Source organism: Sturnus vulgaris, chromosome 16 (genome assembly GCF_052056855.1).
Source record: "Sturnus vulgaris isolate bStuVul1 chromosome 16, bStuVul1.hap1, whole genome shotgun sequence".
In the NCBI taxonomy this organism is placed as follows: Eukaryota; Metazoa; Chordata; class Aves; order Passeriformes; family Sturnidae; genus Sturnus; species Sturnus vulgaris.
In genome coordinates this window covers 6047727-6119347 of record NC_142258.1, presented here as the reverse complement: position 1 = coordinate 6119347, position 71621 = coordinate 6047727, and the positions used below count along the sequence as shown (strand labels likewise).

Sequence of the window (71621 nt, the reverse complement as noted above, 5' to 3'; positions counted from 1 at the left end):
ACAGAAAACCTGAAAACCTTCTTCTAACCAGGATCCCTATGAAATCAGCAGGCCCAAAACGTGAACGGCCAGATGTTCAGAAAAAGGTGAAATGCAAATTGTAGATTTGATTTCTGATGCGATTACATAAGCTGTCCTGGAGGAGAGGAGCCCATACCCTGAGCTTACACAAGTGACCCAGATGGAGCTTTGCTCGTAGGGCAATTCCTGTTGTTATTATTAGCAGAGGCACATCTGGCTGGCCAGGCCAGCCCAGGCACAGGCAGCCCCCAGCACTCACAGGTCCCACACCATCACCACGATGGAGCTGTCAGCAGCTGGGGGAGCTTCAGGGCTCCTCCACCTCCTGTGGCACACCACCACAGAGATGCCACCGGCTCCCCCACCTCCCCACGTGCCCACTCAGCCACCAGGCAAATGACAAAGTACAGTCACTTCAGATGTGCACATTCCCAAAGTTCTCCTCTTTCGGGACAATGTGGTCTTCTCTCACTGTGATTTCTTCCCCTGGGCCTTATGTGCTGGCTACATATGGTACTAATTTCACAGCCCTTTCCAGATGATGCAATGAGATTAAATGACATGGCCATAGTCACAAAGGGATGGCGACATTAATGCAGACTCTGGGAAAAGCTCCTTGTTTTTAGCTCTAAATACGGGTGTACCATTTCTTTCGTATTGTGTTACTCCTCCATGGCTGCCAGACTTGCCAGACTGACAATAGCATCTTAGGTTACAAAACCTACAGTTTAATTTAACTTCAGTGTCCTTCAGAGGTTAAATTTCCATGGGAAATTACTTCTAGAGAAATATGGCTTGCATATGTTTGTGCCAAAAAGCCATTTCTGCTGCTTTCCTTCACAACTGTGATCCGTGCATATTTTATTTTTTGAATCATGACTCAGACTAAATATAAGTTCAGCTTGGGTTTCAAGAATGCAAATATGAATATTCAGCATCCAGGGTAAGTTTTCCCACTATTGGCACTAGCCTGCCCAAGCTGAAAGAATGGCACCTCTGGAGGATCCAGCTGGCAGCAGTCAGAGTGGCCCCTGCCCTCTGAACGCTGGGGTCTGGAGAGCAAAGGAAAGGGGAAAGTGATTTTCTATTAAAAGACTTCTGAAGCGACTGCCACTGCTGTGTCTCTCACCTCTTTAAGGCTCAGCCCTTTTTTCTCTCCTTTCTCTCCTTTACTGCAGTTTGTTCCTCAGCCTTTCTTGGCTATCAGGTGCCAGCAAGTGAAGAACAAAATTACTTCAGATGGCACTTCCTATGGGGTACAACCAGAGCACATTTGCTGTCTTCCCCCATTTCCTGCTGCCACAGCAGGAGCAGATGAGCTCCTGCACCAGAGCATGGCCTCGACAAATGTAATGGTGGAAAAGAGGCTCCAGGGCATACAAAATGCCAGCATTTCCCTCTGGGTAAGGTTATATATTCATTTTGCATGGCAAGGTTTGGGTAGACAAGGCAGGGGGCTACAGGGGTGGCTTCAGTGAGAAGTTTACCCTGTACCCAGTGGAGCCAAGAGCTCCAAGAGGAACCTGCCACTGAGCCCATCAGCACAGTGCATCTCTGTTCAGGAAAGGGAATAACCCCACAAAACTTCCCAACTGCAGCCAGGAGAGAAGAGGCTATGCAAGAGCAACAAGCCTGCAGACACCCAGGTCAGTGAGAGAGGGGTAAGGGCTGCTCCAAATGTCAGAGCAGAGATTTCTCTGCAGTCTGTGGGGAAGGACACATTCCCTGTCCCCCCTGTGCCACTTTGGGGGCAGCAGGTAGAGAAAACACAAGTGAAGTTGAGCTTGGGAAGAAAGGAACCAAAAGAAGGCATTTTTAAGATTTGATTTCATTTCTCGTTATCCTCCTTTGATTTGACTGGCAAAAAATTAAACTTGTTTACCCGAGTTGAAACTACTTTGCCTGTAACAGTAATTCTTGATTAATCTCTCCCTGCCCTTATCTCAGCCCCCAAGCCCTTTGTTATATTTTCCCTCTCCTGTCCAGCTGAGGACAGGAGCAACAAAGCAGTTTTGGTGGGTACCTGGTGTCCATCCAGGGTCGAATCACCACAGACTATTTGTATTTTAATGCAAACAAAACTGAACTCTGAACTGTTTTGCAGCAATGTGAACATCTCCTTTCTGAGGATAAACCAAAATGCCAGATCAAGTGGAGGGGAAGGTTTACAAGGGTTTGGGTCTAGCTGGACCCGTGAGATATAATGGCCACTTCACTCCCATTTTGTCAAAGGTTTATAACACTAAACAGGTGGAAAATAGAGTGATTAAGCTCTGTGACTTTTGTGCTGCCTCTGTAATGGCATCACCCTGGAGTGTACTTGGGCATCTGCTCGCCCCCAGAGCAGCCTCAGCCCTCACCCAGGGCTGCTGTGCCCTGAGCACCAGTGCAGGGGCCACACGGGGACCCTTGGACCCTGATTTATATGCTGATCTCCACACCGAGTTTCCAGTAACAGCTACATGACAGGACTCTGGAAAATGGCATCTTCCTTCGTGCATAAAGAACCCTGTGGACTGCAGCAGTACTTCATGTTCCTGTGCACCACTCCATAGGCAGCAGATGGGACCAGTCACACATTGTCAGACCTCCATCAAAGACTCCTCCCCATCCTCCACAAGCCTTCACCCGACTGTCAGGAACGTCCCCAAGTCCCACCCAAACTCCAGCACTTTCCAGTGCTCTGCCCTTTGCCACCTGAAACCCCCACCCACTTCTGCCAGGGTACACAGCAAAGCATCCCAGCAGGCCTTGACTACCCACAACTTTATTTCTGTGAGATCCTAGAGACAGAAGGCACAGCCTACCTGTAATTATTATTAGAAGGAACTTATAATTATCTTTTCTGGGTTGAGAAACAATAAAAGAAAAGGAAATCAAAATTATAAAGGAAGTGTTCATATTGCACTGTGAACACCTACGCAAATGATACCCAAAGCTGCATCTCACCATTTGTTATTCCCTTGTTTCATTATTTTTCTTTGTCCTTCATTTTCACTTCTGTATAAGACATTTTGTTCTTTTGCTTCATAATTTTGTTTTTTAATTTATTTGTCCTTATTTCTTTTTGTTCTTCCTTTGATCTTTATCCTTTTAACTTTTGGGTTTTTTTCAAAAGCTTTTTTGTAAATTTTGCCAGTATCCATGTGCTGTCTTTGATGCACATTTGAATTTGCTGCTACTTTGCTCTTCATGCAACTTTTATTTTTCTTGCTGGCTTATTTATCTGTGGGACAGAAGCAATCAGATGCCAGGAGCCTTATTGCATCACTGCACACTGTAACTACTGTATTTAATTTTCACTTTATTACCCCTAGAACTTGACTTGCCCCCCTCAACTCCATTTTTACACTGGAATTCTAAAGTGGATCCTATGGATAACCAGCAAAACACATCTGTGGCCTTACATGAAGGTGTCCAATATCACTGATTTGAGTTTTGCAGAACTTAGTCCAGCAAAGTGGTGATCATTAGTGAGTTGGGCAGGAGCTCTGCTCACATTTATGGTGTTATTCACTATGAGCTGAGCAGGATCTCTGCTCCTGGTGATGGAATTATGTGCAAGGGCTTCACCAGCCTCTCCCTTCAATCTGTTCAGTCCTTGAATATCAAACATATTGATTTCAGTGAGTAAATGAGGGGGCCAGGCAAGTTTTGCTGGCTCACCTCAAGCTGAGGGAATCAGATCCAACTGAACAAAGCTCTTCCTGTCACATCAAGGAGAAAAGCTTTGAGCCATGGCACTACCCCTTCAGGGATCTCAAGCATGAGCCCTTTCTCAGAGCTACACCAGTGCTGAATGGAGTAACACCTATGCAAAATGCACAGAAAAGTCCCATCCCTGCACCCTGGCTAACCTGCCAGAAGGGCACAACCTATATTTGAAAAGAGTTGGAAAAGAGAAAGGGAGCTGCACACCTTTGCACCACAAAATATGAGCACAGCAGAGCTTTGCAGCCACTGTCACTACAAAACCCGTGTGCTCTTTAAAGGATTAGCTCCAGTACCAAGAGCAGATATGTCTCCTGAAGGAGGATGCAGAAATGTGAGTCAAGACATCAGCACTTGTATGTATGGCAGTCATGTCTGAAGGGTTCCAGATGAGATTTGGGCCATCCTAGCCCTGCTCTGGCTGTGCTAGGGTGTCTTGTAAAATATTTCAGAAAACAGCCATTGCATTAGCTTTTACCTCTTCTGCATGTTTTCCTATGAGAGAGGACAGAAATCAGAGCAGACAGCCATGTACAGAGCACTAATCCAAAAGATAATGGGAAGAAACTTTGCAAGGAGAGAATTCAATTCACTTTATAACAAGAAAATGCTCATTTCTCACAGTGACATCCAGAATGAGCAATGCTGGGTTCCTGCCGGCTCAGCTCTTTGTATAAAGGCTGTGATATTTTGTCAGCAAGGAAAACAAAGGTGCTGAGATGGGCTGGTCAATAATTGACTAAGCCTTGTTACTCACTGCAGTCACTATCTTGTCACCATGTCTCTGTCTTAAAGTTTCAGTTAAAACTAGTGAATCACCACACTGAAAAAGACTTCTTACCTTGAAAAAAAAAAAAGGAAATTACCATCACTGACAACAACAACAACAAAGACTTCCTACCTGGCTTTGTCAAAGGTCACTCAGCAGTTAAGTCCATTTACACTGTGACTTCTATCAGCTGTGAAGAACACAGAACAAAGCGAACACCAATATTCACTCCTCTGGCTTCAAAAATTTCCATGGAAACCTTTTTTTCCCCCCTTCTTTTTAAGTTACCTCAATCTTCAAAGAACCCGACGAGGACAAAGGCTGCACTCGAAACCACTTTCACTTTGCGTGTCTGACATTTGTGTTTCCAGCTCACCTGAGAGTCATAGCCTTGACACATTTCTTGGCAACTGCCTGGAGTTTTATCTGCCAGCAGGGAAGGTAAGTGAGCAACTCCTTTCACCCCTGGATTACAGGTGTGTATATGGATATCATCCCCACCCTCCTTCCAGCCTGTATTTCACCTGAGGACACAGCTCAGAGCTGTAGGCTCTGTACAAACTCAGAACACCCTACCCCAAAGCACCTCTCCCTGAAGAGATAGAGCCGATAAATCAAATCTTATTACTCCAACCTATACGTGGAAAACCATGTTGGTCTCTCAACTGAATGACAAACCCAAAGGCAATTAGGTCTGATTTACAAGGGACTCTATGGCAATTATGCCTCCAGCTCAGGCATCTAAATTGTCTCAAGTGTTTTTGAGCCCAAGCCTTGGAGAAGCCCAAGGGCTGACGAGAACAAATGGATACAGAAAACAAACTTGCCCCAAGCACCCTGAAACATTCCCAAACTCATAGATCATCCCCTCCCATAACAGCTCAGCTGCTTTAGCACAAGGGCTACACACCTCCAACCTTCAACAGCAAATGCAAGACAGCCACATCTTATCACTAAAACTTACTATTGATACTAACACATCAAAACGAACAATCCAGAAAGTGAGACAGTATTTTAAAAAGCCCTTAGGGAAACAAAACCAAATTATCACTAGGAGAGCAGAACTCACTGACAACAAAAAAAAAATCAGCAGGAAAGCCCATCCTGCTGATGGGAAGGGAGGCAGAGACACTCCAAGACATCACCACCTCCCTTGGCAAACTAACAGCAGACTCCCCACATCTCCATCGAGGCCAAGCCAGCCCTGGGCCCACCCTAGTTCAGGCTAGAACGGGTTAATTCTGAGCTCAGGACCTGCACACAGCTGCCACAGCAGGGTCACAGCAGCAGTGGAGTGCCCTGGCAGAAGGGGGCCCACACCACAGGGCAAGGGGCAATTCATCAGAAGGAAAGCTCCCAGCAAGCCAAGAAATAAGGACACTGTGCCAGGTTTAAGAGGTTTCATGACTCAAGGACTCACCCCAAGTCCCAGTGTTTCAGACCTTCCTATAAAGAATATTTTTAGGATTCTGAATTTCTCGTGGGGTTAAAGTCAGGACTATGAACTATTCTCCAAAGAAGCAAGACCTAAAATATCACCATTTCCCTCCTGTAGTGGCTTTTATTGATAGATCTCAAAATGCTCCAGGGTATCCATCCCATCAGACAAGGAGACAAAACTGAAGCAACTTCTCAGAATCACATTGGCAAGGAATATCCAAGCTGGGGAGAATCCTGGTGTCTCCCAGGGGTAGAGTAATTCACTGCCTATTAGGATACACTGCCTAGTTGTAATACTCTCCCATGAGGGTTTCTATTAGTATTTTAATTTCTATTTCAGGCTGTCACATGTTTAAAATGTCTTGTGGTTTGCTCTCAGTTTCTCAGGTGGGTTTTTTTTTAATGATCTGATTGAAAAATTAGCCATTCAAGAGGAAAAAAAGCTCAAGTTGAGATGTCAAAACATTCATACAAATCAAAATTAGACTTAAAAAAAGAGAATTCCCCGAAGAGATTCTTCAGTATACAATTAGGCTGTTCATAGTTTTGTTGCACTCAAATGGGTCTGTGTGTGACTGCACACTGCAGTAGGCAGAACCTTTCTGTGTGCATGTGTAGCTACACCTTGTCTCAGCATCAGGGTGCATTTTTTCCTGGCATAAATCAGGTAGCTTCCTCAATTTCACTGAAATTGCAAAGTTATTTTATGTGTAATTTAGCAAGCCATATTTTCTATGCTTTACAAAGATTCATGCACTAACTCAGAAAGTCCACAAGGAGCACAGGCTATTTGATCACAATTACTTTTAGAGAAATTAGTTCCTATAAGAAGATGAAATTATGATAACTCAAGACGTGCATGCTCTTATGTCATGCACATCAAGATAATTTGTTTTGACTTGGTCTCAGGGATAATTTTTAGATAAGAACACAACCTCCTAACAAGTAATTTTCTTTATAGCATCCTACCACTTAGGAAGGTAACTTCTCAGCCCCTCTGTAATGTAGCTATATGTAGGATGACTACTCCACTTGAATGCCTGCAGCAAATGTGATCCCTCCACAGGCCCAACCCCATCACTCCAGCAACAACAAGAATTTTGTTCTTGCAAGGCCAGGCAGCTCTTTGTTCCAAACAGTGGAAGAATTAAGCATTGTGGCCCAGATCCTCAGCTGATATCATGAGAGGGCATTTCATTGAAGCCAGGGCCAGCTGATACCAGCTGAGGAGCCAACCCTTGATCTGCAGCAGCAACAGCTGAGGAGTAACAAACAGGCAGGGAAAAAGCCTCCTGCTCCACTGCCTTAATAGAATAACCAGCTCAGCTTTCAACAGGTTGATCAAGAAATCCCTGGGGGTTTAGGCCATCCAGAATATTGTATCCCAAATTAGAGAATGGGAACACTCAGAAGCAAAAGGCTGGAGCTGGAAGCTTTGACTTTCTGAAATCAGTTGAGGGTGGTGATGTGTTTCCACACAGAGCCCCCCTTTGCCCAGCCCTGATGATCTGACAGGACCAGTCCCTCCTTTCAGCACCATTCATCTCCAGCTTGCAGCTCAGTGCCCCTTCAACCTTAAGCAAAGGCACCATGGGAAGGAGCAGGTGACCACACTGCTTCTATGATCTGGGAGTGGAGATTTGGTCAAGATTCATTAAAAAAATACCAAATAGCCAACAAAACCCCGGGCCAGAAGGCAGCCAAAAGAACATTAGTATACATTATGGAAAAAATATCAGCACACTACTTGAAACTTGTGTTGCTGATTCTTCATGCACAGAAGAAGCTGACAGTGAAATCAAGCTTGTGGAATCACCTCCTGCTCAGTGCCAAGAGTGTTCCTCAGCAATAAACGTGATTTGGGCAGTGTGGGAGGTTAATGTGCAGTACCCATCAGAGTGCCAGTGTCATCTGTGTTTATAAGGCAAAGCACCAATAAATTAGGTCAAGCACATGAATCTTCAGAGGGAGGAAGGAGAGGGAGAGCAGGAAGAGGACCCTGGGCAGCACGGCCACAGGGGCCAGGCAAGGCATGTGATGCCCTCAGGACTTCCAACATCACAGACAGAGGCTCTCAGAAAGGAAAATCCATTTTTCCATTAGAAGTAACAATAAAAATATTACACTGATTCAAAATGTGCAATCAGGCCTGACTTACAGCTTGCCCTGCTGCATTCAGGCTTTACATCAGAAGGCTGTAAACCGTTATAACAGAAAATAATAGCTGGGTATGTTTATTCACCCAAAACCATGCTTCATTTATTTACCTGGATACACTATCACGTACACTGACCATTGTTGCTGCTCAGTGAGGCAGGCAGGCAGAAATGGGGAAAATAAACATCTACACAGATTTCAGAAATAGATAAGGTATTAATACATGCACAAAACAATGAAGAAATGCCAGGACATACGACAGTAACCCCTCCTGAATTCTTGATTGTGTTATTAAATAAAAGCAAAGGTAGAACATGCAAAGAAGTGCTGAGTGCCAATTTGTAATACCAAATTAAAAAGCCTGTTAGATCCAAAGCAATCCTGGCTTGTGATTGCAGCAATTTAATGTTAAATTCCCAATAACATTCAAGTGCTTCAATAAAAGAGAGGAAAGATTTTAATTCAATGACCAAAAATAAAATAAAAATAGAGTTGATGTAAGGGACTTGATTTCATTTGTATTATTGAAATGAGCTGTATGCAATGACTTATTGATGTCATAATATTCCATTAAGAACTTATTATTTTCTTGTTTACATAATGCCAGCAATTACAGGGGCAGTGCTGGTCCAACACACAGCACAGCAGAAATGAAAAGCTCTTTGCCATATACTGGAATTCCATATGAAGCTGCAGAGTTTAGTTGAGGAGAAATATTTAAGTATTCCTTGCTAAGACCACATTAACTTGGAAAGTTAAGTAATGAACTATCTTCTAACAACTGCCCAAATCGGGCATGATTACAAAGACCCTGTGGCTCTATGCTCACAAGTTTGGTACTTAAAAGCCTGCTTGAACAATAATAAGGAGTTACCAAAAATCTTGGGTTTTTATTAAGTCTTGAAGGCAAACATTTGAAGCCAGAGGAGGTAACTTGCATGCAAACATTACACTTGTACTGAAAGGGAAGGGGCCAGGGCCTCACAGTACATGGACAAGGATGTAGGGCTGAAATCCAGCTGGCTGGACACAAATCCCATTTCTTCCCTTGCAGCAGAAAAAGGGAACTCTTCCCTAGGAGCAGATCACACAACCTCCAGACCCCAGCACAAGCACAACATCTCTTCCACCAAGTTCCCAGTTGCCCAGGGCCAGCAATGAGGTTGTCCTGGGAAGCTGCACAAGCCTTGGAATACCTTAGACCTATCCCTGAGTCTGCCTGCTACCCAATTTCCAGGCTATCCTGACCTGCAGCCCAGCTCCTGGCTTCTCCCAGTGGTTTCCCACATCAACAATCTGTGACTTCCTGACCACAAGCCACCTCAGCCCTCCCAGCCCAGCAGATCCTTCACTTGCCATCTCCCTGGCCACAGTAGCAGGCTCCCTGCCAGCCCCATGGGGTCAACAGCAGGAATGCAAATGTGAGATTGTCCCTAAATTTGTGTTCCCAAAGAGATGATCAGAGAGGTGAGAGGGGCCCCTTTGCTCACACCCAAGGCACAGTGACTCCAGGACAAGAGCAGGGCTGTTCTCTTGCTCAGGGGAAAGGTCCATAAGAAAACAGGTAGCCTGGCATCCTCCTTGTGTGATGGGCCACAGGGGAGCCCACAGGGGGTTGGGAAGAGCCAGCTGAGCTCTGGCTTCATTCCCTTGGCTTCCCCAGTCAGCACAGCTTAGAGGCACAGAGGGGCTGTAACACACTGCTGGTGCTCATCACTACCAGCCTCCAGGACAGAGGAAGAAAGGCTCAGGAAACAAGGAATTATGCTTTCCCCATAGTCCAAAGCAAAGCCACAGGCTCACTCTCTGCCAGAGTTCACCAGCTGTCCAGTGCATCTTATTTCACAAATAACAAATTAGTGGCTAAAGGCATTTGTGGATACTGAAGTTGAGAAACAAATGCAGAGACAGCTCTCTTTTATCCACATCTCTGGGGCACTTTGGTCCAGGCCAAAACTTCTCCACAAAGGTCAGTTACAGAAGAGAATACAGTACATCTATAAATCTCACATTCTTAGATAAAACAAGTGTTTACAAGGCTCAAGGAATAAACAGCTTGTGGAAGACAGGGAGATTCAGTTTATAGGCAGACACAATTTAGATGAAACCACACTTAACTAAATAGCCAATATGCATTAAGAGTCACAGTGATGAAAACAAAAACATGTAATTTCAAAGAATTAGTTACTTGTTCACAATATTGTCATTTTCACCTCTTGAAAGTCAGGTAATTAATTACATCTAGTTGCTTGTATTATATTTCAAAGCCAATCTCCCTTTCATTATATAACTCTCACACATGGAATTACAACGTTTGACACAATGTTCTTTTACTGTAAAGTAAATTGAAACAACTTAAAGAACTCACTTAAGTAATTTGCAACTTTCTCCACAGACTTGTTCAGTTTCACCCTCACCTAACACCACAGACCTCAGTTTTAGTAGGGCAAACACTAAGGAAAAAAAAACAAACATGTAGCTAAAACTTGCAACCTACAAATTCTATTGTGCCTTGGATAATGTGTCATATTATCTATCGTCACCTGAAATACTACAAACAGCTCCCCCAGAACTCCTTAAAAAACCACAGCAAAGTGTAACATAAGTGATACCCAGGGAACCATGTGCACTGCACTCACCCCTCACTGTCTTCTGCTGCCCTGCACCATCAGCCATGTAGTCAGCTGTCCAGACAGCCTTTGTCCAAGCTGGTCTTGGTGAAAAAAAATGGAACAGACAGAAAGCCCTGCTTCTGGCTCTGTAACAAAGTTTTTCTGTGACTAAGTACACCTGTACTTGAAGGATCCAGGTGTACCTCTGAACCCTGGGACTACAAGGTCACCCTAGGACAGCAAGTTTTGTCTCTCCACAAAGGTACAGAGCAGTCCATAGGATCATAGTCCTGTTAGGTCTTTTTTGTTGTTATTGTTCATCAATCTTTTTTTTTCTTGCTGGAAAACCAGTGATTTCCCTTGTGCAAAACATGGTGAGACTGTAACACTGCACGGATGTGCTTCAGAGGAGTGCAGGGCACAGGGCTCTGCAGAAGGGATAGTAAGGGAACAGTGCTGGATGGAGCCTGGTGGGTGAGGAAAGACTTTTTGAGGAAAAGAAATACTTTAATATGGTTTAATGCAGGAAAAAACGGACTGCCACGTTCAGCATTGAGATGATTCTGTGGAAAGGTGGTGGTGGGTTGGAGCAAGCACTTTATCTTTCTCAGTCCTCCTACAGCCCAACTCAATAGCTGCTGGAGCCCTGCTATGGACCACAGAATCCAGGGATAGACAGAAATCCGAGTTCCTGCCTGATTCTGCCAGTTCTGAGCATCCCTGCCTGACCACCTGAAGAACCAGGAACAGCTCGTTCCTTCCTCCAGAGTGCCCTCGCTTGTAAACCACTGCCACCAGCGCTCTGCGGGCTGTGCTGGCCCCAAGGCCACCACTTCCATTAGCCCACTGGCCAGCCAGGCACGGAGCCAGCAGCGCTGGGAGGGCGGCAGGAAGGAGGGCAGCTCGCTCCCGGCTGGGAATCTGGGATTAGACAGAAAGGCTGATCCCGGGGCAAGCGGAGCCCGCGGCTCCCGGGCTGACCTTGCGGGGCCGGGGGCAGCGGGCAGTGAATGCAGTGAATGCGGCACTGGCCAGCCCGGGCGGTGACGGAGCAGAATCGGCGATCGCAGCCCGGCACACACCGCGCTGCTGCTGCTTCGCAATGCTGGCAGTGCAGATTCCGCTCTCCTCTACCGCTTTATATATTTTTTTCTTTTCCCCCAAACCTTTGTGGAACAGACGCCCTCTCCTTGCCCCAGTTGGAGCTGCAGTAGAATGAAAAAGGGGGGGGTGGGAAGGAGGGAGGAGAGGAGGGAAAAAAACCCTCTTTTGGTTGAGGTTTTCCTGTTACTATCACTGTAGCGTTTATTTAGCCAATCTCCTAACTATGACGTGAGGAAGGCAGGAATCATGGCTCGCTCATAATATTTAACACACCCACTGAAAGCTGGAGCTGCAGAGCTACTAGTCCAACCAGTCTCCAGAATTCAGTGTAGCTGAAAGAGGTTTTCACTCTGCACCTGCCAAAGATCTCTCCCCGCTTTTCCCTTCTCTCCCCCCTTCTCTCTTCCTTTCTCTCTCTCTTTAAAAGAAAGATCTGTAAGACCCAGCAGAGATCAAAGACCTCTTCGCTAAAAAGAACCTCTACTGATTTATATTAGTTTCTTTCCTCTAATCCTTCCTTCTCCCCCGCTTTTTCTTTCTTTTTTTTCTGTGCCATATTTAACCTTTATGTTGCAGTTGTGCCATCAGACAGTTTTGCAGCCAAAAAAAACCAACCCAAGCCAAAGCACAAGCCCAGCTCGGATACAGCAGCCACCCAGACTCGATCTCAGTTGAACATACTAATCTCTCCCAAGCACTGGACGCAATGGATGAAGAAACTGGAACTGCTCTAAGAAAATGATTTTCCAGCCAATGTTCTTAAAGAGTCTGAGAGAAGAGAAGGAGCAAGAACGAGCGGGGAGCGCTTCTGCTGCATCACTGCTCAAATCCAAGGGAAAGGAGTCAGCGTTTCCAGCACAGCCAAATATTATGGATGATTTTTTTTCTTCTGTCGCCTTTCCGCACAGGTTTTCTTAATATTTTTCTTTTCCCCCCTCCTCCTCCCCGTATTTTTTTCCTATTTTATTTCATCAGCGGCTGTGTCTGATGCCGGTTTCTTTCCAAGAGCCAGTTTTCCCTGTTTGTTGTGATCCCTGTAATAAAAAGAGGGAGAAATCGTGAACAGATGGCTTTCTATATTACCATGCCTCTGGCATTGTTTTCCTGTTGATTTTAAAGGCTCGGTCCGGAGCTCCTTTTCTTTTTTTTTTTTTCTTTTTAAAATTTTTTTTTCGCCTTTTATTTTTTTTTTCCCTCCCCCTCCCAAGTTCTTGATGATACTGAGACATGAGGACCTATGGGGTTTAGGCTGTTTATTTCTCGGCGCCTATGGAGGTAACTTTATTGACTTGATCGCTCGCTTCCCGACCCGAGAGGAGCACGCCGGAGCCCCGGGGGGGGCCCGGCAGCCCCGCGCCCGCCCGGGCTCTGTCCGCCCCCTGCCCCGGTAATTCATCCGCCGCCCCGGCCATGAAAATGCTCCTGGTCCGCAAGTTCCGGGTGCTGATCCTGATGGTGTTCCTCGTCGCCTGCACCATGCACATCATGATCGACCTGCTGCCGCGCCTGGAGCGCCGCGGCCCCGAGGGCCGCCCGGGCTGCTCCTGCCCGCCGCCCGCCGCCGCGCCGCCCCGCGCCGCCGCGCCGCGCTGGCCCAGCAAGCACACGCTGCGGATCCTGCAGGACTTCAGCGCCGAGCCGGCCTCCAACCTCTCGTCGCAGTCGCGGGAGGCGGCGGCGGAGCGGGCGGCGGGAGGCGGCGGGGAGGGCGCGGCGGCCGCGGCGGCGGCGGCGGCGGCGGCGGCGGGGAGGGCCCGGCGCTTGATCGGCCCCGGGGCGCCGCGCCCGCCGCCCCCCGCCGGCAACGCCGCCCCGCTGGCCGCGCTCTTCCAGCACCCGCTGTACCGCGCCGCCCTGCCCCCGCTGGCCGACGGCGACCTCCTCTTCAATGTCAACAGCGACATCAGGTTCAACCCGCGGGCGGCCGAGCAGCCCGAGTGGTGAGTGCCCGGCCGGCGGGGGGGACGTGGCGTGGAGTGGAGTGGCGTGTCCCCCGGGTCGCTGCCCTTGGGTGGGTGACGCGGGGTTTGGGGTGTCGCGGATGGGTGGAAGTGGGCAGAGGGTTGAGCGGAGCGTTTCGGGGTCACGGGGAAAAAGAGGAACAGTTCACAGGCTCGCCCGGTCGTGTTCCTTGGGAAAATAAATGCCCCGAAATACAGAATAAACGCAGGAGCGCGGGAGGGCTGGAGCGCTGAGGCAGAGAGGTCGGTCTGCCTCATCTCCAGCTGCAGGCGAGGAAGATGCTGCTAAAAGAACGGTGTGAGGAAGAGGGTGAGCTCACAGTGAGCCTTCCTCTCCAGCACCTTCCCACCCTCCCAGCCAGAGGTGAAGGGGCTGAGCAGTGAGGCCAGGCAGTAATCCATTAACTTTTCTCAAAAGCGAGGTCTAGCACCACAAAGGCATTCATCCTGGCAGGTATTTCCGCTTTCAGGATCTGATCCCTGCTACATTTTTCATCCTCAATTAATTCCCAGTGCCCTGCACCTCCGCTGCGCTCCAGCCTTCAAAGCAGTCAGTTTCCTCTGTGAATCGTATGCCCTGTTGGCTCCTAAGAAATGCTGAGAAATTCAATGACTGAAAAATCAAAAGGGTTGTCTAATACAACAGCACCCTCTTCCAAACACACTGACATTGTAATGTTTAAACAGCTGCATTGTACCGTGCAAAGCTCTGTCAAGCTGCAGAGCATGCCAGCATGATCTAAACCTTTAGAAAGAGAGGATAAATAATTCTGATTTCCGGCCCATGAGCATGTGAATTGTCCAGGCCCCTTCCATCTAATAATCCCAACTGACTGTGAAGGGAAATAACCTGGAAAGTTTTGGGTTCTCTGAAAGAAAAAGAAAAGGAGTCACAAATGCCTGAACATCTGGAGATGGCTGTAAACACAGAGAACTCTGGATCAAAAATATGGGTTAGTCTGTTCAGTAGGTGAGGAGTGAAATCAACACTGATATCCACAATGCAGCTGCCTGTTGTACATATTTTCCTTAGTGGCTGCAGCCAAAGTTCACAGAATTAAAGTGAAATTCAGAAGGTAGTGATCATTTAAATTAATTCTTTGCTATAGTGTGTTCCTACTGCTCGGGAAGGGGCAAGACCAGCCAGTTCTTCTTTAGCAACCAGTTCAGAGTGATGCAGTTTCTTCCAATCTCCCTCTTTAGAAGGAGGGGGGAAATGGGAGCATTGGGCACCACAGATCAGGTTCTGCTGCACTCCTGGTTTCCTGCCCCACGTCCTTGTTAAAGACAGGTTCAGGATGATGCTGTTATTCAAGCCAGACCTGTAAAAGCTGTGTCCAGTATAATGCCACCTAAACACAAGGTAAAACTTGAGCTCTGTGTTTCTGCTATAGAAGGGCCTCTGCCAAAGCTCAGTGATGCCACTCTGAGTTTTGCTCCTGAATTCATGGGTGTTAAATCAGGAAGGATGAGGGGAAATGAGAATCCATCTCCCCATTCAGCCCCAGGTGGGAAAAGGCTCCTGGTGCAGGGAGGAACTTGGGACCTCTCTCCCTTCTGTAGTGCTTTGCCTTGCCAAGTTGTCACATTTTGAAGCTCTGTTTCTTGACGTTTGTTATAAACTGTAACATAATTTCTTTTTACCTCAACTTTGGATTTTTGTTGTATTTTTTTTTTTTGGTGGTAGGCAAAATGAAGATCATCATGAAGAATTTTTGCCAACTGGAGAAACCTCCATAGACTCCTACCCAAACTGGTTAAAATTCCACATTGGCATTAATCGGTACGAGTTGTATTCCAGACATAATCCTGCAATTGAGGCTTTACTACAAGACCTTGTCTCCCAAAAGATAACCAGTGTTGGTATGTTTAGATATATGTTAATTTTTTATCATTATTTGCTCTTTCTTCAGGATCTCACTGCTGTTTGAATATTAATATTTTGCATGGCTTCTCTCCAGCATCCCGACAACTTTGCTTTCCGATTTCCCTGCTCATTTTCTCAGCTAAACATGAAGAGGTATTGCCAGCTCTGTATTACCTGAATAATTGCCAAGTCTGCCAGCAAGGCAAACCTCATTTATGTCAGAGATCCTTTAGTCACAACCAGGCTGAAAGTGCCCTGTTCGGTTATTTAAAATAAATACACTGACAAATAAAAGGGATGGCAGAAAGCAGACAGCATCCTGCACGAGCTAGATTTGTATTCCTGGCTGGTTATTATTTGAAAGGCTGTGCCTGGCAGCGCCTGCCTTGCCAAGGAAGGAGAGGCTGCCCTGCAGCCCCGCTGCGGTGGCTGCGGGAGCATCCGGCACCGCGGGCTCTGCGGTGGCTGCGGGAGCTGCAGCTCCCCAGGCATGGCAGGAGCTCCAGGAGAGCCAGCCTCCTCCTGAGCTCAGCTCAGCTCTGCCTGTAAATCCACAGCAGGGATGTGCCCATGTCAGCCTTTGGCTCTGGTTAAACAAGGTGACACCGTTCGGGGCTTTTCTCCAGGGTTGTTTAATGGCAGCGTGTGTCTTCTTGAATTTAGCTGCGTAGCTGCACAGGGAAAGAAATGTCACAACCTTAGATGAAGGCCCTGGGATACTAAACAAGTGCACACCCCGTGGTTTCCAGAGGTAGGGAATTGCAGCACAGCAGTGGTTTCCATCCACCAGGCAGAAAATGGAGTTGCTTGTGCTGACCACAAAGTTGCAAAGTCCCTTTCAGAGGGATGAAATAGCAGGAGCTCTGTGAAAGTGCTGATGGTGTGTTGGCACTGTGGGATGAGGTCAGCAGGTCTTTAACCCTGCGAGGCAAAAATTCCCCTGGCTTCAGCAGGAAATGGCCTGGGCAAGAATAGCTCAAGCAGCCCTAAGGTTTTTACATTTTCCATTGTGTGAATCACAGCAGCTGCTGAATAGGAATAAAGGAGATCCTTGGTCATCAGGAGTGGGCTGATTTGGCTGGTTGGGATGGAGTAGGTGTAAAATGCAGGATGCCACAGGAGACCTTCATCTCAGTGAATCTTGCTGGGCATTGGCTGTGCTCAGTGCACTGCTCTGCTGGAGCAGCACTTGGAATAAAGCAGTTTGTGGTACCCCACATGTTGGATTCAAGGGTCCTGTGGACTTGCATCTCAGGAAAGGTGACAAACATGGGCTTGTTTATTAAGTGATGGGTTGTCTGTCCCCAAAAATCTGGATCAGAGTGATTCATTAAGGGAGTCATGTTTGCCCGTTAAGCCATGTATTTCTCTTCCCCAGCTTAGAGTGACACTGCAGGTAGCAGCAGACTGCCCGTGCTCCTCTGGGCTGCACTGGAGGGTGACAAAGGCACTGGATGGACACAGCCTGGGTGATTTTCTCCTGGACACAGCCCTCATCTTTCCTGACCTCGCCCCTCAACACCCACCAATTTTTGGAGTATTAGTGGCACATGCAAGTGGAGATTGAGCCAGCACTTTGCAACACGTGTGTGAACATTGCTCCTTGGGCACATCCACTGAGGAGGGACAGATGCAGTCTGTGCCCATCCCTGTCCCTGCAGAGAGCAGCAGTGGCCAGGCTGTCCCCACAGGGGCAGAGGTGATGCCCAGCTGTGCCATCTCTTGAGGTTTGCACAAAGTGCAGTGGCTGTAGCAGTTTGTACCACATGGCAGCTGAGTGTTTGTCTTTACTCACTCCAGAGCTCAGCCACATTGTGCAGGAGTGCAGTGTCTGCAGCAAACTCAGCAGAGCTCCAGCCATGCAGTCTGTCCCTTCTGCAGGGCAGGGGGGTGGCTGAGGTGGGTTAGGGATGCAGAAGCTGGTGGGAGAAAAAGGGAGGTACAAGCAAGAAATAGTAGTTTAGTGCTCACTCTTCACTTGATCTTCTGGGCTTGGTGTTCACTTGTGCTTCTGGGCATGTGGCTTCACCTCTCTCTGCTTCAGTTGGCCTAGCAGCAAAAAATTATTATCATAAAAAATGGGAGTGAAATCCTGATCCTGGTGACATCAGTGGAAGTTTTTGCCACTTACTTCCCTGGGGCCATGATTTCACCTAATGTGTCATACAGATGTATCATGGGGTTTCCATTAATTCTGATTTTGATGGAGCTTTCAGATCAATGGGGGGAAAGGGCCCTGGGACCACAGAGGAAGATTTATGGCTGCTATTAGCCATTCCCTTTGGGATTGTCTCTGTTAATGTTTGAGCAAGGCTCTTAAGAGCATGGTAGGGCCTCTTATGCCTCTAACAAAAACACAGAGCCACAGTTTCTAGCAATGAATCAGGATAATTTCCATAAATTAAACCATGAGGTGTATTTGGTATTGTTGTTGGCCGCTATGGGAACTGACAGGGAATGATTCCTACCCATAAATCCCAGTCTAAAATCAGGGATGGAAATGGAAGGGGACTTTTGCCAATATAGAGATGCCAGGATCTGAATTTTGGTGTTGGCATTCACTGCCTAACCCTGTGAGGATTCAGGAGCTTTGTCAGTTTGCAGAGAAAGGAAGAGCATATTGCTAATATAATTTTTAAAATTATTTTTTGCACAATGCAACTTCTCTTATTTTATGTTGCAAATTCTTTGGATGTTTAAAAATACATGTTTTAAAGTAATTCCTGCCAGTTTTCAGCTTTACTGCAGAGCAGCAGAGGGATTCAAAAGCATGTAGGCTGATTAATAAAGATAAATATATTTGACCAAAGGACATTTATAGGGCTGTTACATTCTTTGGATATTCCTGCTTATCTTCTAATTAGCCTTGTTTTTTTTTCCATATGGTCAATTTTTGCTGGGTTGGTTTTTTTAAATTTTATTTTTTTAAGGCAGCTGGAAAGCTGTCAGGTTAGGAGAATAAAATAAATGGAAACCTTGATAATGCCTGGTCTTCAGGCTTCTTTTAGCAAGCAGGACAATTAAATATACAGGGTTACATGCATTAGATGAAATGGGATATGGCTTTATCCAGTTCCTTCCCAGTGTCCAGATTTACTTTGGCTCTAATAGAATTAGATGGTTTGCCTGATACCTACAGTAATTAGATCCAAACTGCAGCAAAGCAGAGTTCTTGGCCACAGTGTGATTTCTGTGCTCACCCTGCATTATTTATGGGCCAGGGTGGGGACCAGGCTGATCCCCCCACATCTGCTAGAGCCACTCACACGACTCTGTAATGTGCAGTGGTATTTTAAAATGAAAACGGTGGCAGAAGCAATTCCCAAGAGCAGGGAGCACCAAGGTGACATTTTCTTGATGTTAAAAGTTTAAATGGAACACGTCCATGGGTGGGAAGGAGCATCCCATGCAGCTCCCACAGTGACACCTAGAGCTGGCCTGGAAAAGAGCAGGGTTACCCAGGCTCGGGCTGAGGATGTTTCTGTGCCCTCCCTCTATATATATACATGTTTCCTATTCGTTTTGTTCAGCATAAAGGGATAGCTCTTAATTTGATTTAATTCACTGAAAATTTCCTCTTGCCATAAATAGGAGCCTAGAGAGAATTGTTTTTCCACTGAGCACTGAAGCCTGGTTTTCAGAAGCACATGCACAGGCAATTGCACATTTCCTTTGCCTTTCACAGCTGCTTATTGCATGCATAAATAACCACAGTTATCTATTTTCTTGCATATTTACAAGATGTCTGTGCATAATTGTGGCAGCACTCTCAGCAGTTTAACACCAACTCTGGCATGGTGCATTGGAGGGGCACTGTGGGCTTGGTCTTGCTGTCCACAGGAGAGTCCTTGTAAGCAGAATAGATTTTGTGATTCCTCTGAGTAGCTGGGAATTATTTTTTGATTCTTTAAGTTCTCTGGTTGTAAAGGCTTGGAAACATTACCTGACTGAGGTAATTTGTGAATCTGTGATGCCTTCAGTTTGTGCAGGCAGTAATTAGAAAGCAAGTGTGTGAGATTACTCACACTGAGAATAAAAGCTGCAATTACCTGAGGTGGACTCTGCTTCAAGGCAGGGAAAGTAAAGAGAAAAGGGAAAGACAAAATGCTAAATATTGAACATAAATTCTGTCTCTAAAGAAAATCATGAAAATTTCATCCAAAGGAAAGAAGTGCTTTTGAGAACTTGTGAAAAACAATGAAATATAGCATCTTTGATTTACTGCATGAGAAAACAATGAATCTGCCAAGAGTCAACAGATTGATTTAATGTACAATTCCAGATGAAAGGAGGGGACTCAAGATGTACAGCAAAGCCTTAGAATAATTTTGCAGATCTCTTCCCCTGCAGAAATCTTTTCCTTTCGTGACTAAACCAAAAAGTCCTTTAAAAGCAAGTTAGCAGAACTGGCCAAATGAGGACAAACTAGGAGATGATGAGTGCTTGAATTTATTTTTAAATATGTTCTTTACAGCTTGTACAGGGCCATATCTCCAGCCTGGGGCAGAGCATTACTCGTTAAAGCCAATCAACATGTTTATGTTAGATTTAAGCTTGATCTATAAATAGGAATCCAAAATGTATCTGAGCATCCTCAGTTTCAGATGTTAACTGCATCCCAAGCTGTGACTGTATGCCACTTCTCAGGCATTAGCACTGCATAATTAAATACATTTTAAAATGTTTGTTGGATGCTGACCAAAAGAATGAGAAAAAGTTCAGAGATCCTGTTGGGACTCTCTCTCCCCATCATGTATGGTTTAGACAGGCTGGTGAGATCAGGGCTATCGTGGAGCAAAACAGAGGAGCTGGAAAGGCAGACCAGTTGGAATTCCAAATCCCTCTGGGCAGCACTGGCAGTACCAGCCAGGAGCCCTGTAGCATACAGCTTGGGAAGATGGCTGAGAGGTGCTAGCTGGGACATCTTTTGTATTGCATGGGGTGTGTGGCTCAGGGGGGAATTCAGGACTTGTGCTGGGGAGGTGACAAGGTGGGGAAGTAGCAGACATGGCAGGTGGCCGTGACAGCAGGCTCAGGGATGTAAATGGAGTGGGGATTTTTGCAGGCTTGATCCGAAGTCTGACAGAGAAAACAGAAGGAATCTCACCAATTTCCCTAATCTTTGGACAAGGCTCTAATCCCAAACGTTCAAGCAAAAAGATATCTCAGGGAATTTTTTGCAAAGCCTCCTGAAGTTAGGAAGATTCTGATCACACCCTAGAGCCCTTACACTGGGTTAACAGGAAAGGTTAATGCTGCTTTCCATTTCCTTCTACTTTGGAGGGAAAAGCCAAGCTTTGAATTGCCTGAAGATGAAAAGTAATGATGGCATTGGGATTTGTTTTTAGCAGTGTGCCAGTACATCCAGGAGCTGTGTGAGACTTGATTTGAAGTACCTGCTGTGAGCTAGCAGGTTTATAAAGCCTTTACAGAGCTGTTTGTGACCTGTGGTGTTACAGTGTATTAAAATACTTTAAAAAAAAAGGTGAATCTTGAGTGTGACTAGTGATTCCTTTGGAGTTAGCACAGCCTTGTGTTGCCAGGCTTTTGTAAAAATCTCTGAACCTGCTGATGACAGATGTGACAGATTGCAATGGTGCAGCATCCTCCACTCCTTGGAAAATTGGATGTGCTGCCTCTGGGTGTTGTACATTCCTCAGGAATGGCTTGTGGGCAGCAGATGAAAGCACGAGGATGTCTCCAGGTGACCAAACAATGTTTGTTTGGGACAAACCCCTGGAAGATGACAGGCCACAATGGCCAGAGGGACATGTTTAACTGAGGCTGAGCAGGAAAGAGAGTTCCTGGAGGAGCACAGCTCAGAAAATGAGACGGGAGCCAGTGTGCAGATGTGATGTTAATTCAGGACAGGGGAAGTGATCTGACCTAGAGTGGATCATCTCCAGTGAGCTCTGCTCTTCTCTGGCATTTCCACCCTCAAAATCTGGGCACTCTGGACTGCTCCAAGGCTTAGTTTGCAGGTACAGCAAGGCTCAAAAGAACAGTCCAAGCTTAGGTGTTCCCATCTCTGCAGGGATTACAATGTCAGGCTCTAACCAGCCTGGATGTGGAGGGTGGCCTTGCATCACCCCCAGCCTGGCCAGCACATCTGTGGCACTGGGAGAGCAGACAAAGTGGGAATGGCTCCACGTGAGCCTGGATAAGAGGGGGAAGCCAAGGTGGAGCTCTGGCATTGCGTTGTTTTCCATGATCCACGTGGGTTCTGCCATGCCCTGCCATAAAGCACAAGGGGACACAATTCCCACCAGTGTCCCCACTCTGGATTTCAGAGTTCCAAAGTTTGCTCCCAGCAGCAGTGGAGGCACAACTCGTGCCAGCAAAACTTGTGTTGGAGTGAGGCTTCTGGTGCAACCAATTAAGGCAATACAATAAGATGGATGTAAAAAAACGAGGGAAATGCTGTTGTCTTACTTCAGCTCAGTTCCCTCTGACAGGAAACCAGGCTTTTGTGTCTCATGGAAGAATTATTTTGAATTGTTAATCTTCTTCATACATTTCCCTGCTTGGTGATGACATCCTCGCTGCTGAGTTTGGCTGCTAACAAAATCATTATCTGTCGAGTGGCTCCAGTTAGCAGAGAAACCATTCCTTTTAGTATCTGAAACTTAAAAAAGGGTGTGCTGAAACTTCCTTTTTTTCTTCTTTGCATTGCTGTGCTGGCAGGGGGGTCAGATTAGTGGATCTTTAGGGTCCCTCCCAACCCAGACCATTCTGCTGATTCCATGGAATTCTGTTTGTTTGAAATGCCAGCCCTGTGGCAGTGGCTGGGCAGGGAAGGTGGTGGGGACTGCCCTGTGCCTGGCCCTGGGGGCATGGGGCAAGCTCCAGTGCCCACACTAGCCAGAGCTGCTTCCAGAGTGCACAGATGGTCCCAGGGCACCACAGGCAGGATTTGGACTGGAAGGTTTCTGCTTCTCATTGTCCTCAGGCTCTGAGCTGGGCAGGAAAAAGCCTTGTGCTCCTCCCACCCTCAGGTGGAGATAAAATGACCTGTCCTGTACAGGGGAGGGAATTTAATCCAGGAAAGCTCTCTGCTTCTGCTTTACCTGGTCAGTGCAAATTTCTTAATGCCCTTTAATTTCTAATTATTTATTTTTTCCTTTGGGATAAAGTGGAAAGGCAAGAGAAGGCTGGGATCAGCAAAACAGCAGGTCAGGAGGGATTTTATTCAAGAAGTGTAATTACACTGACCAGATTTGCATAGCATTTTGTTGCAAAAATATAGGTTACCAGTGCTGAAAGAGAGCTGATGACCTATCAGTGATAAGGCACAGAGATGAGTAATTAAAAAGATATGCAGCTAATGGCTTTGGTTAGAGAAAAAACACGTACAAGCTGTACAGGTGGAACAAGGGCAGCTCTCAGCCAGAACTTAAAGAGCAAGATAACTTGACATTTATGTAGTTCTGCAGTTGACATGACTTTTGTCAGGAGTGCAAAGAAAGGAATTGATTATCTGATGATTCTTAGAAAGCATCTTTAAAGACTGGCTCATCCCCACAGCCCTGCTGGCCATGGCCTGCCCTCCCAGCACAGAGGTGCATTTAGGAGTCAGGCTATAGGTCATCTCATTTGTTAGGATGCTTTTAATTGAGGCAGCAGAAAAGCAGCTGTTTTCTGAAGTATATGTCTCCCAGCCTGGAGATGAGTAAAGCCACTGTCCTTGTCACCTTCACTGTTCCCTTCTGCCCTCCCAGCCAGGCCAGGCTGCTCTCATGTAAGAACACCTTGAGATCCCTGAAAGTTAATGGCTGGGCTTGGATTTGTATCCATTGTGCATAGAGAAGGTGAATTTACATATCTCTACTGCTCAGGAGCAGTTATTAAAAGCACAGCAGAGATCAGAGATTGCTGCAGTATCTGCTCATGCTGTTAATTAAGGAGCTGTCTGCTGTGCACTGGGCTGTACATCCCAGCTGCAGCTCCTTTGGAAGCACCCCCAGTTCCTTTCCCAATGTGAGTCCATTGTTCAAAGGGCACTAAGAGATGGGGGAAACAAGACTCAGTGGTCTGCTCCTATAGGTACTGTTCCTCTGGGGTGATTATGGAGCCCTTGGTGGCCAGAAAAAGGCAAAACAGTGTCAGGAAATACAATCCATGTTTAGTCCTGGTCAGCAGCTCAAAGCCCTTCCCTGTGCTCTGCTGAGTAATCTGTTGTCCAGTTGGGATCATCCTGCTTGATGCTCTGATACCACGGTGCTGAAGTGATACAGAGAAAAGCAGATGTGATTTGGTTTCAGGAAACTGAGTGTAAGTACATCTGCATGTCTCATTTTAAAGCTGTTTTGTGCTTTTCCCCCACAGCAATGAAATCAGGAGGCACCCAGCTGAAGCTGATCATGACATTCCAGAACTATGGACAAGCATTGTTTAAACCAATGAAGTAAGTGAAAAAAGTCAGTGATTTAAAGTGGAATTGTGGTGGAGTAACCATTTTCTAAGCTGTTCAAAGTTTGCTGTAGGATCTCCCAAGGTTAATGTGTCTGGTTCCTGAGCCTTGCTGCTGAGCCTGGAGCTCAGGGTCTGTTGATCCCTTGTCCTGCTAGACTGGTCTTTGGAAGAGATGCTGAGGAGGCTTCAGAGACATTGCAGTCTTCTCAGGAATTTATTCACTCTCATCTCTGTGAAATCTCCCCTCATAAATACAGGATGTTTTCAGCATCTCTTATGTAAACTTATTCCACAAGTCTGAGCTTCATCTAGTGTCAGTGCTCCTCTGGAACGTGGCCAGACAAGAGAGATGATTCAGAACAGCTTTGGGAAGAGCTAAAGAGTATTTGTCTGATAAATTAGAATTTAATCAGTTGATTTATTGTTGTTTGTTTTAAAGAGTTGTATTAGTCATTTGGTTGGGTCTATGCTGAGTCTGTAAAAATGAATTTATCCAAGAGTGGTACTGCAAGGTAAAGACTCTGGAGAGAAAGGGAAGGACTAGGATTATGCAGCCTTGATTTGTGCCTGCCTGGATCCCATTGAGATGAGAGAAGTTATTCAGATACAAAACAGACTTCTGAATCCTGACCTGTGTGTTTGTGTTGTAAGGAGGAAAATGACTCTGTGCTCATTGTAGAGGATTTAGCAAAGACACTTGGGGCTGCAAAATGTTTAATGGAGCTATTCAGTACCTGTGTCAAGGGTACCACTGGAATCAAAAATTCATTTCCTTATTTTGTTCCCACTGTAGGGAAGTTCAGTTAATTTCCTCTAGTCCATAGAAGACGAAAGTATCTGAGAACGGGTGGTTTGCAGTAAGTGTTGGCCCTGTGTTGGAGCTGCAGTGGGGAGCACAGCTCAGGGGGGAAGCTGCTGCTTGAAGACTGAGAGATTCCCTGTTTCACTACAGATTTTGCTGCAGACTGAATTCAGGCAGGTGTAGATTTGACTCGATTTTATTTGTCTGCCAGAAGGGTCAAGAAATTGGTCTGAACTTCCTTCAACCCAAGTTTGAGCAGGAGCCCTCTCTATGTGCCTCCATCCTGGGCATCACAAGAAAATACTGTGAACTTCCAGAGAGCACAAGGCTTTTGTACAAAGGCCAAATACCTCTGTGTCACTTCCCAAACTGCACACAAATTTGTCCACGTTTCTAGTGGATCACAGGCTGCCTGGGAGAGGTTGAAGGAAGCACAGGCAGTACTGGCAGCTCAGGGGGAGGGTGGTACCAGAGAGCATCGACTCCAGCACCTGCCCTTCCTCTCCCTGCACTCGCCCTGAGGGTTTAGATCACCATTGCATGGGAACAAAAATGGAGAACCAGGGGGATTCAGGCTGCCTTTGAGTATTTGGCAGAGTCGTGGTTGCACTGTTGGCTTTTCACACGGTGTGTGATATGCTGCTTGTGCATTTCCTCAGATGCAGATAGTCTCAGCCTTTATCATTGGCATGACATTGTAATTCTGGGAATGCTAACGAGGTCAAATCAAAATAATGTACAATGCACAGCCTCAGCAAGATGATGGATGACAATAGAGGTGTAGCCACATTCCCGTGTAGATGCAATTACTACCACCCCTAGAACAATAACAGAAAATGATGATGTCTTCATCATTCCCTTGGCTTGATTTGAGGGGCAGCAACACCCTCTTTCCCCCCTGCTCTTTGCACTGCATAAAGCCCTGGAAGAAGCATTCAGCAGCTGCTTTTCCATGCAGCACACCTTCCAGGAGCAGCACTGTGCAGTTGTGCTGAGTGTGGCTGAACACATTAGTGATTTGGAATAAGGGTGTTTGCAAGCATTTGTCTTCACTCTGATAACAGGGAGCAGCGAGCCAGATGCTCAGCCAGCATAAATCTTCCTAGCTCCTTTGGCATCTGGTCCCACTGGCCTCTTTCTCCACCTTATGGACTGTGGTTGATGAAGTTCTTTGAGAGGTTTGCAGCATCATTTTTTTATATACAGAAAAAGCAGCCTAGAATGAAATAAAAATAATTTTAAAAATTAAAAACAGACTTTAAATCTATGAGACTTATGCTTGTAGGATCTTCTAAGGCCCTCGACAGCTTCCATGATGTTTCTGGTGCTTCCCCTTTTCTATAGGGTGCCCTTTTAATCCAATCCTCACAAAGCTGGATGTTCCTTCCCAGGACAGGAGGCTGTAGGTAGCTCAGAGACATTTCTGCTCATCAGGGCTGGCAGACAAATTTTTTCTAAGTAGTTTAATTTGAGAGCCATAAAATGTCATCCTGGTGGCTACTTTTGAGCTGAGCTCATTGAAGGAAGCTGTTGGTGGGTGGTCAGGTTGTCTCCACCTGGGGCATCCTACACGTTTCACTTGTTTCTGTGTTGTCACCTCTGTGTTGTCACCTCTTTTCAAAGCAGCAGAAATTACACTTTTTTTCCCCTCATGACTTGATAAGCCTCTTCAGACAAGCAACCTCCTCCATGGACCCCAGGTAACATGACTATTAGATAGGGCTGAGTGTAGGATTTCAAGCCTGATCCCAAAGAGCATTGATAATCCAGAGTTTCCCATCCTAAGATCTCAGATACTGAAAGCTGCATGGTGTGAGGTACATAGAGGGTATTATGTGGACATGAGGCCAGTCCCAGGCTCTACTTGGATTTAATTTGCTGGAGTTGCCTGGAGAGCTGTACTCAGCCTCTTCCAAAGTGAATTAATACCTGTTTGAGTGGGACTGCAGCAGATAGCAGAGACCATGCCAGCCCTTCCCTGACTCAGCTGGGCATCTGCTCATGGCAGGGGAGCTCTCCAGACCTTTGGCAGAGACTTCTACAGGGCAGCCACAGCAAAATGTGCTCCCTGGAAAACTGCTGAACACACTGCAGAACTCATCTGACTGGCTCTGCCTTTTCCCAGCCTCCCAATTCCACACTGAATTTATCCAGGGAGCAAGCCAGCTCCGGAAAAGCCCAGGCAGAATTTGGAAATGGGGAAACAAGAATCAGCCTTTGGCATCTTTTGTGCTCCGTGCTTGACATTAACTGACAGCTCTTCATCTGGTCATTGATTCAGGCTAGTGGAGCAAATGGGAGAAGTGTAGCAGTCAGGGAAATGTGAGAGCAGTAAATAAAGCCTGATCAGCTGCAATTATTTTATTTATCCATGCCTCTGCATCTTCATTTCTGAAATAATTGCCCATAAAGAATTGCAGAGGAAGCCAAATCTATTTATAAATCCTATGGCCTAGTGTAGATTCCTTTACTAATTCCAAATGCATGATAGAAAAAGCACGTATTTGCTAAAACTCCAGGGGAGATTTAATGTATTTGCAATGTATCTTTCAGTTAATGTGCACTTTTATTTAGCTCATAACAGTTCGATCATACAAAATTATTACCATATGGGACAGGAAAAAAAATAGCAACCCCTCCTCCTCCCATGATTAGTGTAGCTAACTGTACTAGTATTGTACATACAACATAATAAAATTTATTTACATGATTGCTGCTATCTGCAGTTGCAGCTTTCTGTTTGACTTACCAGGTAGGGATGGGTAGAGCCATAAATATCAAAAGAGTTTTGGCTCACTTGTCCAAAAGGAGCATATGTAGCTTTGTAGTTTTATTTGGTTTCCCTTTGTTTCTGCTGGCTCGTGGAGTTAAATAGCTGGCTCAGCCACAAAACCAACACACTATTTTTTTCCTCCCAAGGCTTTATTCTTGAAGAGGGAAATTCTGCTCCAGCAGAGCCAGCATTAGGATTCCTATTGCACGCACTGGTGCCAGGATTTTGAGAGAGGTTTTTACAGTTCCTTATGGAAAAGCCAAATAGGATCAGATAGAAAATTATACCTTGTTATTGGAGTTGTGAGAAAAGTGTCCTGTGGTCTGTGTTTAGGAATGACATCTCTCATTCCCATTTTTATAGACTGCATTGTACAAATGTGTGCAAGGGGTATTCATTATAAAATCTTTGAGGCTTATGTGTTCAATTCAAAGAAATACTACTGTATCTAGTGAACTCAGTTTTGACTGAACAGATAAAAGCCAGTTCTGTTCCAACTTTAGATTTTACTTGATATTTTTAACATCTTCTTTCTTTTCTTCTGATTTTACAAGTCATGGTACAGGATTAGAAAGAGCCACATGACTGTTTCTTCCAGGAGATAAAGTTTGCAGTTAAAGTCTTTAATAAAGTAGAGCCAATTAGTATCAGGGGCATACCAGGTCAGAAGAGGATTTTGGGGTTGTGAAATCCAGTCCCCTTGAACCATGGGCATTCATTCACTGATCAAACACTGCTGACCATGTTATTTGTAACTTTGGCTCTCAGTGTCCCTCCTGAAACTCGCTGCTGTGGAAATAATGCTGCCCATGGGAGCATCTCCATGTTCCTGCAGCCTTCAGAGCCCTGAGCCATCCCAGTGCCAGCCACAGAGCTGGCACAGTCTGGGGCAAACTGCTTCTCTGCAGGACTGAAACCAGCACACCCACCTTTCAGTCTCTGTCATGTTCCTCGAGCTATCTCGTGGCTCAAAGACACAGGTGCTGTTAACTGGGCTGAGATCAAGCAGCCAAAGCCACAGGAAAGCCAATGCTGACCCTCAGGGATGTGGATGTGGCACCTGGGGTTGTGGTTTAGTGGTCAACACCGTGTGCTGGGTGTTGTGTTGGGAGCTGGGCTTAGCAGTGCTGTGCTAGTGGTTGGACTCAATGATCTTAGGGGTCTTTCCCAATTTAAATGAGTATATGATTCTGTGATTTTTGTTCTAATTGGCAAAGCACAGCTTTTCACTGGATTTTAGATGTCATACTAAGAGTGACAAAGGATTAGCAACGTTCTTCAAGTTTCTCTTTGATTTGCTTTTAAGACTATTCAACAAATAATGCATCTTTAGATGGGGATATTAAATAGTGCAGACAATAAACAACTATTAATCACTTTCATTTCCTACAGTTGTTTTCCCTTTCTGAAGTTGTGGCTGTTGTACCTGGAAAGTGCAGCCTCCAGGCTTGATTATCATATCAATTAGGGTGGTGTAATCCTTCTGCACTGGTGGCACTGCTTCCAAGTCAGAGGAGTTGAAATGAACTCCAGAATGGAAGCTGCTGAAAGATTGCTTTCCTTATTACACTGCATCTCATGCTGTTTTGAGGAAAAACGTTTTGCCAACCTGTTACATGTGAGCTGGCAGGCATCCAGTATAAACATACTGTTATAAGTCAACATAGCAATTAAATCAAATTGCAATGTTTTCTGTGAGCAGCTAGAGAAGTGGGATGTGCCTCCAGTAGCTGCTCTGCTAGGAGCCTTCCAGGATTAGCACTTTGGCACTCTGGAATGTGCTGTGTGAAACCCAACTGAGCAGTCTCTGGTCAAAGTACAACCCTTAGAAGTGTCACTGTGCCAGTCACTGCTTCTGTGCAAGGTGGGTTACTGGAGACCTAGGCTTGAATAAACTGGTTGGAAAGGTTGAAACTGGCAATCCCAGCATTTGGTTTATGTAGGAATATTTTAAAATTGCAAGGAATACTCTTGTTATATCATGAAGAAGAAGTACTTTCATTGCTGCTGGAAGGAATAATCAGTAATCAGATATTCTATGGGCCTCATCTATGAGATTTGGGGCTTTTTAAAGGCATTCAAATCCTTGCCAACTAAATCCCTGCTGAAATGTTTACCTGAATGAGACTGATAGGCACATTTGATTGTACTTACATCAGGAATAAATCTGGACTTAACTGGATGAATTATATCCTTTGATATTTAAAGTGCATGAGATCTGAATGTGGCCCTAAATAAGGACAGTGGAGGATGCTGTGTAGTATTTTAGCTCTTTAACTTTTGGTATATTATGCATGAACTGTTTTTCTCTTTTATAACTAATCCTGTTCATCAGATCAGACTTCTTCAGTATTTTAGTGCAAATTGTGTTTCAGGACTCAGCAGTGCCTCTGGTCCAAATCTCATTTACGCAGATTGGAAAATTTGTGGCGACTTCAAGGGGAGCTGGATCAGGATTGAGGCTGACTGATGGCTCTGGACAGCAGTGAAATCCAGTCTCTGTCCACCACCGTGCTCTGCATTTCCCCCTGACACAGCTCAGCAACTGCTGGTTGGAATATTGATCAACCCCATCCAGCTCAGGAGCAATTTGTTCTCAAATTCTGCAAACATGTTTATGGAATGGCCCCAGAGTCAATGTCTGCAAGTCCAGGTAGCTCAAAGGTTGTCCCTTCAGATTAGGATCTGCAGGGATCTGTGACAGCAGATTTCACTGTGCCAGCAGCCAGGAAGGGAGGATAAACCCCTTCCCTCTCTGGGAAGCAGCTCTGTGTGCTGTCCCAAGCTGAGCTGGCCTGGATTATCCTCTCCTGGAGCAGGGCAGGACCTGCTCTAAGCCAGGACTGGGCAATGTGAGTCCCAGTGGTGGGAGGGACCAGACCTTCTTCCAACAAACCAGGGCTGTTTTTTTGGATATCACCATCTCCATGGATTCAGCTCCATCCCACTTCCCAGCACTGGGAAGCTGCCATCCACCACTGCTGGGGAATTATCCCAAAATCCCTCTCTCCTGACTTCCCTGTGGCATCTTCAGCTCCTGACAGAGAATTTGCTCTGCAGCTCACAGAAATGCCAACCCCACAGTTTCTGTCACTGGGGTTTTTTGCACAGCCTTCCAGCCTTGCATTTTTCCTCAGTTCATTTGTTGGGCTGTTTTTGGCAGATGATAACAGGATGCTCAATGTCTATTTTTGTTCTTCTCTTACAATGACACAATTGGGCACAGGTGCTGCCTCTACCTGCCCCTTATCATGGTTTGAAGGGAGACCTGAGTCTGCAGTCACATTTTACAGTACAGAATTGTCTCTGCTTGATTAGCTGCCTTCTAGGTTCTTACAGAATCTTGCTAATTAGTCTTTGGGAACAAAGACCAAAGACACACTGGTGTTTATTTTTTCTTTAAAAGCCAGTTATTGCAGCAGCTATTTTTTCTTTTTTTTTTTTTTTTTTTTTTATATTACGACAATATATTAGGAAGAACCATCTTCAGCATCTGATTTTAATCAAGCCACTTCTTCACTTTAATTTTCTGCATACCAAGAAGCGCAGTCCTGTGGCTTTGTCTTTTAATCAGAGAGGCACTTTAGCTCCTCAGTTCCTTATTTCACACAGTTTACCATGTATCAATGGTGCAGAAAAGCAAAGAGCTGGCATGAAATGCATAGTCTGTAATTTACTGCTGAGTAGCAGGGCTTGGCACACAGGGGACTGGCAGAGCACTGAGGTAAGATGTCCCAGTAAATCTGAGCAAAAAAAAATGTGTCCACAATGTTTTCAGTGGGATATGCAGATACTGCTACCCTGAAACATTCCATGGGAATTTGTCTCTGTTTCTCTACAATTTATAATCCTTAAACTAGTCTCCAGAGGCTGAAATTCAGGGAGGGGAAAATGATTTGTGCAAGACTTGTGGCGTAAACCACAGGCTGAGGCTGTTTTCTCTCTGGCAGCACACATGGCTTTGTCCTGAGGATGAGCTGCACCGTACCCATCTCACCCCTTGGGAGGAGTTATTTTTGGATGTTTTATGGAGCTAAATTGCTCTTTCTCTGCCCCTGGTCTTTATCTCACGCAGAGATAGCTCTGGGGATTGGCACTGCTTTGCAGGAGGCAGATGGAGACTTGCTCAAAGATTTGTTTGAAGTTTCTCAGCTCATTTAAGCCTCAACATTTCTACAAGTTTTTGAGTTAGGGCTGCTGGCCATCCAAAGGGCAGGAGATAAGCAGCAGTGAAATGGATCTGATGAAACAGCAAGTGTAGGACTGAGAACCCATGTCCAGCTTCTCCAGAGTTCAGGCAGCACAGTTCCATGGTCAGTGACAGTGCAAAAATGGTGTGGCATTTAGGACAGACCCACAGCCAAGGTAACAGTGTCGTGCAGGTCGAGACAGGAAAGTTTAGGCAAAGCTTAGGAGAGGGCACAGCACAAATCCAAATTACACCCTTGGCACGGTGCTGTGGGTGACTCACTGCTGTAAACCAACAAAAAAAGTGTGTTTCAAATAGCCTTAATAGCTGTTAATAACAGGGATTTAGGGCACGCTGAACGTTTCTGAGATTTTATTTTTTTTTCCTTTTCAGTGCCTAGTTCAATAGTCTTAGTACTTTTCTTCTTAATTTATAATTTTTCACCCTGCTGTAGTGTTCTGCATATGGGTAAATAAAAGTGAGAAAGCCTGAAAGACTCATTTGCATGTTAAGAAGCAGCAGAAACACAGAGTAAGTAGCATCTGCAAATGTGTGGGAGCTGGAGAGTAGCGGGGGGACAGCAAAACTGTTGTAAATAGAAGCAGCTTAAAGTGCAGGATTATGTGCTATGGATAATAAAACACCCCAAGCCAGCACATAAGCCAGATACTGTTCTCAGCAGCAGCATCCAGCTGATCCTGTTAGCACTTCAAAGCCCTTTTGTAAACCCTGCTAATTGGTAGTCCAAACTCTCCATGCCAGGGTGTTCACCTGGCCAGAGGACACATATGGCTGGCCATGGAGACCTGTAATAGCAGAAATATTGCACACAGACCTCAGCTACACACAGGCTGGATATGGATTTTAAACTGCTTTGATTAGCTGGCAGCAAGCAGCAAAAGAAATGGAGATGTTAAATCAATCTGTAGGTTTAATTAGAAATCTGGTAATAATTGGTATAATTATCTTTGGTTTCCAGTATGACTGACTTGTATTTAGTTTCAATCTATCTCATGATACACGAGAAGGGAATTTTGACCCAGCAATATTTGTGTTTCTCTGTATTCTGTGCCTGTTTGAATCACTACTCCAAGATAACCCAGCCAAAATTTTCAAACAGACCTTTTTGCATCTGATTCTTTAGGGGGTTTATTGGGCAGAAAATCTGATTCCCAGGGCATAAAACCCAGAGATTTTTCAGCCTTTCATGTTGCAAACCCAGGTTTTGTGTCAGGGCCCTGAGTGAGCCCCAGCCAAGAGGAGGGAGAGCAGTGCTGTAGTTCCCGTGCCAGCTCTGCCTTCTGGGCTGATGATGGCAGACAATTGACAGCAAAATCCTGGTTTTCTCCATAGGATTGAAATGTGGGGCTAGGGGCGTTGGCAGTAGCAGAATGGGGTGCAGTAAGAAGTGTTTGTGCCAGCCCTGGAAAAGGTGGGGACAGCAGCTGTCCCTTCAGCTTGACCCAGTGCCGCCAGGAGGGCAGAGTCTGCTTTTCCCACTGCCTGCCTAATTTTCCTATTCCCAGAGCCAGCTCCAATTTTTTTTTTTTTTTGCAGCCTCTCAGGTAGAGGAGCTGGGTAACTGGGATTTTAGCCCAAAACGTGCCCTTATATGCTCTGCCTGACCTACTTGTCCCTGCCCGTGGGGAACCGCGGGGGTTTCTGCTCCGCCTGTGCTTCTCTTCCAAGAGTCAGGCTTTTGTGCCCAGTGGTATCATGGTGCCCTGAAGTGATCTTGGCTTACATTGGGTATTTTGGTACAGAAGCTGGTTTCTCTGAGGTTCAGTAGCACTCAGGGCAGCGATGCTTTGCCTGAAGCATGGCAAGGCTTTCATGCTGCAGCGTGGAGGGGCAGTGCCAGTCTGGAGCAAACCCGCAGCCCTGGGCGCTGTGAGCACAGACAGCCCCTGCCCTGTTAGCAGGCAGTGAGAGGAGATGGCTTCTGCAGCATATCCAGGCCACCTATTCAAGTCCAGGTTCTTTTGGCACCCGTGAAATTGTCTGACAACTTGTGAGCGGGCAGCGTGCCATGCGAGCAGATGGGCTGGCTGTCCTGGCAGCCAAGAGCCTGGCATGCTCAGCTGGCAGAGGGGAACGGGAGCAGAGCTCCTCGCTGCTCCTGTCCAAATGCCTGTCCCTCCTGAAGTTACCCTGGGAAGAGCAGGGGGTGTCTGGCATGGGCACGGGGTGTTTCACAGCAGAGGTGATGCCCCACATTCTGCCCTGGGCTCCTGCTACTCCATCACCGAGGACAAGGCAGCTCCTGAGATGCTCTCAGCCCGAGCTCCCCACTGGGGACAGCTGGCACCTGCCACCATTCTGTGTCCTCCAAAGACTCACCTTGAAGGCAACAGCATAGCAATTATTTTTTTAACTACCTCTGCTAGGTGGTTTCCTGTGAGAAGTGAATCCTGAGATAAAGGGATTAAAACATCCTCTTCGAGGCTTCGGAAATTGTCACAAGGACTTTCTCCAGGGAAGGCCTTAATGCTCATCACCCTGAGGGGCAGCTTTCCTCACACAGGCATGCACTGCATGATGATTGACACATCATTAATTAACTGTTATTAATTAACCCCATAATCTGAAGGGATGGGGAAGGAATTCCTCGCAGGGCTGGATGCTGTCATTTCTTTGAACGCTGGAGTCCCTTGTTCTGCTGCATTCCCACACCCATCTGGCTGTGGGACTGAAGAAGCTCATAAAGAAGGCAGGACTAATGAACAGCCTTTTTCAGGACCCTGTCAACTGCCTTCATTTCCTGGCAGCCACAGTTCAAAGAAGTTTTGCAGGAGAGCAACTATTTGTATCTGTTACTCGGAGTTTAGAGGAAAATGAAAAAAAAAAAAAAAATTAAAGATTTGATTGTAGCCTTTCAGGCTCCCCTTGTTCCCTGCTGTGTAGGTGTGATGCTGTGAAGGATAAAGGATCTGTCCCTGATATAACACAGGTTCCACATGTCCCATCCCTCCTACAGGAATAGTCATGCTACATAAGCCCAAAAATAGGGCAGGAAACCAGTCCTGCCTGTCCTTGTTTACTCCATCATGATTCCTTCCCTCCCCGTGGCTCTACAAACTGTGCTGAAGGGCTGAGCTGCCCCCAGAACAGCAGCACAAGGGACAGTTCTCCTCCTGCTGACTTCAGCTGGGCTTTGCTGGTGTCCTTGAAGACTTTATTTTGCTCCCATCATCTTGAGCCAGCCTAATCTTGTGCCAGTTCTGCCTAGTGACCACTAACAACCTCTGTGTCAGGCAGCAGCATGATTACAGCTTTATTTCACTAATTTTGTCTGCATTTGCCTTTCAAGGAGCAACAATGCAGCGATTCTCTGGTCTAAATGTGGCCTGAGGACAGAAATTGCCGTTTGCCCACAAACACCAGATTCTTGGGGTGATGCCAGTCTCAGAGAGACATCAGTGGTGCTGATAAGCCAATAGTCATAATCACTGATCAGTGCTTTGCTGATGTTCTGGCAAGGTTCTGTGTCCAATATTGTTGACTCTACGCTTTTGCTGTTATGTGCTGCATCCTTTGGCAGCAGAAAGATTTCTCAGTGATCAGAATGGTACCTGGACTGCCCAGAGCCCCGTTATTCTTGGCATGGCTGGATCCTTTTATTCAGGGTTGTAAATCAGTGCTCATCCCTCCCATGCAAAGCCAGGCCCAGCACTATTAATCCTGCCATTTTCTGTCTCTGCAGTTGGGAATGGCCTCCTGTTGCTGACATCTGAATTACATTTTTAACAACAATTTCCTTTGTTATGCAAAATGATGCCAAAGCAAACACTGGTGTTGGAGGCTCACTATCTGGTTTAAATAACACAGACCTTTAAATGCATGAGGACTATGAATAATTTTTATGTAGATCCTGGGTTTATGTTGTTTACTTGCTTGTTTTTGAAGGATTCTTTTAAATTTTATTTTCCCTGGCAATGTAAGCCTGTCACTCTTTCAGTAGGACAGTTTGGAGAAGCTCCCTGATCCCTCTTAGCTAATTGTACTCTTATTATGTTATTGGATTCTCTCATCTTTCCCCTCTCCTGAAAATTATTGAATGGCCTGATATTGCACCAATTTTTTATTGCAATATCTTCCATACTTAAAAGCGACATGTATAGAACTATTTTGGTGTTACCAAAGCGATTTAATATCTGTGAACTTAATTTCTGTATTTTCTGGCACTCAGCAGTGACTCCAAAGTCCCAAAGAATTACACTCAACAGCCCTGAATTTCAAAGCCTGACATCACTGCGAGCAAGGAATACAAATCCATCAACAGAAGCAGGATTTTAATTGCTTTTGAATGATTCTATAGAAATCTAAAATTGCTTTGTGGGATGAAAAAAAAGTCCCCACATTTGTCTGTGAAGAGGTTTTAATTCTGGTGAATAAAATAAGTGTTTGCTGGAATGATAGAAGATTTTTTCCCCTCTGACTGTGTAGCTGTTTTTACAGCCCCTTCTTGCTGGGATTTTATCCTTGAGCAGTGAGACATCAGAGTTCATCAGATATTATACATGGCAATTGCCAAGCCAGGAGAGGCTGTTTGGTGGCTGGAAGATTTGTGCTTCTGTTGCATTCAGTGTTAAAAAATGAGACCACCTGCATTCTTTTGCAATGTGACCTTCTCTAGCTGGTCATATGCTGTGTTTTCTTTGTGATCTGATCTGATTTTAAGGGTAAGACCAACAGTGTTTTAAAATCCAATAATACCTTGACTCTTCTTTTACAGTTTTCCTTTCTTTTTTTTTTCTCTCTTTTTTTTTTAATAAAAGGAATGAAAACCTTTGCAGACGTTTCTACATCTGGCTTAGCTTCTTGTTAAATGCATCCTCAGGGAGTGCTGGAAAACATTACTTCTCCTGTTTAGAAGGGAAGTAAATGAGTCATATTTTCCAAAATAGTTTTCAAGGAAAGGGATATCAGAACTTGTTTGTATTTTCCTGTTTAATAGATTTAGTGAATACTTAAAGTCTGTTCTGCATCAGGAGAGGAGCAACACTAGGGTGTGAGTGGTTCCTTTGCCTTGGCAAATGGCAGAAGCCTGCCCAGCTGGGCAGAATCCATGGCTGAAACCCCCAGGGATGGGGCAGCCTGAGGGTCCCTTCCCTGTCCCATCCCTTTCCTATGTGTGGGTCAAATGCTGTGGCCCTCCTGGCCTGCAGAAGAAATAAAATCTGCTCTCTCATCTCATCCCAGCATTTCTGTGTGTGAACCAGCTGGAGGAATCCCCTTCCCCTACCTGACATATGTAGGATGTCCAGAGGTACCCAGGGCTCCTGGGCTGGAGAGCACAGTGGAGCCTGGGAGCCTGCCCCACCTTCTGCCTCCCCACGTGTCCCTGCCACAGAAGGCTTTGCTGAGACCCTGAACCAGCCTCAGCCCAGGCCAGGACACAAAAACCTTGTATTATCCCCCATGTCCACCCAAAGAAAATCCCAGAGGAGCTCAAGGCTCAAAGGCACTCAAGGACATCAACAGACATCGCTCAAGTGGGGCCATAGCAACATCTAATACAGCAATAACATTTCCTTAACCACTCATGGAAAATATTGCTGACCTTGTTTCAGGGAAAACAAAACAAGACAAGACAATCCAGTGTTTTATATTTTACAAAAAGGTGTTTGGTTGCAGCATCTGACATTCCTTCCTGGTATTTTCCTGGCATTTGAAGCATGTTGATGCTGACATGTATTAGAGTACAGAAAACCTTCCTTTTGAGGGCCTTTAAATATTTTTAATTGTTTTCAGAGACAAAACTAACCATTATCATATTTTTGAAACAGTCATTTTGTCCTTTCTTGCTAACCGCATATTTTAAAAATACTTTTTAAATAATTTTTCCTTTAAATTGACCATAACAAACCAGACCAGATCTCTTCGGGATTAATTTTCCCCTAGCTGAAGAAATTAGCTCATCCTTTCTCCCTCCCACCTTGAAGCAGTGCTAGGATGGTTACCTGGATACCCTGCCTGTAAAGGATGTATGTGCCGAGGCAATTTAAATAGCCTGATTTGTCATCTAACTGCAGACATCATTAGCAAAGCATTATTTGGCTGGAACATTGTAGGCTGAATGTGGATAACTTCTCTGTGTTGAGGAAAGATTTAATTTAACCACCTTGTGACCAAATACTGTCTGTCTTTAATGCAGAGCTGCAGCAAGGCTGGTGTGAGGAATACAAGTGGTATCTGGGTGGGAAGTTATTTTCCTGTGGTGTGTAACTATTGGGAATTCATTCTGCACCAGGAGGAGGACAGCTGCTTTTAAATTTGTTGGTTCAGAATCTACTAGTTGGTTTATTTTGGGGCAAGGAAATAATTTTTGTGTCAAGGAGAGGAAGAAGGGAAGAAAATATGAGCCTGGCTTTTCCTTTTTGCTATGTAACTTTTCTCCTTGTCACAGTCCCCATTTCAATTTATTTCTCTGGTTATCATCTCTGGTTTTAAAATGGCAATTCCATCAGGATGGAAGGATCCTTACAAACAAGTTTTTAAAAGCAAGCTGGTGAAGTTACAATGATGTTTTGAAATATGTGACAGAGTGTAAAGCAGAAAATAGTGGCCTCCTCTGATAAGACCTGCATGTCCAAAGGCAGAAATTGGCATTTCCTTGGAATCTGACTGTGGAGTGTGGTCAGGGACATAGTCTGAGCATAACAATAAGGGAAATGTAAAAACAAATCTGATTTTAGGAAAAGGGTTTTTTTTAGTTCCCTTAGATCTCTTAGAAGTTTAGATCACTTTTTGGTTTAGGATTGAATGTAACATAATTGTTTTAAGGCTCTAAACAAAATCAGATTATTTATTATTGAATCCAGTATGATTTGGACAGCTCAGCTGGAGTCTGGTGATCTGTCAGGTTCCACAGAGCTGCAGCCTCCCATCGAAGGTAATTCTGCAGCTACAGCTGAACTGCAGAAGCACCACAGTTTCAGAGCTGCCAATTATATATTCCTGAACATTCTTCTTGGCAAATCAACTCCCAAATCATGTTCAGAATTCATAGTCTTAAATGAAGCACGGCTGCAAAATATTCTGCTGATCTATGGTGCAAGTCCTTTTCCTTTAGTCATAATTGATGTTACAAAATATTTTATGGCTTCTGTCATTAGTATTCCCAATTGGCTCAATCTACAATTTATCTCATGCTGTAAAAATGCTAAGAATTTTCTACTGATTAGCAGCAACTGTAGGGCATGTTTCTACATTTATCAACATGGGGTATTTTTGGGTGGGTATGGATTCTTTTGTCTTTGAATTATAATGTGTCTAGACATTCTGTTTTTGTTACAAATTTAGTAAAATGAAGATGCTTTTCCAGTAGTAATTAAATTCTTTCAGTGACATAAAGTCTACTGTGCACAAGGCTTCAGGATAATGAATATATTTATTTCCAGGAAATCTACAGTATTTTCCTTGCCATTTGTAGGACTCAGCATATAAATAATGCAGGTCATGCTGTGCTGATTTTCAGTTCATCTCAGGAAATTATGCCATTAAAAATGCCACAGTTCTTTCAGGCACACACAGACACAGCAGGTAAAGGGAATATTCATGTGATGAACAGTGACAGAAACAGCATTAGCTAATGCATAACCTTGCAAAGCACCCCTTAGACAATGAAATTGTTTGCAGTAATTATAGTGTGGAATGAGACTGTTGTTTAACTTAACATCATGGCAGCCAAACTGTGATCCATCAAAGTGGCTCTGAATGTGTAACCCAGGGTTAGGACTTGGAAGTGCAAAATAAGGAAGGGAAATGAAGAGCTCTGGAGCCTCGCCCAACACCCCAAACACACACAGTGGATGAGTGTGGTGAAAATGGAACTTCTTTTAAGCAGTTCTGGAAATGTAAGGTCCCCATGAATTCCTCAGAGCCTTTGTCTGTGAGCATATGTTGCTTTTTGAAATCTGCAATTCCGGTGTTAAAATCTCTCCTCTACAAAACCAGCAGTGGCTCCTGCAGTGCTCAGACACAAAGATCATGGGGTGTAACAGCAGCATTGTGTCCCTGCTCAGTAAGGTGAGAGTGGTTTGGTGTTTAAGAAGGAAAATTCACCATCTCCCATCTGTAGGCATTACTTATGCACAAGCAGAGCTTTGGTACGTGTTGCAAATGGAAATTAAGTACATGATGTGCCTGGAAGGAGTTTATCCGACTATTTATGGGCTGATCACATTTGGAGCTAGAACTGGCTTGGTTATTTTTAGTTGGATAACGCTTCAGTAGTAGTTGCATTTATAAAGAAGTGAGAAAATTCTCCTGCAATTCACAGACCTTCCTTGCTGGATCTCTTTTCCAACCTCAGTGTCCCCACACTCTGTGTCCCAGAGGAGAAGCTGAGTGCCACATGCCAGGGGCCACCTGTGTGATTGCAGGTCAAGGAGCCACAGCTCAGACAGGGATTTAAACTCTCACAGAGCAGCTTTGGGGATGTTTGTGCCTTTCCTCCTCCCCTGCCAGCTGTGTGCAGTGCACTCAGATGGGCTTTGCTGCCTTGCCACAGGATGCTCTCTGTGCTCTGGAGTGGACCATGGCTGTTCTCTGGCAGCCCAGGACAGGTTTGCCCATCCCTCCCAGCTGGTAACTGCACACAGTGCTTGTTTTTGCACGGTGGTGCTGGAGAAGATCAGTTTTCAGAGCTGGAGTTGGGTGGGACTGGCACAAAGGAGCTTTGTGCAGGAGGGAATTCAGCTGGGCACGAGGCTCCTGTGTGGAAAGTTGTGGCTGGATCTCTCAGAATAGTTCAGAAAGAAGAAAAATCTCACTGTCTTTGAGGGAAAAAAATTGCCTCAATCTTATTTCTCATCTTTATTTTCATGATGAAAATCAACAATTTCAAGTTAATGGTGTTTGATACGCCTGAAGAAAGAAATTCCAATATTTTAAAGATGTAGATGTGATACATAGGTACATAGCATGAGTCATTGTTCCTTCTTTCTTACAAAGAAAAGGAATTGAAAACCATTAAAAATCATGAAATAATAAGGCAGAAGCATATAATTTAATATGGTCATCTATTAAAAATGCACATTGTGCATAAATAATCAGACATATCAGCAGGGAATCCACAGCCATCTTACAACTAAGTTGCTTTGCAATTGCCATCTGACCTGTAGATAAGTGGAAACAATGTCTTCATTAAGCTTACAGAACTGAATATTAATCATTAGCAAAACCAGCACTGCAAGATGAAGGGGAAGTCTTGCTATGTCCCTGGGAGCTGTGTGCATGTACCTAATGGCAGGATTTAACTATTAAGGTCATATCAAAAATAGATCTGCTATTTGTCCACGGGGCTTACTGGTCTGCTACAAAGGCAGTCAGATTTAGGATGTCATTTAAAGACTTATTGCATGTTCTGGGAAGAAAAGGTGTGGCTGGAAATATTCCCTAAAAGACTTGACTTCACTTGTCCTCTTATTTTCTCCTCTGGGTGAAAAGGATTAGGAATAACTGAGAAGAACTAATTTTTTATTGGATTTTATGAAAACGGTGGTTGTTTGGTTTTTTGGTTTTTTTTTTTTTTTTTTGTTTGTTTGTTTGTTTGTTTGTTTGTTTGTTTTCAATGTCCCCACTGCTCTGGCCTCTGTCCCTGCCCGAGCTGGGTGGTGGAGCAGGAGGTCATTCCCTGGGATTCCTGGGACACCTCATCCCATGCTCAGACTGCACTGTAGGTGTGAAGGTGAAATCCCTACTTTGGAGGATGTGATGGTGTGACATCGTAGCACTAGTGTATGTGATGCTGGAAATCAAAGGGTAGAGCTAATATTTTTAAAGAGGTGACTAAAAAGATCTGTATATGTATAAAAAATGGAATGTCAAATTTAATCTTCTTTGCACCTTTGGGTCATTTTCCTTGTTTTCCTGGAGCTGAGCAAGGAACCCACTTTATTTTGTTTCTTTTGGTTTCCTGTTCGACCTGTTTGAGCCAATAAGCTGATTCAGTCTGGAGATGCTCTGGCTGTCTGTAACTAATCCTGTAATACTTTCTTGACATTCATATTGATCCTGAGCAGTTCTGTCAATACAGTCACTGCCTGTGAGCTGCAGGGACAACAGCACACAGGAAAAAAAATAAAGAAAAAAAAGGTTTAATTCTTGCCAATATTTGTGATAAAATGAAGATCTTCACTCAACTTTATTGGAATTTACTCAGGCATTTGGTAATAGCAGCCTGCTGGAGATTGCTTAAGGAGGGAACTCGAGGGACCTGCAATAAAACACAGAAGGATGGCTTGTGTATTCTTTGCTATCCGAGATCTCAGGTCCTGAAAGTGTCAGACACACGGTGTGCTCTAGACAGAGTTGAAATTCCAATATTAATTTAAGATTCTTCAGCTCCTGCTCTTGCTTAATCCTGCATTATCTGCCTTGATATTACCAAGAGCTGTGGAGGATATGATGGATGTATTCAAACTAAATGCTAAAGCCAGAGGTCGTGTCTGCTGTCCCCCTCATGCACGGACAAGAACAGGGTGTTTGCTGTCACAGGTGGCTCATGGAGTTATTTATTGAGTTTGCATCTGTTCCACAATCCTCTGGAGTCAACAAGAAGCTTTTCCCATGAATTCACTGCCCTTTAAATTTGAGTACAGGCAGGTCAGGTCCCAGTTTATGAACTGGCTCTGTCTTTCCTGAGCTACTTCACCTTGAACTCATGGGAAACCTTTCACTGAATAGAAGGAAAGTTGGATCAAACCCAGAGGAAAAACAGAAAGTGCTGCAGGAATGGGACAATGAAGTGCAATGGTGAAAGCACACAATCGCTTTGCCCTGCTATGTACTTATCCTCACAGTAGGAAAACTGAAATACAAGTGTCCTTGGCTTTGGGAAAAAACATCTTTCTGTCTTTGAAGCCAAACTGCTGTGGGCTGTGCACACACACAGCTATCACACTGTACATACAGTAGATAAGCTGCACATTCTGTAGACATTTAAACACAGTTAAAATTTCAGGGAGAGGTAACCAGACATTCACTGTTCGAGAAAAGCAGCTGCATGTCATAAATTAGCTCCACCAAAAAAAAAAAAAAAAATCTGGCAACAATATCATTTCACTAAAGCTTTTACTGCACATCTTTTGCATCATTTTCCTCCCCTATCCTGTACTCTACTCTTGCCTCTTTTTTTCACATGCTGTTTTCTCTAAGCTCTGCCTTTTTTATCAACCCTCTCACACTTTATTGAAATCTCCCCTTATCTTACCAAACACCCTCAATGTAGATAGACTTTAAAGTTTAAATTAGCTGAAACAAACGTGTAAGAGTGGGGCAGGGGAGCACACCTGTTTCACATTGGGCACTGGCTCAGCACAGCCAGAGGAGAGTGTTCCCTGTGTCTGCCTGCACACATACACACACAGATCCCTATTTTTTATCCCTATTTTTTATCCCCACTCCAGCTCTGAGTGGGTGCATTTTTGCAGCCCACCAAGCGTGAATATTCCTCTGCACCTCGAGCGTGGGAGTTCACCAAACCATTGCACTTGATGGGAGATGTTTATATAAAACAGTGATTGCCCTGAGCAGCCAAGCCAGCCACTGCCTTCCTTCCCTTGCAATTCTTCCCCTAACATCCTTTTGCTCTATATCTTTTCATATGGAATATTTTTCAGAGATTTCAATAGGTTTATTTTATTTTATTTTATTTTATTTTATTTTATTTTATTTTATTTTATTTTATTTTATTTTATTGGAGCAGTTTAGGCCAATACTAAGCCCTTTTGAAATCCTGCATCCACTGTCATTTTAAGTGATTCTCCTCTAAACCTGCACCTCCATTTTTTCCCTAAAATGCTGTGTCTGTAGCTGGGATAAAAGAAGGAGAGGGATGATGCTCTGAGCTAAGCAGGGACTGTATTTGCAGCTCCCCAGCAGCAGGGTCCACATGGAGGCCAGGAGGTTAAAATCCTCCTTCTCAGTGGAGGTGGAGAAGAGGAAAGAGATGCTAATATGGCTTGATTTTCCCCTGAGAATAACCCAGTGACTCCCTGTGGGCTGCAGAGCATGAACCCACCCTTCATGCAGACAGCTGTAAGCTTAAAGGACCCTGATGTGTGATCTCCAGTGTAATTTGTGACTCATGTGGTGCCCTTAATATAAAGTGTGGATTAGCAGGGAAGATTTCCAGCCTGGAAAAGGAGACGTTTAGAGAGAAAGGAAAGAGGGTTTTTTTATAGGTTTGTAAAACAGCAGGATTACTCTGTGAAATGGCTAACTAATAAAAGCTTCCAACCCAGTACACTCTTCCTCATGAAATAAATGAACAACCAAGGGTGAGGAAGATAGAGTTATCTAACTTAAATTTAGTCAGGAAATGAAACATTTGGGTTAATGCTGAGGTGATCCAGGGCTGTGTTCTACTTGAGAAGTTAAGGCATGCTCTGACTGAGGCTGAGAAATGCTGTTCCCAAGCTGTTGAGAGGTTTAGGAGCACACAGGAGTATGTGCACTTGTAAGTCACCTTGGCAGCTTCCAGGCAGTAAGTGACTCTGAGAAACGCTCACAGTGGTGATATCAGCACATTCCCAAACATGTAACCCTCTGCAGATGGAAATGATCCAGGTGGGAGATGTGTGAGTGAGGGGAAATCAGCCTCAGATCTGGTCTCAGCACTGATCACCTGCAGGGCTTTGCAGTGGGATGGGGCCAGTGCCAGAGCTCAGCTGGGGAGCAGCCAGCAGCAAAGTGCTGCTCCACATTCCTTGCTTAGGCAAAATTCCGGCTGGGAGGAAAACACATGAGAAAATGAGGGGTTAGCCACGAACTGCAGAACCAGCTTAGGGCAAAGAATAAGTTGGGCACTCTTCACAGAGATTGTGTTTGCTGACTGGAGCAGTAATGAGGCAGGAGTTAAAATAAAATAAACGAGGAAACAGAGAGGTTTCATAGGTTGCTTTATTAGAGCAATGAAATAACCACACCATATCAAAGCAGTTCCCTTTTCTTTTGTAACCATGAAGCAGTCTGAGGCAGGCAATTACACCTCCTTTCCAGCTCAGAGAGGCACATCACCCTTTGGCACAAGTTAAGGAATATTAACAGCAGCAGGAAGGCGAGTTCAGGGCTGTGTGTGCTTTACTGGGAAATGACACCTCTGAGGAATTAGAAACACTCAGTCCTGGGGAGCAATTATCTCACATGCCTGCTGTCCTCAGTGGTGTAATTATGGGAGATTCTCAGGATCTGGGATTGAAGCAAGCTTGGAAAGAAAAACTTGTGGTTCTCTGTGAAAGTCCCCTCTGATGGGCTGAAGGATGGGGCACCAGTACATCTCTGGCCCCTCTGTGGGGCATTCTCAGGGGAAATGATGTATTGGGGCTGGGGCTGAGCTGTCTGCTGGCCCTCAGAAGGTCTGGGGTTTGCAGGAGGAGCTTTGCAAGATGCTCTGATCCCCTATTTCTAATTTTTTTATGGAATCTTTGCTATGCATAACTGATAAAGCAGCTCTACAAATAAGAATTTCATGCTCCTTTTTTAAAATCTTGGTCCACACACTATGTAGGCTCTGTCCCATTAATGATTTTGATGGTAGTTATTTATCTGCAAAGTCTTGGGCACTTAACTCAGTGCAGTTCAGTATCCAGTAACTCTTGAATGGTAAACTGGAAATATAAAGCCAAAAGTGTTTGAACTTCTGCCTGGGCAGGTGGGAAGGGAGGAGGGAGTGTGCTTTTAGCGTGGTTACTGCTTTTGGGTCCCTGGGAAAGCACAGCTCTCCTGTACAAATGCAGATATTTAGGTCAGCCATGACACGAAACTGGGAAATCTCAAAGGATTTTTCACTTTTATAGCTGGAGCCTGAGCATCCTTTTATTTATTCTCCCCAGCCATCGGTTTTATTCCTGTTACATGATCTTAGAACTGCAACACTTCGTGAGTGGGAGAGAGGGAGGCAGGGGGTGCAGAAATTCAAACTCCCAACTACAAGTTGGAGGAGGGAGCCTGGACCAAAGGTGCTGAATAGAGGGTGCAAACACTGTGGTGCTTCTAGGGGTGTCAGTGCAAAGTTCAGACAAATTTTGGCCTGGAGAGGAGAACGTTGGCTCTGTCCATGGAGCTCATACAAGTTGCTTGTGCTGCCCTGTGGCCCCTCAGCACATTCCTCTACCTGGCACAGCTCAAAAGGCATTTCAGGAACACAAGGGCTCACAAAAGTTGTCTGAGCCTTTCTAGCTCTCTTTGTATTTGCCTGTGTGGGACAGGAACACTGAAAGCCAGGATTTGAGCCTCATTTTACTGACAAGGAGCCTTGATCACACCAAGGCACTGCAGCCTCAGGGTCAAACTCAAAGGTGACATTTGGGACCCACCATGGGCAAACTGACTTGTGCTTGTGGCAGAATGCTTTTTAGGAAATGATTTTTCGCCAAAGAAGTGGTTGTCATGGGTGGAAAGAAGGAGGAGAAGGAGGAGAAGGAGCAGTTGTGAGTGTGGCAGTGGCCGGGGTGAGTGGCAGAGCTGCTGCAGGATCTGGGGCTGATCCTTTGCTCCTTCCTGCAGTGCTGAGCACGGAACAGCTCCCGGGAAGGATTCAGCCTGAGCCTGGCTGTCAAGGACACACAGAGTTCACTGGCTCTATGTGTGCCCAAAGTTAAGCATGTGCTTAATGAGGCTCGAGTGCTTTGCTCTGGGCAGAGCTGAATCCTTAATAGCTCCATGGTTTTGCAGCTTTTGCTGAAAAACGGGGCTGATATTTTCCTGCTTCCTGGGAGATTTTGAGGACAAACTTACTAGCATTCATGCTTCTCGTAATGATAGCAAGGAAACTCATGAATAAAAAGGAAGAAAATATGTATCAATGCATCAGACTCACAGTAATTACTTTTTCCAACCTATAAACCTATTGTGAACCCGGGAATTTCAATGGGCACATACATCACGTACAGTGAGAAAAAAAAATCCAAAAAGCTGAAAGAAATTTGAGCTCTGCTATGCTTCTAATATGTTTAATGTTATTGTTCCATTAAATCCCTACCCTTAATGACCCCAGACATATTAAATAACATTCTCAGGGCTGAAGAAATGCTTCAGACTTCTAATTTTACACATATTTTTTCTTCCTGTGCTCTCAGACCTCTAAAAGCGTTATATATTGAAAAACCTCTGTAGAAAATACTCTGCAGTCTTTTTGCTGAAAGGAGGCTGCAGGTAGCTGGGCTCACATGGAGCTCTGTTTGCTCTTGACAGTTTTTCAAAAATAGTTTTTGCAGCTGTATCATTTTTCATGTTTGCAATTTGTGGCGAGCAGACAATGTACAGTGGAGCCTCAGAGGGATAAATGGAGGGGAAAGATGACAGATATCATGGGCTCGGCATGGCAAAAATGCTCACACCTCTTGCTTAAGAGCACAAAGGAATCTGGGCCATGCAAGGACAGAAAATATTCATGGTGATATAATTTCTTAATGAAGATGTCTTTAAAAAGACATAAAATATCACTGCAACACCTCATTAATGACGTCTCCTGATTTTTTAATTGCTGTGAGGCTTTTTTCTCCCAGCTGTGACAACAGCATTGACCACGTTAACATTGGCACTGGGAACTCTTTTGTTGTGCTGTCGAGTACCTTTTAATCCTTCAATTCCTGTATGTCACGTCAGGTTTCTGTCTCAAGGATGAACCAAACCTTTTTGCTGGGTCAATAATTTATTTTTTTTTTAATCTGCACAGTAAATTAGTGACGGGAGCTTCCCAGAGCTTGCCTTTCTTTTCATACTGTGACTCATTTGTTTTTCTGTGCAAGCCCTGCTTGTTCTGGATGATGGAAAAACATTTCTACCCAACAAGCACTGCCCCTTAGCCACTGTGGCATCAGTGTTCTTCTGTTCTCTACATTCCCTTTTCCCACCAGGAAATCTCAAAGAGGGAGCCAAAGCCAGAGTCCCACCTCTGCACCCCCTGATTTTGGGGTGTGTGCTGCCTCCTTGCAATCAGTGCTCCAGGATGGATTGGAACCCTCCTGCTGAGCTCCCTGGGCAGGACAGGCTTCTCTAAATCTCTAAATATGAAGACCTGAGGTTCTGATTTTGGAAGTGCTTCAGTCCCCACTGCTGACAGCCGTGTGTGTCACTGCTTACAGCAGGAGCAGCCCTGGGCAGAGCTCACTGCAGCAGTTGTGAAAAGCATCTTTATTTTCCTATTCCCAGCATCCAGGGGGGCTGCTGTTCCATAATAACTGAGATCAGCCCCATAATATTGGGGAAAAACTCATCCTACCTCAAATGTTTTTTCAACTTGTGTGCTAACTCTATGCCTGCCTTTTAAATTTAAAAATTCCTTAAAGAAAGGCAAAAGATATTGCTGTAGCACGTCACTAGTGTTTGCAGGGTGCAGGGGAAATACAGGCAAATGTTACAAAGAATGATCCTACTTGTCTGGTCACATCATGTCCAAACCACAGCAGGCAGTGTTAGGTATTGCTGTATGTGCTGGATTATACATTAAATGCCTCTGTGTACATCCATCTGGAGCTGGGTAGCACTGGAGCTCATCTCTCTGGTTTTGTAGGGCTTACCTGCTCTGTGACACCATTTCATCTGGCTTTCTTTACAGCCACCTCCTAAATAATAACAACAACAAAGACAAGAACAAGAATTAGAACAAAAGAATAAGAATACGAATAAAAGAATAAGAATAAGAATAAGAATAAGAATAAGAATAAGAATAAGAATAAGAATAAGAATAAGAATAAGAATAAGAATAAGAATAAGAATAAGAATAAGGAGTCACAACAGCCTGTGAATCTGAGCTCTGGCCAGGCTGAGAGCTCAGCACCCAGCACTCCCCATCTCCTCAGCCACATTCCCAGGGGACAGGAAGGGGACCAGTGGCTGTCACACCAAAAAGCGTGGGTGGGGAACACATCCTGACAAATGTGCTTACACTAATAGACTTTTTTCCATTTGCTTTTCCCGTGGTGACAGTCAGCTACTTGCTGGGCAGAGCTGGAAGTAATATTCTGAATTGCTGAAGGAAATTTTCCCAGTTGATCAAACTCTTATGTGTTTTGTGCTGATCAAAGATTCTCCTCATGTCTTATGCATTTGAAAGCACAAAAGAATGAATGAAAAAAGAGCTATTCTTCTGAGCTGGTAGACAATGAAATGATGATTGGTGAGATTATGCCTTGACTTTACTGTCAGCACAATGTCAGTAAAGGCAACAGTATAGAGAAGGTGCATTTTGAGATAGTAATACCACTAAAAGAAACAGAAAATCCCCCAAAAAGAGGAAAATGTCTGGGTGTATTATTATTTTTATAGTTTAGTGGAGAATAAAATGAATTTTTCATATTCTTGGATGATATTATTTTCCCTGATTATTCATCTCTTCATATCATATCTGCTTGTGTAGGCAGGAGTGGCAACTCGATGTTTTGCTTAGGTGAAAATCTGCTTTTATATATACATATATATGTATTTATATATGTAGACATCTAGTGCATGGGATGGCAGGAACCTTCCACTGGTGCTGCTCCCAGCAAGGGACTGACTTTTCACAACCTTTTCACAAATGCCCTGACCTGTGTAGAGGAATTAGAAGTTGCTTCTTTGTCTTCTAGCAACAGTGTTGGTTTTGATGGCAAAGCCTATAATAGGCTTTGGGGGCTCTGGGTTGGTTGGAATTTTATTGAGTTAAAAATAAATTAAATGTGCTTAGTAAAGAAGGGGCTTCTGGGCTGAGGGATCTGCAGTCTCAAGGCATTAAGGCTTCATTCCCAGGTCTTGGCTTGGGGATGCTCTTTTCAGGAATGGGAGCCAGTTGTTCTGGTGTGTTTGTCACACGTATCCCCCCTCGGAAAGGCACTCACATCGACTGCAGCAGGTGTCTCTGGGGTGGTTTTGCCTTGAGCACGGAATGAAGAGAAAGAACAAGGCTGGAAAGCAGCAGGGGAGGGAGGGCAGCACACCAGGACGAGAGGGCTGCAGCTGTGGGATCACAAAAGTACATTTTGGAGATAACGTTAGAGCAACGACTATCAGGAGTGGTTTAGTTCAAGCTGATCCCACCCTGGGGCCAGGGAATGGGCTAGGTGACCTCCTGAGCCTCCTTTTGCTTTTCCACTGGAAACAGAAAGAAAACCCACCTCAGTACTCTGCTTCCCTGTGGGTTTTCTCTCCCTCTTCCCCCCACTGTCCTTCTGTGCCAGGTAACAAGATATTTATATGTACAAATGTGCTTTCAGAAGCTTATTGCTATTCTCTGCATAAGTTTATGATTTATATTAAGCTAACTGGTCCTTGAGCATGTGCTGTTGTCAAGCTCTCTCCGTCTGCTCAGGAGAAAAGCACTCCAGGGCTGGCATGCAAGAGCATGATCTGGGTATTTATCCTTTTGGCAGTTTGCTAATTATTCCTATTGCTATCACATCCCTCTGCAAATTTCTGTCTCTCTGCCACAGTAAATATTCTCTCATTTTTTTTCGAGCTGCAGAGCTGCTACTTGAACTGGAGAAGCCTGAATATCCTGCAGGGGCCCATATTGTCATTTGGTTGATAGCAGTGAAACGGGCCAAACATCCTTTTTGTACCACTCAAATTGCATGTCTTTGCATTCCTGTGTTGGCCGCTCATTTTCTGGCCCATATTCTGCTCTTGTAAACAGCTCCTATCGTCCCTGGGAGTGCTCTTTGTAGCACAATGCTTTGATAAAGCCAGAGCCATCAGCTGCCAAGACTCCATAAGGAGGCAGAAATAGGCACCAGATATCTGTGCTGCTGTAGATGTAGCAGCTTTAGCAGTATCATTTCTCTTCCTAAGGACTTACTAAGCCATTAAAATGTATTATAAAATTAAATGACGTTTTTTCCACCTGTTCTAACCAGTGCCAAGTGCATTGAAAACCCTCCCAGATGATACAGCTCTGCATGCAAAATCTCAGTACTCTCCTAAGGACTGCAGCTGCCTCAGAGACTCCTTTTTTTTTTCCATGGGCTGCCTCTTTCACTTAGAATAATAAGCTTTAGATGATCACAGGGCACTCTAGATCCCCCTGCTGCACAATCCAATTTGACATAAGTGTTGCATAGAGGGGAGGGAGATCTTGCAAGCAGACAGTGGACTTTCAGTCTGAGTTTTCCATTGGTACAAAGAAGAAGTTCATCAGTGAGGGCTTGGGAGATTTCATGCCTGTCTGTGTTGGAAGAAAGGCTCTCTGGAATTGATGGAGATCTGTGCTTCAGTGGTGTGCTGGATCAAGGGGCTGCTTGTGGAGCTTCCAAATGCAAAAATTTCCCAAGTCCATTCCAGGCCATAAAATCACTGAAACAGCAGCAAACTGCTGAGTGTCCACCTTTTAGTCTTGCATTAACTATCCTTTTAGTCCTGTATTAGCTGTATTTTATCATGTAGGTAACGCTGTGTATGATCTGCTGAGCCTGCACCTGGGCTCCAGGGCAGGCATTTAAACACCTGAAGTGCTCCACAGGAAGAGAGGAAAGCTGCTTTCCAAAGAAGAATAGCCTCCTATAGCTGTGGGCAGACCCAGTTAATCTCCTGTTATCTGTTCTGATAGCCAAATTGTCAGTGTTAGTCCTGTCCCTGCCAATGCAAGTACAGAGCCTCACTGGTTTATATCTCCCAGTGAGTTTGCTGCTGCCCCATTCCCCTGGCTGGGTCAGGACAGGGGCTCTGTCTGCAAAATGGCCTGACCCAAGCAAACGTGCTCCCTGCTGCAGCAAAGCTCCTTGTTGTGCTCCCTAATCATGCCTAATCCCAGCCAGGGAATCAGGCTGATTCCCCTGATTATGTGTCAGAACACGAGGGTAACCTATTTAACAGGAGCTGTTTTCCAGGCAGCAGCACATCCTCTCATTAGCTCAGGACGTGGGTCTGACACGAGAGGTGAATCAGAGATGTCTCTGGACTGCAGCAAGGGAGGACAGCATGTGTCTGTCAGGATTACACTTAGCTCACATTGGGCTCTCTGCCCTATTTTCTTGCTTTCTGGCTGCTGAACAGATAATAGAGCCCCTCCAGAGCAGAGGAAGTCTGGCACTGAGCAGGATTCTTTCGAGTAATGCATGGCCCTGGTGGGTATTAATCCTGGTAGTTTAGGCAGGTGTTTGCTGGTGATCCTGGAAACTAAATACAGATTTCCATGGTAAAGGTTTAGTTTTTATAATACTGTTTTCTGAAGTACCAGAGAGTCTGCAGAGCCTGCAGTCGCCCTGTAATGATTTGGTTCATGGACAGCAAAAAGAAAACTCTTGAGAAGTTATTAAGGTTGAGGCTGGAGGAACCAAGTAATGGCAAAAAAAACCCCCCAAAAAACCCCAAAAAACGTTTACAGAAACATTGAAGAGAAACTTGAGGCTTTACAATTATTTCTGAACACAAATCACTATGTTGATTTATCCAAATACTACTGAACACCCAACCAGGTCCCAACCATAGCTAGAATGGAGCTGACTCACCAGATTTATTCATGACTGTTCATTTATCAGAGCAGCTTTCTCTCTTCTGTTTGTAAGCATGACTCACTTTTATAGCCACCAGATCAGATCACAGTTGCATCTTGTCTTGTGTCAACACAAACGTGTTTCTGTCCTGTTGAAAATCATTCTTTGCTTCCTATGTTTTTTCTGAATTGTGTCGTGGTGGGAAAATCTTCATGGGCTTTGATTTCCCCTTAGTTCTTATTTCTTCCCTACACGTGTTACCGTGCTGATTTGTCTTTTCCTCCTGCTGTAGTTGGGCTGGTGCCACCGTGTAATTTTTAACTGTGTGCAGTATCAACAGACCTCCATCTGTCTCTCCTCCAGAGCTTCCCAGCCTGCCGTTATAAATATCTGCCAAATCCTTCTCCAAAGAGAGGATCACCAGATTCCAACTGTTTGCAAAATAAGAGCTGCTGCCAGAAATCCTCTCCCAGCGTCTGCAGCCTGTGCAGAACCTGTCCCTGCTCGGTGTGGGATGGCACTGCTGGCACTGGGGAGCTCAGCCTGGAATTCCTTGTCCCTCAGAAGTGTGTGCTGCTGCAGAGGGCTCAGCATGTTGGTCTCTTTGCTCATTACATGTGCCATTTTATTAGATAATAACCTCCAATAACCAGCAGGTGATAAAACCAAACTAACTTGTAGGTAGAGGTGGGTTTTTTTCCCTTTTGAAATGCAATTCTGATTAAAACATGCTGCAGGTGGATCAGTTCCAGTGTTGTTTTAAAAGATGTTTTACTTGACCTGGAAGGGTCTCGGAGTTCATTCCCCTTTCCCAGCTTGTCACTTAGGAGCTGAAGACCAGTTACCATGACCTAAAGCTGGAGTGGACTTTCTGAGAGCAGTTTGATCTTCCATCTCTCTATATTTTTACATCAGAATAGATCATTAGAAGAATTAGCAACAAACAGACTTGATTAGATTGTTAACAGATAAATTTAAAAAAGGCAGTTTTTAACATGGATAAAGTTATGTATCAATGCAGTTGGATAAAGTAAAAAATCTAGATTATGATGTAGGTGCCCTTTGACACTTAAAGCCATTCTCATATCAGTCTGTTAATGGCATTGGTTCACAGCTCTGTTAGACTCTTGTGGCTTTATAAGTTCAGTTTTGTATCTTGGGCTGTGATCCACACACATGTTAGTGTTTGCTGGTGGTATGGCAGCTTGCTCTTCAGGTACTGCTGCAGACATCAAATTAAAAATAAATAAATGCCTGCTTGAATAAAAATCTGTCTAGTCAATGTCAGATCCAAGGAACCCAGTTTCTGTTACATCCGTGGAAGATTTGAGTTAAGGCAGCACAAAGGATATTTCAAAGTTATTTCAGGAGAGGGTTTCATGTTTTTATCTGCTATGTCTTAGTTCTGGAGAGCTCTGCAGAGGAATATAAGGAATGTAAAGCATCTTGGGGGGGTTGGTAAATCCTCCTTCCAGTCTACTTTCTGAATTACACAGTATTTTCAAGAGGCAGAGAAGTGGGTACCATGTGTTGGACATGGGCATGGACCACGTGAAAAGTGTCTGGAGAGAGGTTTTTGTAGAGGGAAGCACCTTAAGCACTGAAGACATTTGGGAGTTTTTTTCATGATGTGTCATCAGGTTCAAAAAAATACTGGCATTTCCATTGTCTAAATTGCACTGTGGATTTGGTGTCCGTTTTGGAAGGTTTTAGGGCAATCTTAGGAGGGTGTGCTACCACTTAATAATACATTATGACAGCAGGAAAATATGTACAAACAAGCCCGAGCCTGCAGGACAGCTGTACTTACTCCCAGGTGAAAAATGCCCACAGCCATAGCCAGGGATGGCAGGAGCACGGGCTGGGCTGGGGCAGGGCTGGGCTTGCCAGGCTGACATCCAGCCCCCACTTAACTCTGAATTTCTGGAGCAAGATTTTCTTGTAATGGAGCAGCCGTGGTTTCTTTTAAAGTGTCCAGGAGATAAAAAGCAGATGGCATTGATTAGCTAATTAGTAATATTTTCTGCATCTTATCAGCTGTGCTTGATGTGCATAAAGTTTGTGAAATCTTGGGGTGAGGATTTGTCGAAGAAATTAACTCTATAAATCTGGAGAGGAGGGAAGGTTACATACAAATACGTAATTTTATGTCCAGCAGAAATAGGTTAATATTTTTTTCTGTGAATTCATATTCAGGGCTCATTCCTTCATTTTTAAGTGGAATATGCACAGTGAGGTTGCACCTCTCCTTGTCTTGACTGCTTAGTGCATTGTGTGAGGTTCTGCTCTCCCCTGTTCCTCTTTGTGGGTGTGCTCCTTCCCATTTTGCATTTCTTATGGAGGCAAAGCAAAACACTATTTTTTGTTTTATCCCAGGCTCACTTTTAGCTTGTGTCCTTGTGAAGCCTCTGTGGCCACAGCAGCTCCCTGGCAGGAATTCTGCCAGGTGTTGGCCACCTCCATGACCACTGCTGTGACAGTGGCCAGTGCTGTTTTGCCAGAGCATCACTGGAGTCTTTATGGCCACTCTGGCCTTGAGTTCTGTTGGGCACAAGACAAATACCTTTGCTGCTGTCCATCATTTAGGGCAAGACAGAGTACCTTGCCAAGATGTTAATATTAAAATAATGTCTGAGAAAGGATATCAGGCTTTCAAACCCTGCTGGGTGCACAGCAGAGTCTTCATACTGCCAAAAACCACAAGACTTACCTGGTTTCTCCAGCAGCTTGGAGAGCCCCGTGAGGGTTTGTGTGCAGACACCAGCTCTGGTAGTCACAGTGGTGGGTGGACACAGCTTCAGGTCCCCAACGACCCAAAATTAGGACTTGAGTGGAGGTTTGAGCTCTGCACCAGCACCACCCCAAAGGCTCTCGTGCACCAAGGTCCCTGTGCAGAAGCTGCACTTCAATTGCCAGCAGGCAGCAAGGGTGACACATGAGCTGTCAGCTGGGCCACTGTGGCAGCAGGGAATGAGAAAAAGCTTTGTTTTCCTCTTCTGGAGAGCTGTCCTCCCTTGCAGATGCTCTGCAGGCAGCTTTGCTGTACTTATCTTCCTCTAAGGACTTCAAAACAGGTTGAGGTGGAACCCAGACGTGTCACTGGTCAGCTGCGTGAGTTGGGCTCCATCCAAAAGGACTGAAAGTTGCCTGAAGTGAGGCAGAGATTTGCTCCTCTCTTACAGTTTGTATTTTCCATGTACTGTGCTGTGGAAGCTTTAGCCTTCCTGTTTCCAGCCTCTCTATCGGAATGACTTTTTTTATTGGTTCTTAAACTGGAGAAACAACAAATTCTGCATCCTCTCTCAAGCACGATCCTGTTAATGTTCTTTGAAACATGACAAGTGTTGTGGCCATCAAACTGCAAAGATCCCATTCCTTCTGAAATGAGAAAAACATGTCACTTTTGGCTCTAAGTAATACAGAGGGACAGACATATTCTATTCAGGAGCTGCATGGCTGCCAAAGATGAAAGAAAAAATGTTATTACTTTTGAAAATTTCATAATTACAGTTAATGGTAATTTAATGAAATGACATTGTTTTCACCACTATCACTAATGAAATGTTCAAGACTGATAAAACAGATCTTGTTAAATAGAGTGAGAGTTTTGAGTGGAACAGCTTTGTGACAGCACCCTGACTGCACAAGTCTTGAATTCCTATTTTTTGTTAGAGTAGTTTAAAAAAGAGGATAAAATTAAGGCTGCATGGCAAATAATGCTCAAATGAGGTATTTAAAGGTCTTCCATTAAGCAAACAATACTGAACTCCTGAACAGCATGCTGATGACTGAGCACTGCTCCTTAGGAATGCTAACCCTTCATTAAAACATTTCCCTTGTTTTCCTTTGCAGGCAAACCAGAGAACAAGAAACCCCGCCTGACTTTTTTTACTTCTCAGACTATGAGAGACATAATGCAGAAATAGCAGCATTTCATCTGGACAGGCAAGTAGAATGGATTTGCTTTAAAAGAAAAGGGGAAATATTGTGATAAGTTGCTGCACTTGGCCATTCCTGTAACTGAATTACTTTTTAAAAGGGGAAAGTGGAGCAAATGCCATGAATAAATGAAATGGCAGATGATGAAAGAGTAAGTTAATAATTAGGAAATGAAACCTACTCTGGGAACGAGAAACCTGGCAATAAGTAATTCTCAAAAAGAAAGAGAAGTTATATTGAAGAGAAGCTGAGAAATTAATTTCCCTTGTGATCTCGAAGTACATATGGAGAGGACCCATCTCCCAGGGAATGTGTCACGTTGGTGTGATGGGAATCTGGCTCACCCCAATTAGCTCCAGGGCACAGAGATCCAAACCAGCCATGAGGAATGGTGTGAGTATTCAGAGAGGAGTAATTGAGATGGAAGGGAGTTCTGGTTTCACAGCAAAAAGCTGGGACTGTCCCACATCAGGAGCATATTTAGGCCACAAGTTAGTGGGAAGGAGAGGGCAGGGGTGTCATCTCATGATCCTGTTGCTGAAAATGTCCCCCCTCCAGTTAGTGCAGGGGATGCTGGATACCCCAAGACTGCTGCCTGCCCTCCCTGCCCTGGTTAGGGGTGGGAATTTCTAAGTAGTGATTAACAGCATATCTGGAAAGAATGGCATTTCACTTTTCACACTTGGAAAGGCCAAGAAGCATCCTTCCAAAAGTGCAAAGCTATAAGGCCACAAATTATTTGGGGATTTGTGTGGCATTGCTGCCTTCTGGGATGATGGCTGGGATATGGGAACGTGTCAGTGGGTGGCACAGGGTAGGTTTGCCAGCAAGAGCCAATCTTGATCAGATCCTTCAAGGATCTTCTCTATTTTATTGTTGTTGACCTTGGTGTTGATCCCTTCTGCTTTATATTTTATATTGCCTTTTTAAGCAGATGGTGCTGTAGGAAAAAACATCAGTGGAGTTCCTATGGGGGCTGTGTTAAATATCCACACACTAAGCAGGAAAAGAAATTGCTACCCAATGTAGACAATCTGAACAGCAGACAGTGGATATAAAAATCCTCCTGTGGGGAGACTTTGTAGGGGGGGTCTTTGCTCTCTTCCTGTATCGAGTGGCAGTGCTTCATAGGGAGGTTTTTATGATCTGTGAAGGCGGGGGACTTTGGGGTAGGGAGAGGTTCTTCTCCCAGCCTTTGCCCGTGGGAATATTTTTGGTCTGAGGGAGATTGTTTAGGTTGGTATAAGGGTATTAAAACAGAGAGGAGCAGAAGGAAATAAATCAACCACATACTAAGGCTGTCAGAAAAATAATTACATGGTGTTTATGGAAGAAAGAGGCTGAAATCCCATTCCCCAAGTCACTTAAAAAAACTGGTGAGCAAAGTGCATGTCATAACAATCATGAAGTAGCACAAAGTAAAAAAATAAATTTTTGCTGTCTCTGGTTTTTGGAATTGTACGTATCTTCATTTTTATCATGGAACAATGCCCTCCATACTTTTCTTGTATTTTACCCCATACTACAGAGGCAGTGCAGAGCTCATCATATTCAGAACATATTTCATAATACATTATATGAGGAATTATCCAGTTTAAAGTTGATGGGCTTTATACTCCTTAAATACCACAGATGAATGTGCCTTCAGAGTGTAATGAGGCTTCCTAAAAGCTATAGCTATCATTACATTTTAATCCTTTACATAAACTCAGTGTCTGTTCTCCCTGTGGCAGGATCCTGGATTTCCGGCGCGTGCCCCCGGTTGCAGGCAGACTGGTTAACATGACCAGGGAAATCCGGGATGTTACTCGTGACAAGAAGCTGTGGAGAACATTTTTCATCTCACCAGGTAGTCCTGGAAATAACACTCTGTTCTCTCTATCCTGCTGAACACATACTTAAGGAAACGATGTGTAGATTGCTTAATTGCTCAGATACTTCTAATAAAACTGTCTTCTAGACCTTTGAATAAAAATAAATGTGGAGACATAGCTTACAAAGAAGATTTTATTGTTTTGAGTTGAGTGCCTTTTCCCCTTGACAAATTATCCACAGAGAGAGGCTTTTATGTTCTCCAAAGCAATGTATTCAACAAATGTTTTATGTAGAACAATTTCTAAGGTAATTTTTTCTAGTGCTCTCAGTTTACCCAAAATCTTATTACCCAGCCCGTTCGTTATTCAGGGTTTTTTTTCCCCCACTGCAGTGTGCTCTGTCCCTTCTATTGGTCAGATGCATTTATTTCTGGGTTTGACTGGAGGACCAAACCTAATTTCTCAGAGCCGTTCAAACAGGAGTTTGGACAAAAAAATCAGAAAATAGATATGTAATATATCCTTCTTCCAGCTCACATTGTCTGTTGGGCTAGAAGTGACCTGAATTGTTTCCAGTCCTCTCTCTTGCTTCAAGGGCTGACCCAGAAGCTGATACCACTCTTTCTTGCTCTTCAGTCTTTCACAAGATTTTGTGGACCTAGCCAAGGATGGAGCTCCACAGGGCGGGAATTTTACAAGCACAGGATAAAACCCTATCCTGCTCACCAGAATATACAACTGGAATAGGGAAAAATGGGCAAAGGTGGGAAAAAGTGGCAGCATCTCTGTGTAACATCTGGGATGCTGAGATGGAGAAATCAAGGCTCTGAGTTAAGGCACAGAAATAATGTTTAAGTTTGTTCTTCCGTATAGAATTTATAGGCTATAAGTTCAATTTAAAGCACAGTGCCATGTTCCAGTAGCTTAACTGATATTGTTTCAGCTGTGTGCAAGTGTGCTTTGCTGAACTGAGGCTGTGACTTGTGTAAGAGACAATCTGGAGCAGAAACCTCTGGAGATCTGTCCCTTGCTCTGTGTGTGATTGGCCAGAAGCTGTTTATCCCAGATCCCTAAAGTCGAGATCCAAAGACTTAATTACAGTTTCTCCTAATGTAACTGTAATTTATTGCTGTTAGCTGGAAACCAGAGCTGTGTCGTTGCCGAGATTTTGCTCTTAAAATATTTATCACACTTTTCTGATCCCAATAAAATCATTATTACGGCTGTTATTTATAGCTTCATATTTATATTCAGCTCTGCAGGACACAGTTGAGCAGACAGTTGTTTATTCCAGGAACTTCACTTGTAAAAGACGTTACATAATTGCAGAAGGTTTTATTTTACCCAGTATTATGGGCACGCCTATTTTATGTGCACAGTTATAGTGACAAAACATGTTCACCAAACCTGGTGGACACACATTTCTGCATTTGCCTTAATTGCTTTCCCTCCCTCTTTCTCTCGCTATATGGGTTTTTTTTTTGCTTGATTTTTGTAGGTAAATATACACCAAAAATGGCAAAAAAGTTTTTTGACCATGCACACGGTGCTTTGGCTCACTTTAAACATAAGTCAATTTATTCCCATTTTGGCAAATAAGATGTGAATTAGTAGGTTTGCTTGATTTTTAGTCTTCCTAGGTTATATTTCAAGACTTAGGGGTGAACTTGAATGATTTCTGAGAATTACAAAACTGTTCTCAAGTACTGAGCAGCTTGCAGCAACCAGAGCAGGGCAATACAGAATTACAGCTGCCAATTTGGATGAGGATCTTTATCTTGCCATTATAAAATTCCAGATATTCAAGCATAATCCTTTATTCAAATTTATTTAGAGGTCTCAGATAAATTCAATTAAAATATTTGATTAACTATGAATCAGGCTTTTTTGGAGAATGAAATGCTTAAGCAATTAATTTTTCTTTCAATTTTACATTTCCTGAGTCAATATACTTTGTTTAAATCATGTTGGTTACTTGTCAGAGTTCTTCCCTACAAGTCCCCAGTTTAATTAGTCACATTCTCATTAACGTATGCCCAATTCTGTCTTGTATTCCATACTGACCTTAAAAGGCAGACATTAATTAATGCTTAATGAAAAAAAAATAACAAAGATCCTAAATTAAGCTTTTAGAAACAACTTCCACAAGCCCAGCAGGCAGCTCAGGCAACAGATTGAGGGCAGGGAAGGAAGAGAAGAGAGAGGTGCTGGGGTGAGGCTCGTGGTCTGGGGAGTGAGGAGGATGAAGAGGGAGCCTGGGGAAGGCTCAGGGGCTGACTGGCCCCTCTGGCAGGTGAAGGGCAGCTGCTTTTGAGGGAGAGCTGCCTCCAGAGGGGAGAAACTGAGGTGTGACCCCTTGGCACATGCACAAACCAGGCTGTGCACCAGCATGAGCCTACAGAGGATCCTCTGGGACTCCCTGTCAGGTGGCTCTGGCACTGCAGCTCCGTCCCCAGAGGTGCTCAGTGACAATTAATGGTCATGGGGACACCTGGTGCCTGCTGGCAAAATATCCCTCTCCGTGCACACAGACACAGCTCTTCAAATTAAACCAGCACTAAGTGAAATTGATTTTTTTTAGGAAGATGCTCCCCTCAGGCTGGGAGCCCATGGTTTGCACCCTCAGAGGGCGATTATTGCTGATCCTCATCAATCACAGGGTCATGGAATAAGCTGAGTTGGAAGGGGCCCATCAGGCTCATCAAGTCCAGCTCCTGGCCCTGCACGGGACACCCCAAGGTGCACCAGGAGCATTGTCCAAGCACATGTTACCTCCCAGAGCAGTGTGGGGACGTGTTGGGAGAAACCTCACTGCATTTCCACTCCTGGGCCACCTCCCTTGTCCCATCGGGTGTGGAAATCAGGGCCAGGGAGCCACAGGCAGCTTCAGAGCACAGTTCCTGCTCCCATGGAAAAGTGACAATGGCTGTGAGCAGACAGGTCAGCCTGCATGCATTAGGATGCACTCAGAGAGAAAGCAGATTGCAGAAAAGTGCACTTTCAGGCAGTTTGGACTTAAACATGAGAAATGGAATTAGGTCAGTAATTATTTAAATTAATTTTATGTCCTTTGCAGCACAGCAGACTGCAGTAGCCCTGCTACTCTTACAAATGAATGGTAATTTGCCAGGAAAAAAGAGACATATTAATGATGTCAGCCTTCATTTTGGAAGTAATTGAGGCAGCAGCTTAAAGAAATCAATGTTACACAGCTAGTAAGCACTATGTTTTTGTTCATATTAACCAATTCCAAGGGATTATGGATTTTTTTCCCTCTCAGCATACAATAGCAGTTCTGAATTACCTATTATTTTGAGCAGGTAAATGAAAGACCTTTTCATGCATTGCTGTAGTAAATATTCAGGATTCTTTCCAGCACTCCAATTGCACAGGCTTGCTAAATGTCCTCTATTAACAGTCATGCAAAGCTGAATAAAAGAATTGCTCTACCAAGCAATTTGCTTTAAGGTATCCCCCTTGTTCCTTTTCTTCCTGAGAAGAATAATTGTTCAGCTATCAGGAGGATGCACAGAGAATGTGCAGATGAGTACACAGACACTCTGGTTCTTAATTGTTGTAATTGGGGTTTCAATCACCAGACCATGGTTTTTGCCTGTATTTCATTATGAATCACATCCATTTCTCCTCAGGTAACAAAAATCAGGCACTGCAACATGGGGTTCTCTTGCCTTTCTGGTGCTTTGGGGAAACAGTTTGGGTTTATAGTGAAGAGGGGTTTTGCATGTTGGGAATGCACAGCATTTGGACATTCCAGCAGGTATAAACATCCCTCTCTGTCTGGGCTGCCAGCACTGCTGCTTTTGCTATTCCTGCCCACCCTGCAGGAGCACAAATTCCTGGCTATTGCTCCTTTTGCAGGTGTAGTTGTACAGAAACACTTTTATCTGGTGAGAGGAACGTATGGTTTGGGCAATTTTAATGAGAGGAGAAGTGTGTGCTCCAGTAGGGAGCTCATCTCCCCTTTCTCTCCTATTTTTGCTTCATAAAGCCAAACCCTGCTCTCAGTGTGGGATTGCCATGAAGCTCTGGGCTTGTGTCTCTAGCTGGAATTTCACCCTCAGCCTGCTGTGCAGAATGTGGGTCACCTACTTAGGTTTCAAAGAGCCTTGCTACAGCACCTTGAAGTCTTAGATGAGAACTGTGGTTTTCTATATTTGGTGCCTCTTTTATTTTCCCCTACATTTTTAAGAAACCTTAAAAATTAATGTTTCCCCAGATAACTCAGGCTGCTTCATTTTGCTGCCAGTATGTAAGGACTAGGGCAGACATAATAAGATGTCTATTCTGTATCAATCAAGGCAGTTAATTTCTTTAGCAGTAGCTTGAGATCCAGCATCCTTTCACCTCCACGATCCCCAGAAACTGGACAGGAGCTGTAGGTACCACAGGTCTGAGTCCATGGGGGCAATAACTGCTGGCAGAAAAAGATTTGCCACTGAAAGTAACTTCTCCCTGAGAATTACACTCGTGGTTTTACTGCAAGTTCACAGTCTTATCCACAGGATACATCTTGGCATCGCTCAGGGCACTGGATGCTGGAGCAGGGGATGGGGCTCCTGGGGGATCCATAGCTGGAAGATCCTGGCAGGGATGAGTGGGATGAGTGGCTGGCACGGTGCAGGCACACACGTGCTCACTGCACAGCCCTGCAGCAGCAAACACCAGCCCTGCCAGAGCCCCCAGCACTCCTCAAGATTTACCTGGATACCAGTGTGTGATTACTGTCAAGTGATTAGCCCCAGTTGCTTTCGTTGACAATACAGAGCAGAGTTTCATTGTTCTCAAAGCTGAATACAGAAGCAAACTATTAAACAGAGTATTTATCTTCCCACTGAGCAAAATGCTGTGTTTAATACAACTCCTTTTTCTTGAAAGGTCAGATTTACATAGCGAGCAGCAGAGGCTGTGATGGCGTGGGGGGCATTTGCTGGGCCTTTTGCTCTTTACAAAACTGATTCAGCAGGAGATAAACGAGCACTGGCTTCCTGCTGCCAGGTGGAAGTCAGGTCATAGAAACCCTAGAAAGATAAGTTATCTCAGGCAGTCAAGATAAATCTGCATGGTTCCCTCCCTCCACAGATGAGAGGGTGATGCTGACACAGCTGAATGGAAGCTCAAGCCCCACTGCAGCTTCAAATCAGCAAAACCACAATTTTTAAGAGAGGATATTCTGCTTGGTAAAACACTTAAATTGCAAACTCAGAAGTGCAGATATGTTGAGTGATCCCTTCCTCAATTTCTGTTTTTCCTTTTCACTTCTCTGAAGTACTTTTCTTTTCCTTGAGTAATTGTCAACAAGGTTTTTGGCCACAGAGTAAATATTTCTGAACTTAGCCAGGATGTATTTAACTGCTCTGATCCAACCCTGTGAATATAAATATACAGTTTGGGTTAGTTGTTCCTGAGCATGGATGGATGGGTGGCCCTTGTGAGTCAGTCACAGCAGAATGATGCAAAAAGGCTGTCTTAGACAGATTCGATTTGTCTTCATGGATAAATCAGGTGGGCATCAACAGAGAAAGCTGGAACATCAGTGGGAAGCTGGGACAGATTGTCAGGTGGCAACACATCAGCCTTATAGTGTGGTTATTTGGTATAATTCCATGGCTTAGCAGCCAGCCCCACATAATGCAGCTAATTAATCAAAAGCATCATGAAACCTTTTTGCTGTTCCATGTTCTCCTACTTCTCTTTCCTCAAATGCAGCTCTTTGCTCTGTTCCTCCCTCCCTCCTGTCATCCCCAGGGCTGTCCCCTGTTCTCCTGGCTCACCATCTCCCCCTGGCAGTGCCCCATCTCCCCTGGGCACTCTGCTGGGTGCAGGTTTGGGGATGTCACAGTGATGTGCAGGGCCATGTGCTGCAGGGCATCACTGCCATGCAAACCCACCACTTCCCTTCCTGTGGCAGGCAGAAAATCACCTCCCACTGCTGCCAGCCCTTCCTGCCTCATTTACACTGAGCTTGTCCAGAGGGAGAGGAGCTCAGAAACAATATTTGAATTTAGAGGCCTTGTGGGGAATTAGGAAGCAATGTGACTTCTCAGCTTCATGCATTACCATGAGGAAAGGGCACAGTCTTCCTCTAATGACATTTTATGTGCGTGAAGCAATGTCACAAGAGTTGTAGCACACTGGCAAGAGCAGCAGTGTCCTATTCCTGAGCCCAGTCCAGCGTTGGTGGCTTTGGGGATGAGCTGCTCTCTGTCCCCTTCAGTGAATTCCCGTGGGCAGGGTGTGCTTGTAAAGACGTGGGTGCTCCTGTTGGTGCAGAAATACGTGGTGGCAGTTTTGGGGAGGTTTTAAGGTAACACACGGTCCAACACCTGCTGCAGATTCTTTTTCTGTGGCTGTTGGAGTAAGGTGAGGTGTGGAGGAAGGGGTTTGTGTTTGAGATGTGTGCTGACAGTGTTAGTCCCTGCTATTTCCACCTTCCACACACACCCCCACGGCACTCCTGATGGTAAATAATCCTCCTTTCAAAAACTGCCAGCTCTTCTGATACCAGCAAGGAAATGAATGAAATGTTTTCTGTTCTTAAAGAAACAAGCCAAGATTTTGAGAAGTGACTTAATTTTGGGTACATGCCACTTGCTCAGCTGTGGGATTTGGGGTTCCAGCCTGGAGTAGCAAATAGCTCCCAAGGAATGTATCAGTCTGGGAAAATGAAAGGAGAAAGGACAGGATTAAAAAAAAATAGGTTTGGGGAATATAAATAAACTGGAAATAGTCACAAAGAGCTTAGCACAGGGCATGATCCCAGCCACTGAAATTAATGTCTTTCTAGTGGTTTCACTGGAGGAAAACTATGTGTGGTAACAGGGGTTTGGATTTATTTCTGCTCCTACATACATCAGTGCTTTTATGAATTCTCAATACTAATTCAAGGGTAGGCTTTAAAACTCTTTTCCTTTCTTTGCCAGCCAACAACATCTGCTTCTATGGGGAATGCTCCTACTACTGCTCAACAGAGCATGCCCTGTGTGGGAAGCCTGATCAGATTGAAGGGTCTCTGGCTGCTTTCCTGCCTGATTTGTCCTTAGCAAAGAGGAAAACCTGGAGAAACCCTTGGAGGCGTTCCTACCACAAGCGCAAGAAAGCAGAGTGAGTAGTGGTGAGCAAAGCTGGGTGACAGGGAAATAAATAATCCAGTTCCTGGCCTCGGGAGAGCAGCTGGGCTTTCCCAGCCCCTGGGGAGGGACAGGGCACTTCACATGTCCAGTTTGTGGTCCTGAACCAAAAGGACCTTCAGTGGCACAGTTCCCTCATGGGACAGAAACCTCCAGTGGCATTGACAGGATGCAACAGGAACTGTCCAAGTCCTGTCAGAAAGATTTGCTGCTCTCAGCAGCCCTAAACAAGTCTCAGGTGTTTGCACCTTATGACTGATGATGCAGCTAGTCTCCTAAATCCTGAAGCTACTGGCCAGTTAGTTTTCAGTCTTGTAATTTTCTTCCTTTTGCAACAGTCAAAATCTTCCTTGCTTGCCTGCATTTCTGGAATTTGCTGCCTCTGCCTGACCCTGCCCTCCATCGAACATGATACAAGTAGACCGTTCCAAAATAACATTTTTTTTTTGTCATTTTCAGTAAGCTTTGTATGTCACATAAAATATCAAAATACTGCCTTTTCCAGATGGGAAGTTGATCCAGATTATTGTGAAGAGGTTAAACAAACACCCCCATATGACAGTGGGACCAGAATTCTGGATATAATGGATATGACAGTTTTTGATTTCCTAATGGGTATGTTTCATCTCTTTCAAAGATTAAATGCAACATTTAATTAGAATAAGAACCATTTCTTTCTGCACTGCTCTGCATAGCTCAGCAGTTTGTAAAGCGTGGCTGAAGCTGCATTTACTGTATGTGCTGTTCTAGATGATTATGAGAAAATGCAGATTTACATGGTTATGTATTCCCATCAGTGCAGATTAAAGGAACAAAGATGTTCAGAAATGCAGAGTGGTGATGAATGCAGGTCAGGCCAGTCTCCTTCACAACAGTGAAGGGCTTCTCAGTTTGCTTTAGTGAGTGCTTTACCTCGGTAATATATGGCTCCTGGATGCACATGCAAGGACTGCTCATTACCAGTGCTTTGTTTTCATCCTGCAAAATTGTTCTCTGCTGCTGCTCTATAAAATGTCAGGGTGTGGGGGAAGAGGCATTACTTTGACACAAAGGCAGCTATGGATTGTATCAGGAATTTTTCTGTTTATATAGCCTGATCTCAATAAAAAAATTATTTGCACATATGTAGTGACACATTCCAAGCCTAGTTCTCATTCTCATATGAAACCTTTCCTGCTGCAGCGAATACACCTCTAAGCTGCCAACCTACATCCTTGATCCTTGGGCACATGCCAGCATGGACACATCCTGTGCCATTGCCCCCACTGAGATCCTGCCATAGGCTGCAGCAGGAGAGGCCAGGTGACAGCTCAGGAGCCATATGTGGCATCTATAAGTAACTCAAGACCCCTGCCATGGAAGAGAATTCATAGCTTGGCAGCAGTGCTCTGCACATAAAAAGCAGATCACACAGGGAGAGCTGTGCAGATCAGCACCATCCCCATCCATATCTTACAGCCATGTGCTGTTCTGGCTTCCCAGGCAGTCAGCAACTGGGGCAAAGTTCTTACCAGAGAAAAGCCAGGATGTCTGCTTGGGGTTCAGAAAATGGAATGCAGCATTTACAAAGTGATCAGGATTAACACCCCTGCTCAAAGCAGGCATTTTCTCCTCCCTGAGCAAAGCCTTGCACATGTCACATGTGCCATGTCTGCTTCATGCCCTACTGACCCCAGGCTGCAGCAGCAGGGCTCCTTGCCACCAGGGAAGGAAAGGAAGCTCTGGTGCTTAGGGCACAGCTACCCTGCAGCTGACCAGGCTCCCCAAACAGCTCAGGTGCTGCAGAGCTGGAGAGGGATTCCCTTGGTGTACCCCAGGAGGGGTTGCTGGAGGGTGGGAAGGTTGTCTTTGTCTCCTGATGGGCCCTTTAGAGATTAAGTATAAAAGCCACAGAGAGAGAACTTGAAAAGCTGGTAGAGGCTTAACAACATTTCCAGTATCACACACTTTGGGGTATCCACAGTAGAAGGAAATGAGCTCCATAGGTTTGCTGCTTTCTCTACCCAGCCATTTTTTTGGGGGAGCACTGGGCTTTTGCATGGCCCTGATCTGCAGGTTCAAGCCAGAGTGAGAATGATCTTTTTTCTTCTCTTTGTTCCACAGGTAACATGGATCGACATCACTACGAAACCTTTGAGAAGTTTGGAAATGAAACTTTTATTATCCACTTAGATAATGGAAGAGGGTAAATACCTTTAATAATCTTTCTGGGGTTAAAGGAAAAAGAAAAAAGTCAGTCTTTAAAACAGTCTTTGTTACATTCTTGCTCTTCTCTTTAAACAGGTTTGGAAAATATTCCCATGATGAACTTTCCATATTGGTGCCTTTAAACCAGTGCTGCAGGTATGTTTTTATCCACTAACAGGACTGATAATGTTCAAATGAATCTTTCATTGCACACTATGGAGAGGAGGAGATGCTGTGATCCTGCCCAGCTATCCCTGAGCATTGGCACTGCCACATTAAATGCTCTGTTGGGATGAGGCCCTTGCAGGAACACAGCCATGAGCTGTTGGGAGAAAAGAACGTTTAAGACAAAATACACATCCCGTGGAAGCCAAGTGACAAAATCCCAGCTTGTTCACGTGCTTCTCAAAGGTTTCCTTGGTACCCATGGCCAGGGTTTTCAGAGGTGACATTTAGAGTTCAGCTTAGCAGGGTGAGCTCTGTATTTGTGTGGGGGCTCTGGGCAGCCCTGCAGGGTGAGCCTGGGGAGCCTGTGCTGCTGTCACACATGTCCCTGCTCAGTGTGTCACACTGTCATTGCCAGGATGGACACGGCCCCATGAATGCTGCACCAGCTCCACTTGGTGCCTTTCCAGGTGAGGGGTGTGAGGGGGTACCTGCACTGCCCCACAGATCTGTGCTGCAAAACCTCTGCACCTCTAGGGGCCCCCAAAAGATCAGTGGCCAGGTGACAATGCCAGCTGCTCGTTAGGACTGTGACAGTGCCTGGTTCTTGTCATTTCAGACCACAGAACAAGGCTCTGACACTGTTACTGTGGTGCTAGCTGGAAGCCTTTCAGATCAGCAGGGATGGAAATAACTGATTTGCATTTTTGGTTTCTCCCTTTCCTCTCAGAATCAGGAAGTCTACCTATCTGCGATTACAGCTGTTAGCCAAGGAGGAATACAAACTCAGTCTCCTGATGAAAGAATCTTTGCTAAAAGATAAAATAGCCCCAATCCTCTACCAGCCTCACCTGGAGGCGATGGACAGGAGGCTGAGGATTGTGCTCAAGGCTGTCAGTGACTGCATAGAGAAGGATGGTTATGACAATGTGGTTGAAAATGACTTTAACACGGATGCTGACACTGTAACGACCGAGAGGTAGTGAAATGGCAAGACCACGTTTTTACCAGATGAGTCAAGAAGATTCAAAGAAGAAAAAGAAACGAAACAACAGCAAAACAAAAAAAGTCTTGCAAAAGACTGCATATGCTACTTTGTGAATTCAGTGAATTCAGAAATGAGATATAATTGTTCCCAAAGTAGGTAAAGTGTAGACTCTGCAAAGGATTAGTTCATTAAGAATAAGTCTAATGTGATGCTTTTCATTAGTTCCTGAAGAGAGATTATGGAAAGGGTCAGAAAATATTCAATCACTGACAGACAACAGTCTGATAGCAAAACACCTCCTTGTCCTTTTTGTATAGAAAGGAGGCCTTTACTTAATATTTTGTATTTATATATGGTATATCTATGAAACCCCAGACCTCCCTTCCAAATTTAACTAAGAGGGACAGCATAGTTTTGTGACTCACACTTTATTTGTGGTGACAGTCCACTTAGTATTTTGTGTTAACCCTTTAAGTGCTCTAATCCACTGTATCTTATTTAAATTGAATGCTTATTTTCCCCCAGCTACTCAGCATTTAAAGGGTTAAGGCATTATGAACTTTTAAAGGCAAAAAATAATAATAATTATAATAATAATGATGATAATAAATACAGGGGTTACCAGAAGGGAATTTCACTAATTGTGCTTTGACAGGAATACTTGAATGTTGGTTTTACAAAGTGATGTAAAATGACAAGTTGTACTATTTGTCCATAAGGAGGTGGCAGCTCTTATCTTTCTAGACTATCATAGCTGAGCTGCTACTTTTCAATTTTGCTTTTGATAGTTTTGTGTAAATATATACATATATGGGTAAAAAGCTGCTTTCAGCAGCTCTAGGCTTACTTTTGCAGCATTTTTGTGGAATTGTTTGCAACGTGGTAAAAGTGCAATAAAGATATGCAAAATGTGTAGCCATCTTGTCTGAGTGATTCATTCATCTCGTTCAGAGCAAAGCTCTGTGCACCAGCCAATGTCCCAGAAGTGGTTGTTTAAATTGTCATCCCCTTTTGTAGCAGCAGCAAATGGAGCTGGAGCAGGGAATTGGTGATTAATACACACTTCAATCCCAGTAAGGGCCAGGGTGTTGAAAAAAGTTAATATTTCCTGTGAAAGAAGTGTTTTGACTGTCACTTCAGCATCCTTTCCTCTTGCAATTACAGCTGTAGAAACAAGCTGTAGAGCAACACCTCTCAAAGATTATGCCTTGACACCCCAGAGGATTTAGAAACACCAGTGCCTCTGACTTGGGCTGCAAAAGCCCTTGCACAACCTAGAAAATCTCAGCCTAAATTAGCTGGAAACATGGTATTCTTATCCAAATAGCCTCGAAACATGCTCAGCTGCATTCATTTAAGATTTGTGGAGACTTTCAGCCCAAAAGCAAGCTATAAATTGAACAAGTGGCTGTATTTGACTTGTGAAAACATGGTGTGGTACAGTAGGAGTCCCTCATCACTCCTCTGGGTGAGGAGAGAATTTATTATGACAATGTTTATCACAACTATAATTCAAAGCTGCCATTTATTTCATTCGATGTCTTTTTCACAGGGATTCATAACTATATACTTTAAAAGCCAGGTAGACTAAAATGTAGGCATTTCAGCATATTAAAATTATGAATGAGAGAAAAAGCTGCTATATGGGCTCATTCACTTCTTAGGTTGATATATTATCATTAAAAAACACATGTCTTTAATATTTTATTGCCTATTCCCATGACTCTCATATACATGGCATTCAAAGACAACAGAATATCTCAAATTGTACAACTGTGCATGAACTTGGAAAATTTCTGTTTTATCCCATGGCTTTTCTTCACCTTTGAACACCCACTTATGATGACAAGGATTCCTCTGCAACACAACACTGGAATTGCAGTGTTTCTTTTCCATTATGAACCAAAAAAAATATTATAAAAAAAAGTGAAATGGGTGGTATTATCCTTTGTCTTCAATGCCTGGCTGTGGTTTTCCTCAGCTTTTTCTCACCATGAAATTGTGCCAGGACAGCAGAGGAGCTGTAGAATCACCTTCCCAGGGCAGCTCTGCTTTCTGGTTTTGGGATCATCTCAGCAAACCTGGTTTGCTTTTGGAAAGTTGGACTTGGCAGCCTCTTAGTTCAAAGAGGATGAGATCAGTGAAGGTCTTGGCTCTTTAGAGGCTGGGTGTAGGTCAGGAGCTCCTGGCAGGGTGGTTCAAGCTCAAGGTCTCTGCAGAAGGCTGCCTGATGCTTTCAGGGATATGAACTTACTGTTATGGATCTGGTTCTGAATTTCCATAAGCAAAGTTAGTAGTGTTTTTATAGATTAAGAGCTGTTTAGTATGGAATAAATAGTGTTTGTACAGGCTGTAAAGAACTAAAGGTCATTAACCCTTGCCACATTGTAAAGAATTCTGGGGGCCCCAGTCTCCTTCTTCCCCTGGACTTTGATGCTTCCCCTTGTAAGCTCTGTGCTACAGATTTCTAGACTTATAAAAATTCCTCTCGTTTCTAGTCGAAGTTAGGCATACAGAAAAGCTGAAGGGGAAGCTTTTCTTTGGCATGAGAGGCACGTACCTTGGAGGGATGGAGACACTGCCCCATGCTGGAGAGGTTTCCTTTCTTCAGTGCCCCTGGAGAGAAGCTGGGGGGACTGAACGTGGTCAGTGCAAGCCTAAAGCCACTGCAGGGTGCTCAGGAGATGGATGGCAAGGGCTGTGGTCAGGGTAGCTGAGGACACGGCTGATCTGGAGGATATTGCAGGGGTGCAGGGATGATTAATTGAACAGGCTCTGGAGTTACTTCTCAGGATCTACCAGGAAGCTCTGGTGTGTTTGCATTCCTCCTGCCAGGCAGCTGGAGCTTTGACTCATGCTCATTTTCTAGGTTTTTGGGAAGGGAAAAGAATTATTGCCTTGTTCTGCTATTCCTTTTTTATGCGGGTAGGAGTGAGTGGGCACGAGAGACAGGAAACTGGAGCCAAGCACTGAACTTGTGCCTCTGCCTTTCAGTGCTTGGGGTAACACAGCCCTGAGGATGGCTCTGTACAGCTCAGGGAGGGGCAAACACCCACTTTTGGGGTGTATCTGTATTGCCCCGAGACACAGTTGGTATGAATTCCTTCTGGAAAACTCGTAGGTTTGCCTTTAGGCAAAGGATGCTGCC

At 44.6% G+C, this 71621-nt stretch overlaps 1 protein-coding gene across 1 annotated transcript; it reads left to right on the top strand.

Moving 5' to 3' along the window:
- Positions 1-13209: 13209 nt before the first annotated feature.
- Positions 13210-69388, top strand: FAM20C (FAM20C golgi associated secretory pathway kinase). The gene is made up of 10 exons (XM_014869759.2): positions 13210-13754; positions 15463-15638; positions 23968-24046; positions 56085-56177; positions 57905-58020; positions 64927-65107; positions 65639-65748; positions 67237-67318; positions 67417-67476; positions 68216-69388. Exons 1-10 carry the CDS (start codon positions 13225-13227, stop codon positions 68466-68468), a joined length of 1680 nt encoding a protein of 559 aa, XP_014725245.1. The 5' UTR covers positions 13210-13224; the 3' UTR covers positions 68469-69388.
- The last annotated feature ends 2233 nt before the right edge of the window (positions 69389-71621 follow it).

Coding starts and splice junctions, on each gene's coding strand:
- FAM20C (XM_014869759.2), top strand. CDS start 13,225: ATGAAAATGCTCCTGGTCCGCAAGTTCCGGGTGCTGATCCTGATGGTG. Junction 24,047..56,084: donor GCATTGTTTAAACCAATGAA/GTAAGTGAAAAA, acceptor TTTCCTTTGCAG/GCAAACCAGAGAACAAGAAA. Junction 67,319..67,416: donor CACTTAGATAATGGAAGAGG/GTAAATACCTTT, acceptor CTCTTTAAACAG/GTTTGGAAAATATTCCCATG.